This window comes from Amblyraja radiata, chromosome 28, assembly GCF_010909765.2.
Source record: "Amblyraja radiata isolate CabotCenter1 chromosome 28, sAmbRad1.1.pri, whole genome shotgun sequence".
In the NCBI taxonomy this organism is placed as follows: domain Eukaryota; kingdom Metazoa; phylum Chordata; class Chondrichthyes; order Rajiformes; family Rajidae; genus Amblyraja; species Amblyraja radiata.
The window spans coordinates 561,463-631,326 of NC_045983.1; the positions used below are offsets into that span (position 1 = coordinate 561,463).

General features: G+C 42.9%; 2 long non-coding RNA genes across 3 annotated transcripts; both read left to right on the forward strand.

The window, feature by feature from the left end:
- Positions 1 to 42,865: 42,865 nt before the first annotated feature.
- Positions 42,866 to 48,595, forward strand: LOC116988704. The gene is made up of 3 exons (XR_004416041.1): positions 42,866 to 42,923; positions 46,044 to 46,109; positions 48,249 to 48,595. It is a non-coding gene; the product is annotated as an uncharacterized LOC116988704 (long non-coding RNA).
- A 1,500-nt stretch (positions 48,596 to 50,095) lies between these two features.
- LOC116988705 lies at positions 50,096 to 54,937 on the forward strand. Of its 2 annotated transcripts, XR_004416043.1 has the most exons (4): positions 50,096 to 50,450; positions 51,297 to 51,435; positions 54,200 to 54,315; positions 54,904 to 54,937. It is a non-coding gene; the product is annotated as an uncharacterized LOC116988705 (long non-coding RNA). The 2 variants fall into 2 exon arrangements; XR_004416042.1 differs by lacking the exon at positions 54,904 to 54,937 and having other exon boundaries at positions 54,200 to 54,385.
- The last annotated feature ends 14,927 nt before the right edge of the window (positions 54,938 to 69,864 follow it).

Genomic DNA, 69,864 nt, shown 5'->3' on the forward strand with positions numbered 1-69,864 from the left:
CTCGAAATAAATGTTAGCATTGAGTTTGCTTTCTCTACTACCGATTCAACTTGCAGGTTAACCTTTTGGGAAACCTGCACCAGCACTCCCAAGTCCCTTTGCACCTCCAATTTCTGGATTCTCTTCCCATTTAGAAAATAATCTACTCCTTTATTCCAACGACCAAAATGCATAACTCCACACTTTGCTACACTGTATTCCATCTGCCATTTCTCTGCCCACTCTCCCAACCTGTACAAGTCCTTCTGCAGAGTCCCTGCTTTCTTTACACTACCTGCCCCTCCACCTATTTTCGTATCATCCACAAACGTTGCCACAAAGCCTTTAATCCCCTCATCCAAATCATGAATATACAGCGCGAAGAGTAGCGGCCCCAGCACCGAGCCCTGCGGGACTCCGCTCGTAACAACCAGAAAAAGCCCCCTTTATTTAGTTACAAAATTTTGAGATTTGAAAAATCAAGTCTGTAATTTGTCCCATCAGATAAAGCATAAAAAGAACTTTAATTTGACACCTAATTCACTTTCATATCTTCCGTATTAAAAAAGTTATGGCCATTTTCATACTCAGAAATTAGCATCTTGTTCCCTATTGCTTTTCCATTGACAACACAAAAGCTGTGATCGAGGACAGTCAAAACCCCATAACTTTCTTAAAACTTAAGATAACTGAATGACATTTTCAGTTATTATAGATTGAAGCATTCTGAAACAAATGTGAAACATCTTACTTGGATGACCTGAAATTAAAGCATATAATTAGTTAATTACCTAATTGTAGCTAATTACAAAATTGACCGTTGTGACGGAAATAGTAATAAACACCCAGACTGCCTTGAAAATTCACAAATGTGATATTCTCAATATCAGAACTTTAATATTATTGTATTATATGCTATGTGTCTGTAACAGATAGGTAAATAAATTACAATTTCTAGCAATAACTGCATTTCGTTGTCTGTACTGTACACTGACAATGACAATTAAAGTTGAATCTGAATAGACACAGTCTTTATGGAGAAGATCAGTTGCTAGCTGGTACATTGGCATATCGTAATCAGTAACATCATTATACTCCTCAGATTGTAACCAATATGCAACTCTGTACATCTTGTTTTACCTAAACTTTTCAATTTTGGCATTGTAAACTACAAGTTTTGCTCTTCAAACCACGCATGACATGCCTTTCTGCCCACTACTTTCCCATTAAGAATGTCCTGCAGATCATCACATTTGGAGCAGTCCAAATTTGGATAATCTCTGCGAATGCTGTGTAAATCAGTCTCTTTTGCTGGGCATTTGGATTGACAATTTTGCATTTCTTCTTCGGAGGCATCTGTTTAAAATGTTAAAAAAAAACACATTGGACAGCAATAACAGCAACAAGTTATCATTTGCAGTTTTAGAAAAAAGGTAGAAATGATATAGTTAAACGCTAAAACAAATAGTAAATACCCAACAATAAATTCATATTCATAAGTTTCATCAAATCAATTAAATTTATCTAATCAATTAAATTCATCTAAATTCAATTACTGGATCTATCCATTTCTATCTATCCATTTCTTAAGAAAAGGCTATTTTTTTTAAATAGTATCCAAGTATCCAAATAACAAACTAATCCCATTCACACAAGAATTCACAATATAACATGATTTTTAAATCTCACTGTCATTAATTTATATGCCAAATGGAAGGAATTTAATGTTTAATTCCCATGAATTAATCTAGAAACCCACTCTCAATATAATCAAAATTGTTATTTTTTGCACAATGCATGTGACTAAAACTGTTGTGGATATTTAGTATAAAAATATTGATTATGGATAAATTACACAAAATATAGACGATTTAGATGCTCTTATGACATGACTGTTTTAAAAAAAAAGAGAATTTTTAGCATCTTGCGAGTGGGTGTCTCTGGAATGCGATCGATTGGAATGTTGCCGTTGCCATGAATTTTAACCCCATACATGGTTAGATATGGTTATATCGGCAGGAAAGACTTGGCCGAATCGTTTGGGGACTAAATAACATTTTCGCATCATAAAATTAGACTAAAGCCACCCCAAGAAGCAAGATTATATGTGAAATATAGACTTACCTTTTGTTTTGTCCCAATATTACGATCTGTCACGTTGAGGGCGTGCAAGTCGCATTTTACTTTAATCCAATTATTAAATTGTTCAGAGATTTTTAAAAAAACGGGAACGGAAGTCCGATCGATTTTTCTTCATCGACTTGCAGCCCGAGGAAATTCCTCTCCGACAAGCGATACAAACCTGCATTTTAATCCCGTCCCTCCCCCACCCCCTCCCCTCAAAGGCGCCAGAGTTGCACACACAGCCAGTGGCAGATCTGCAGCACCGCTGAAGGTAGGGTTTGTAACCGCTACTTTATTGCCACTGTCTTCTGCCATCCAGCCAACCTGCTATCCATGCTAGTATCTGCCCTTTGATACCGTGGGCTGTCATCTTCCTAAGCAACCTAACTTCTCAAAGGCTTTCTGAAAATCTAAGTAAACAACATCTACTGACTCTCCTTTGTTTATTTCTTCAAAGAATTCCAGCAAATTTGTCAAGCAAGACCTCCCCTTCACAAAGCCATGCTGACTTTGGCCAATTTTACTGTGAACTTTTAAGTGCTCCGTAACCTTATCCTTCATAATGGACTCGCACCCACCACCAAAGTCAGACTAAACATCATATAGTTCCCACTATTCTGCCTTGCTCCCTTTGTGCAGCGGGTAATATTGGACATTTTCCAATCGTAGTGTACACGTCACACACAAGATGCTGTATTTCATGGGGCGGGATAGTACATTTGAGGTCCTCTAAACTATGCCCATTTACCAGTGTAGGGATCATTTCCCTCTAAACCTTTCCCTTGCATGTATCTGTCTGGATATCTATGTGTTGTTATTTTTTACCCATGCCAGCATGATCCCATGCACCTCTATAAGTTCACCCCTCTGCCTCATGCACTCCAAGGAATAAAGTTATGACGTGCCCAACCTCTCCCTGTAGCTCCAAACCTTGTTTCCGGGCAACATGAGTTGGTGAATAAAGCACAACAAAATTAGGACATGGATAAGAAAGCCTGTTTCTCAGTGGAAAGTTACTAAATGCTGGATCACAATAGTCAATAGTTAGACTCGGCTTGTACTCGCTAGAATTTAGGAGATTGAGGGGAAATCCTTTAGGACCGAGATGTGAAAAACATTTTTCACAGAGAGTGGTGAATCTCTGGAACCCTCTGCCACAGAAGGTAGTTGAGGCCAGTTCATTGGCTATATTTAAGAGGGTGTTAGATGTGGCCCTTATGGCTAAAGGGATCAGGGGGTATGGAGAGAAGGCAGGGATGGGATACTGAGTTGGATGATCAGCCATGATCATATCGAATGGCGGTGCAGGCTCGATGGGCCGAATGGCCTACTCCTGCACCTAATTTTTATGTTTCTATGAATAAGATTGTCATAAATAAAATGTTTGTTATGACTAATGAAATAATTGGTATCCATGTAGTAGATATTTACTACAACAGGATAATTGCATCGAGTTTAATGCACTGTATCACTATCGGCTAATTCTGCTGTGTCAGAGAACGGGTGAGCAGTTTAACTGCCGCCATCTCTCCATCATCTCATGCAATAAAGTCTCTTGAAGCAAACCTCGAAATCTCAATTGTTTTCCTTTGATGTCCCTCTGTCAATTTCCTTGACAGAACACATCACTCAAACTCGCCAATGTCTTGAACAACTGAGCATAACGTTCCAACTTCTATATGCTATTCCCTCACTGATGAAGACCAACCCTCTGCCACAGACCGAAAGAAGCTTTTACTATCCTGCTTTATATTCTTGGCTAGCTTACCTTCGTACCTCATCTTTTCTCCCCGTATTGTCTTTTTGGTTATCTTCTGTTGTTCTTAAAACATTACCCAATCCTCTTGCTTCCCGCTCATCTTTGCTACGTTGTACTTCTTCGCTTTAATTTTTATACTGTCCCTGACGTCCCTTGTCAACCATGGTCACCCCTTTCTCCCCTTGGAATATTTCTTCCTCCTCGGAATGAACTGATCCTGTAGCTTCTGCATTATTCCTAGAAACACCTGCCATTTTTGTTCCACTGTCATCCCTGCTAGTGTATCTTTCCAGTCAACGTTGGCCAGCTCCTCCCTCATGGCCCAATAGTCCCCTTTATTCAGGACTGTCTTATGAAGAAAGACTGGATAGACTTGGTTTATACTCTCTAGAATTTAGGAGATTGAGAGGGGATCTTATAGAAACTTACAAAATTCTTAAGGGGTTGGACAGGCTAGATGCAGGAAGATTGCTCCCGATGTTGGGGAAGTTCAGGACAAGGGGTCACAGCTTAAGGATAAGGGGGAAATCCTTTAAAACCGAGATGAGAAGAACTTTTTTCACACAGAGAGTGGTGAATCTCTGGAACTCCCTGCCACAGAGGGTAGTCGAGGCCAGTTCATTGGCTATATTTAAGAGGGAGTTAGATGTGGCCTTTGTGGCTAAGGGGATCAGAGGGTATGGAGAGAAGGCAGGTACGGGATACTGAGTTGGATGATCAGCCATGATCATATTGAGTGGCGGTGCAGGCTCGAAGGGCCGAATGGCCTACTCCTGCACCTAATTTCTATGTTTCTAACACCATATAAACCTTCTTCACTATCCTATCTACCTGTGGTGACACTTTCAGGGAATTATGTACTATTGATCTACAAGTGGAACACCACACGTGGAACAGCTTAGGGCCTCTCTTCATTTAAATCCGGCCCTATTCGCTCTCTACCTCATCAACTCCCTCTCCTCTCTCATCTCTCTCTCCCTCCCCTCTCTATGCCTATCGATCTCCCTCTCCCTATCCCCATCTCTCTCCCCATCTCTCTCTCGCTCTCTCACTCCCTTTCCAGCTCCCTTTCTCTCCCCCTGTCTCTCTGTCTGTCTCTCTCCCCCTCCCTCTCCTCTCTTTCCCTCTAACGCCCTCTCTCCCCCTCTCCCTCTCTCCTCCCCCCCCCTCCCTCCTCTCTGTCTCTCTTTCTTCTTCTTGCCCCCCTCTCCCGCACACTCTCTCCCTCCCGCTCTCCATCACTCATTCTCTCTGACCCCCTCTCCCCCCTCACCCTCTCCATATCTATCTCTTCCTCACCTCCCTCTCTCCCCACTCTCTCTCTCCCCCTCTCCCTCTCTCCCTCTCTCTTTCTATTTTTCTAACTTTCTCTCTTTCTGTCTTCTCCCCACCCCCTCTCTCTCTCTCTCTGGCATGGATACTTTCCCAGAATGCGAGTAGTGAGAAAGGTCTCTCTCTGTCTCCCCCTGTCCTCTCCCACTGCCCATCTCTAAATATATATATATATCTCCCTCTCCTCCCTCTCTCGCTCCTTCCCCCTCTCCCTCCTTCTCCCTATCCCCCTCACTCTCTCTCCCTCTCGCTCTCCATCACACTCTCTCTCTCTCTCTCTAAGTCCTCCCCCTCTTTCTTCCTCTCCCTCTCGCTCTTCATCTCCCTCTCTCTCCCTCTCTCTCTCTCTCTCCCTCACCCTCTCCGCCTCTCTCTCCACCTCCATCTCTCTCCCTCTCTCTCCTTCCCTCCCTCTCCCACTGGCTCATCCCCTCTCTTTCTCTCTTTCTTTCTTTCTTTCTCTCTTTCCCTCTCGCCCTCTCTCCCTCCTGCTGTCTCCCTCACAGAGCCAGATTTACCTCTAGGCTCCGTAGGCTGAAGCCCAGGGCCACTAAATCTAGGGGGCCTCTGGCCAAGGCAGGACTCGAAATTAACGGTTGCCCGGGTGCCAATGGCCACCTAACATCCCGCCGGGCAACCTAACAGTTGTCATTTTGCCCGGCTTTGCAAGCACCCGGGCCACCTGCCGTTCAACTCTGGGCGGGCCCCCCTCTCTGTCACTCTCCGTCTCCGCTTGCCATCCGTGTCTGGGCAGCCGAGTGTCCGCTCTCCGCTCGCTCCTCATCCGCTGGCACGGTCGGCCACCTTGCACATGCGCACTGCTCCCCCTGCATATGTGCACAACCATGGCCAGCACATCATCAGCGTCCCTGCGCATGTGCACTACCACGGCAACTGGTCGGCACTGGGCACTTTCTCCCTCGCTTTGAATTGTCGGAGATCTGGCCGCCATTGCTGTCCAGTCGCCGCCTTGCCACGACCGCTGAAAACCAACGCAGAATCACTCCCTGGAGCTGGAGTAACTCCCTGGAGTAACTCTTGCTTCTGGTTTCCTGGTCCTCCAAAAATATTCTAAATGGAATTTAAACTGGCGGTGGTGGGAGTTCCATCACCAAACTTCAACTCTGAACAATAACAGCCTATTGCATTTTATCTGTTTTTATTGTATATATATATGGTGTATGGTATATACACTGAACCTTTATCTCCTGTTCTGTATTATGTTTACATATTCTGTTGTGCTGCAGCAAGCAAGAATTTCATTGTCCTATCTGGGACACATGACAATAAAACTCTCTTGACTCTTGACTTGGACTTAAGCAACAAAGGGTTCTTGGGGAAAAAAGAGGTACCTTAAATTTAGTTGCGTCTGGTTGGGTAACTATGGTAGTGTGAAGACTATTCCATGCTTTAATTGTGCGGGGGAACTCCATGGAGCAGCCAGCAACTCAGGATAGAAGAAATCGGGTGGAGACCCTTCTTTAGACTCCCTCTGGTTTTAGTGTTTTTAGTTTAATTTAAAGATACAGCGTGGAAACAGGCCCTTCGGCCCACCGAGTCCACGCCGACCACCGATCACCCGTACACTAGTTCTATCCCACAAATTAGCGACGTAAGTCAAGAGTGTTATATTCTCTCGTAAATATATATATATATATGTGTGTGTGTGTGTGTTTATATATAATATATTTACCCACACACGCAATTTCCCTCCTGGGATTAATACAGTTCTATCGTATAGTATCGAACGTGTAGGAAGGAACTACAGATGCTGGTTTAAACTGAAGATAGACACAAAAAGCTGGAGTAACTGAACAGGTCAGATACAATTTTGGGACAAAAGGAAAATATTACGTTTTGGGTTGGGTCTGAAAAAGGTTCCTGCACACCTTTGGAATGTGGAAGGAAAAGAGGTCCCGGAAAAAAAAACCATGCGATCAAAGGGAAAAGGAGCAAACTCCATACAGACAGCACCCATATTCAGGATCAATTCCAGGTCTCTGGCACTTTTAGGCAGCAACTTTATGGCCAATGTACTGCCCCATAGTCTTGAACTGAATTAAACATACAGTAGCTATAAAGGGGGACATATCGTCACTTGGAGATTTAAGACTGAAAATGAATATTTTCATTCTTTTAGTAACAAAAGTTATAAACGTATATTTGTGTGTTGCGAAACAAAATATAGTGGCACAGCTGGTAGACTTGCTGTGTCACACGCCAGGGATCTGTGTTTGATCCTGTCCTCGGGCACTGTCTGTGTTGAATTTGCACATTCTCCCTGCAAGCGTGTGGGTTTCCTCCCACATCCCAAAGATGCATTGGCTCTGTAGGTTAACTTGTCTCTGTAATGTTGCCCCTAATGTTCAAGGAGTGTGTGAAGAAAGTGGGATAACAGAAATTGTGTGAATGGGTAGACAAAAATGTTGGAGAAACTCAGCGGGTGAGGCAGCATCTATGGAGCGAAGGAAATAGGTGAGGTTTCGGGTCCAGACCCTTCTTCAGACTGATGTGAGAATGGGGGCGGGAAGAAGAAAGGAAGAGGCGGAGACAGTGGGCTAAGGGAGAGCTGGGAAGGGGAGAAAGCAGGGAAATTGGAGAAGTCAATGGTTTCAATGACATTGGAAAAGTCAATGGTTTCAATGACATTGGAAAAGTCAATGATCTCAAGGTTTTTTAAACACTCATAACTTTTTTATTTTTATATGATGAGAGATTGGAGCAGCTGGACTTGTGCACTCTGGAGTTTAGAAGGATGAGAGGGTATCTCATTGAAACATATAAGATTGCAAAGGCTACTGGGGAGACTTTAAACTAGAATGGTTGGGACGAGGGACTCAAATAGAGAAAGCTAGTAGACAGAATGGGAGGCAGGAAGCAGAAAAGGGAAGCACTCGGACACAAGAGGAGAAAGAAGAAAAAGGAAATAAACAGAGAATAAGAGGCGGGGGGTTTCTTAAATGTGCATATTTTAATGCTAGGAGCATTGTAAGAAAGGTGGATGAGCTTAGAGTCTGGATAGATACCTAGAAGTATGATATTGTGGTGATCAGTGAAACATGGTTGCAGGAGGGGTGTGATTGGAAACTAAATATTCCAGGATTTCGTAGCTTCGGGTGTGATAGAATTGGAGGGGCAAGAGGTGGAGGTGTTGCATTGCTAGTCAGGGAAGATATTACAGCAGTGCTTTGGCAGGATATATTGGAGGGCTCATCTAGGGAGGCTATTTGGGTGGAACTGAGAAGTGGGAAAGGTGTAGCAACACTTATAGGGGTGTATTATAGACTGCCAAATGGGGATCGAGAATTGGAAGAGCAAATATGTAAGGAGATAGCAGATATTAGTAGTAAGCACAAGGTAGTGATTGTGGGAGATTTCAACTTTCCACACATAGACTGGGAAACACATTCTGTAAATGGGCTGGATGGTTTGGAGTTTGTAAAATGTGTGCAGGATAGTTTTTTGCAGCAATACATAGAGGTACCTACTAGAGGAGGGGCAGTGCTGGACCTCCTGTTAGGAAATGAGACGGTACAGGTGGCGGAGGTATGCGTTGGGGACCACTTCGGGTCCAGTGATCACAATACCATTAGTTTCAATATAATTATGGAGAGGGTCAGAACTGGACCTAGGGTTGAGATTTTTGATTGGAGAAAGGCTAACTTTGATGAGATGCGAAATGATTTAAAAGGAGTGAACTGGGACATTTTGTTTTATGGGAAGGATGTAGAAGAGAAATGGAGGACATTTAAAGGGGAAATTTTAAGCGTACAGAATCTTTATGTTCCTGTTCGGTTGAAAGGAAACAGTAACAATTGGAAAGAGCCCTGGTTTTCAAGGGAAATTGTACATCTTGTTCGGAAAAAGAGGGATATCTACAATAATTATAGGCAGCATGAAGTAAATGAGGTGCTTGAGGAGTATAAGGAATGTAAAAAGAATCTTAAGAAATAAATTAGAAAAGCTAAAAGAAGACTTGAGGTTGCTTTGGCAAGTAAGGTGAAAGTAAATCCAAAGGGTTTCTACAGCTATATTAATAGCAAAAGGATAACGAGGGATAAAATTGGTCCATTGGAGAGACAGAGTGGACAGCTATCTGCAGAGCCAAAAGAGATGGGGGAGATATTGAACAATTTTTTTTCTTCGGTATTCACCAAGGAGAAGGATATTAAATTATTGGAGGTAAGGGAAACTAGTAGAGTAGCTATGGATACTATGAGTTTCAAAGTAAAAGAAGTACTGACACTTTTGAAAAATATAAAAGTGGATAAGTCTCCAGGCCCTGACAGGATATTCCCTAGGACATTGAGGGAAGTTAGTGTAGAAATAGCCGGGGCTATGACAGAAATATTTCAAATGTCATTAGAAACGGGAATAGTCCCCGAGGATTGGCGTACTGCGCATATTGTTCCATTGTTTAAAAAGGGTTCTAAGAGTAAACCTAGCAATTATAGACCTGTTAGTTTGACTTCAGTGGTGGGCAAATTAATGGAAAAGATACTTAGAGATAATATATATAAGCATCTGGATAAACAGGGTCTGATCAGGAACAGTCAACATGGATTTGTGCCTGGAAGGTCATGTTTGACTAATCTTGAATTTTTTGAAGAGGTTACTAGGGAAATTGACGAGGGTAAAGCAGTGGATGTTGTCTATATGGACTTTAGTAAGGCCTTTGACAAGGTTCCTCATGGAAGGTTGGTTAAGAAGGTTCAACTGTTGGGTATAAATGCAGGAGTAGCAAGATGGATTCAACAGTGGCTGAATGGGAGACGCCAGAGGGTAATGGTGGATGGCTGTTTGTCGGGTTGGAGGCAGGTGACTAGTGGGGTGCCTCTGGGATCTGTGTTGGGTCCTTTGTTGTTTGTCATGTACATCAATGATCTGGATGAAGGTGTGGTAAATTGGATTAGTAAGTATGCAGATGATACCAAGATAGGGGGTGTTGTGGATAATGAAGAGGATTTCCAAAGTCTACAGAGTGATTTAGGCCATTTGGAAGAATGGGCTGAAAGATGGCAGGTGGAGTTTAATGCTGATAAACGTGAGATGCTACACCTTGGCAGGACAAATCAAAATAGGACGTACATGGTAAATGGTAGGGAATTGAAGAATACAGTTGAACAGAGGGATCTGGGAATAACCGTGCATAGTTCCTTGAAGGTGGAATCTCATATAGATAGGGTGGTAAAGAAAGCTTTTGGTATGCTAGCCTTTATAAATCAGAGCATTGAGTATAGAAGCTGGGATGTAATGTTAAAATTGTACAAGACATTGGTGAGACCAAATCTGGAGTATGGTGTACAATTTTGGTCGCCCAATTATAGGAAGGATGTCAACAAAATAGAGAGAGTACAGAGGAGATTTACTAGAATGTTGCCTGGGTTTCAACAATTAAGTTACAGAGAAAGGTTGAATAAGTTAGGTCTTTAATCTCTAGAGCGCAGAAGGTTAAGGGGGGACTTGATAGAGGTCTTTAAAATGATGAGAGGGATAGACAGAGTTGATGTGAACAAGCTTTTCCCTTTGAGAATAGGGAAGATTCAAACAAGAGGAAATGACTTCAGATAAGGGACAGAAGTTTAGGGGTAAAATGAGGGGGAACTTCTTTACTCAGAGAGTGGTAGCGGTGTGGAATGAGCTTCCAGTGGAAGTGGTGGCGGCAGGTTCGTTGGTATCATTTAAAAATAAATTGGATAGGCATATGGATGAGAAGGGAATGGAGGGTTATGGTATGAGTGCAGGCAGGTGGGACTAAGGGAAAATAATTGTTCGGCACGGACTTGTAGGGCCGAGATGGCCTGTTTCCGTGCTGTAATTGTTATATGGTTATATGGTTATTGTTAAGGGTTTGGACACAACGGGTGTAACATCATCTGTCAATTTCATTCATCATTTCCCGGGTTTTTTACTAAAATTGTTCACCAAACTGACATATATTTAAAATCTAATGAGCTGGATGACATCACAATGGGGACCGTTTCGCACAAGCTGCCTCTGCTCCCCGCAGCCAACGCAGCGCAGCGACCCGCCCCCCCTCCCCCTCCTCCTTCCTCCCCCTCCATTCCCCCCTCTTCCCCCACTCCCCTTCTCTCCCGGCTCCTCTCTCACCCCATCCCCACCCCCTCTCCACTTCCCCTCCCCCTCCACATCCACCTCCCTCCTCCCCCCTTCCCCCCTCTCCCCCTACTCTCTCCCAATTCCCCCTCTCTCCCCCTCCTCTCTCACCCCATCCACGCTCTGCCCTTCCAGCCCCCCTCCCCCACACCCCTACCCTCCACCTCCCTCCATCACTCCTTCCACCCACTCCCCCCACTCCCCACCCCCTGTCCCTTCCCCTTCCCCTCCCCATCTCCCCTCGCCCCTCCACCTCCCTCGCCTTCTCTTCCCCCTCTCCCCCTGCTCTCTCTCCCGCCCTCTTCCCCTCAACCTTACCCATCTGCCCTCTCCACACCCCTCCCTCTCCACCTCCACCCTCCATCCCCCTCTTCCCCCACTAACCACACTCTCCCCCTCCGCCCTCCTCTCTCTCCCCCTCCTCTCTCACCCTCCCCCCTGCCCCCTCCCAGTTCCGTCTCCCCCACACCTCTCCCCATCTCCCTCCACCTCCCTCGCCCTCCCCCAACCCCCTCCGTCCCTCACCCCTCCCCCCGTGTGTGTGTGCGGTAGTTAGTGTGTGTGTGAACCCGCAGCCCCCCCCCCCAAGACCCCGCAACCGCGCCTTGAGGGGACGAGGCCCAACGGGTCCCCCTTTGTCTAGTACAATATAACATTCTGATCATGTGTGTTTACTTGTTGGGATGCAGGTATATGGGACTAGGGGAGATTATGTGTTCGGCACAGACTAGAGGGGTCGAGATGGCCTGTTTCCGTGCTGTAATTGTTATATGGTTATATGGTTATGCTTGCCTGAACTTTTTCTTTGATTCACATCTCCTCTAAAACCCGACGCGGTTACAGTGATTTTTTTACATATTCCGGTAGAGATGTACCATATGAGTTCAAAATATCCTCATCTGTAAATTTGATTCATTATTTCCAGAGTTTTTTTACTAAAATTGTTCACCAATCTGACTTATTTTTAAAATCTAACGAGCTGGATGACGTCACAATGCCTTTGCTCTTCGCGGCCAGTCACAGCCCACTCAAATTTAAAAAATATATTTGTTTTCTTATTTCGGTCTGCTCTACAAGAGAGGCCCCTCCACAAGAGAGAGCCCCCCACCACCACTACGGGGACACGGGGTGGAGAGTGCCCCACACGGCAGTTGGATACCATAGACACCTGAGCCGGCTCACTGACTCGCCAGCCATCCGCCACCTCCGCGGCGAGGAAGAGACCGCGCCCCACCTCCACATGCAATGTGAGAGGCCGCAGCCCCTGTTCGACCATCCGAAGTCTCCCAGGGGAATGTCCTAGCTGACAGTACTGCCCGCACGACAGCTTTCGAATTCTTCACACTGGTCCCCACAGAAACAAAGATTCTAGTGAACAGAATCAGTATCAGTATCAGAATCAGAATCACAACATACTAGGAATTTCATTTGCCAGGTCAGTCATACAACTAAAATCAACAGATCACTCAAAAACGGTCTTGTCAGATATGATGGGAGGTTTAGGAATTACACAGGGATACCTTTGTACATGAGAAACAACTATGGAAACGAGTGGGCTGCGCCATGACCCTTGACGGGGCTCTGGCTCACTGATCTCGGACAAAATTTGTGTACTTTGAAGCTTTTCTCAAATGAGCAGTGTCTAAGGGGGGGGGGTTCAATAACGGAGAGGGAGAGAGGTTCGAGAGGAATACAAGGGATGTCTAAGTGTGTGTTTTGGATCGCGTATGTGTTGAATTTAAGAACAATGTATGAACGTATTTAGGTGTATCAACCATATAACCATATAACCATATATAACCAAATAACAATTACAGCACGGAAACAGCCCATCTCGCCCTACAAGTCCGTGCCGAACACTTATTTTCCCCTAGTCCCATCTACCTGCACTCAGACCATAACCCTCCATTCCTTCCCCATCCATATACATATCCAATTTATTTTTAAATGATAAAATCGAACCTGCTTCCACCACTTCCACTGGAAGCTCATTCCACACAGCTACCGCTCTCTGAGTAAAGAAGTTCCCCCTCATGTTACCCCTAAACTTCTGTCCCTTAATTCTGAAGTAATGTCCTCTTGTTTGAATCTTCCCTACTCTCAATGGAAAAGCTTATCCACGCCAACTCTGTCTATCCCTCTCATCATTTTAAAGACCTCTATCAAGTCCCCCCTTAACCTTCAGCGCTCCAAAGAATAAAGACCTAACTTATTCAACCTTTCTCTGTAACTTAGTTGCTGAAACCCAGCAAACATTCTAGTAAATCTCCTCTGTACTCTCTCTATTTTGTTGACATCCTTCCTATAATTGGGCGACCGAAATTGTACACCACACTCCAGAATTGGTCTCACCAATGCCTTGTACAATTTTAACATTGCATCCCAACTTCTATACTCAATGCTCTGATTTATAAAGGCTAGCACACCAAAAGCTTTCTTTACCACCCTATCTACATGAGATTCCACCTTCAAAGCATTAAGAATTGCATGATTTCTATGCGGTGAGAATCAGAAGACTGTTACTTGTTTGTGGAACCTTTTCTGGATGAATGCTGAATTAATCATATACTTCAGATGAAATAGTATATAATTGAACGAGCTTGCTCCTTTACATGATAAAAGTCTCGTGTGTTTTAAGAGTTAGTGTGTGTCTCTTTAATAAATTGCAAATTTATGAGGGTGGAGCCACACACAGTTATTTTCTTTTCCTTTGTTCTTTGCAAATGGATAACAGGTGCTATCCGTAGGCCATTCGGCCCTTCAAATTTGTCCGCAATTTATGAAAATTAACTGTTTATTCTTTGTTCTCCTGTTCCCAGTGTGTTGCTCTGTCCTAGTACCATCCTCCTAAATCTTGTCTGGATACTTGACATCCAGTCCCAGGCTATAGTGGAGAGATGCAAATATTTGTTTTATCGGTGTTTTAAGTTTGTTTTCTTCCTATTTAAACCTTTTGAATTGAGTTCAAGTAGATACCTGAATTCCACGCTGGCCACTTGGAATTCAGGTAAATGTGTTAATTCGAAATTGTGAATATTCGGGAGATGGATTGGAACAATTGAAAATAATTTAATTGCTATTTCATTGCTGGCTGGAAAACTTGACCAGATTTTCTGGCTTTCTATTGTTTGTTTTCAGACAAGTTTTCAAGTTGAAAAGTTCAATCAGATAAGAGTGGCCCGTTAGGGGAACTAACTGATAAAGGGAGAGGCAGGAGCTGGCACAGAAAAACAACATGTCAGGACTGGATTGTTGCATTTTGGGACCATAGCTAATGTCTTTGGAATGCTTGCTTTTAAGCAAAAGGAGAAAACAGCTCCATGGTAGGACTTGGCTGGTGGTTCTTCGGACATAACCTCATGCCCCTGATATTCTGTGTACGTGACTATTTTTGTATAAAATACCCCAGGATTCTTTATTAATTAGAATGGTATTTTGGGAGAACCTGAAGTATCACTGGATACTTCTGGACTGTAACAGCTTCAGCCACTCCCGTCTGATGTAAAAAGTAAAAGCTTGTATGGTTTACCTGAACCCATTGTATTTTGTCTATTTTTAAGATGTGAGATTTATCACAGGGCGAGCCAGCTGGGATTTCGCTAGGACCATCAACCACCGACTGAGTAAGTGGGCTCAGGTTTACCGGGATCAGATGGGGAGAGAAAAATGCACTAGTCAGAAACTTTGAGACTGATCACCCGAAGAAGCTGCCAGGAACACTTCCTAGTAGGTTGATCCGGATCCCTGCCGAAATTCTTAGAAATAGACAATGAAGACAATAGACCATTTGTGTATGATTTGTTACTAGAAAAATAGTTGGTGAGGTATTTTGCTACTAGGAGTGTAGCCGGTAAGGTATTGAGAAGTAGCCGGGCTGAGGAAAAACTCGCGGCTACTGGGAATAACATGGATAAAAAAGACGGGAGAGCGCTCGTCCAACATGTGTTAATTGAATCCGAAATGTAATATTGATTATAGAGAGTTGCGTTATAAAATGACCAGACGTTTGGGTGATGAGTCTTGGCGAGCCAGAGGAACATGGAATGTAGAAACTGTTAAAAAGGCCTTGTTTGTGGATGGTTCTTGTTATAGGGATCACAATGACAATCATGCAGGGTTTGCAGTGGTGCAACAGGACCAAACAGGCTTTAAGATAATCAAATTGGAACCCTGCCCGGAACCCAGTTGGCAGAAATTAAGGCTTTAACAGCAGCATGTGAAATGATGGAAGGTGAGAGAGTTGATGTTTAAACAGGTTCAGTATGAGCACACGGGTTATGTCACTTGTTTGGGGGCAGTATGGAAACAGAGAGGCTTCAATAAAGGCAACGGAGGCCCCATACAACATTACAGAAAATTTCAGACCTGATAAGGGCATTGATGAGGCCCAGGGCACCAGCTGTCGTTAAATGCCAGGCACATAAGAAGGGAAACGACATGTTTACAAAGGGAAATCACACTGTAGACGAAGAAGTAACCACCAGCAGCGCAGCTCCAATAGTCACCCCCCAACTTAGCCAACCATGTTCCCCAACCTCCTAACATATTTTCTAGCCAATCGAAGATTGATCTCCAAAACCCACATTCTGCTTAAGCTCTTTTCTCAGATTCTTCAACTTATTCATTGCTTTAGTGAAGGTCCCCTCCGGGCTGGTGTTGTCATGTATGAAGGTGCAGCAGTGTTCCCCAAACAGGACACACACACACACATTTTCTGCTAGCAACCAATCTATGGTCTGCCAGTTTTTCCACAACATCTTACTGGTGGCATCAAGCTGGTCCCCTAGGGCCGATAGTGCGTCCTCAGTGTAATTAATAAATCTCTGCTGGCTATAATAAATATCATTGATCCATCCTGTACTTTTTGTGGGCGTGACCCAAATAAATATTGACTCCAACCTTGCAGCAATCTCCTTCCTAGCTTTAAACTCCTTGGGGATTCCCTCTTGGTTGCCCTGTTCCATCCAGGTAAACTCATTCAGGAAGGGTTTCAAATGATCACTTTCCTACAGGTCTTTGTAAATATATCTTTTGGGGCTTATAACGAGGACGGGTTGTGCTAACATCACCCAAGCACACAATCCGTTCCAGTTGAGTGGGAGTGTGTTCCAGGCCCTGTCCGCACACATCCAAAATCTATCTGCTACTACTACATGTGCTGTTCGAATGGCCCTGCAATCTGGTAGTGAAATAGGGTTGTTAGGCCTGGACATACTTTGGGCTAACTGGCTCGGGTCTTTTTGATTGCATGTCCATATTGTGCTACAGCTGCCTGGAAATGTCCTACTGGATGTATGCCATATGCCATTGACCGCGAGGTAGCACTGATACTGTTTTGCAGGTGTAAATTCTATCCCTAATTGCTGGTTCGGGATAGGGTTCTCTAACCTGTGTGAAATTCCATAATGTCCATTGGTCTGCCTGAACCATCCTTTGTGTTGATCCTGCTGCGTTTGGACACTGTACCGGACTGAGAAATGATTGACCACTGTGTTATACTTTGCAAGAATTTCGCACAATACGTATAGTTATGAGATCCGGTACGGCCATTGTTTATCCTGTGGCCTTAACGCATATTATGCATTGCGGCAATTTCAAAGTCTGTGCCGTGTATCGAGCCCACTGATACCAATCATTAGTGGCAGCTCTGGACCATATGGCCGATCTATCGCCGTTCCCTGCCCCAAGGTGTCTACGGCCTCGCACCTGTCCCCTAAACCTGGTGGGGCGGAGTTACAAGGCCATATCTGCCATGTTGATGTTTTCCAGGTCTAAGTGGGGAGGGACAGTATTGACATCCCCCAGCCCGCCCCTATCCGTACTATCTGGAGAAGGACAATCATTCGCAACCTCATTTACAACAGCCTCAGAGTCATTAGTTTCTCCAAAAACCTCACTTACTACCTGGTTCAAGCTCTGCTCTTCCCTTATGTCCTCCTGTTCACCTACCTCAAGGTTATTATCGAGCCGTACCTGTGGGACAGCCCTTGTGCAATGATTGAGATGGTACCATGTGGATCGACCTTCCGCAGCGGTGGGCGAGGCCTTAGTTACTGTGAACGGTCCTTCCCTTCTTGGCTCATTACACTTCCTTCAGAAGGTTCGTCCATAAATCTTGTCTCCGAGTTTAATGGGTCCTTCCTCCTGCTCCAGCTCCGGTGTCTTTTGCTTTTCCTGTACATATATTGACTTGTGTATCAGAGTTAACGGTTGCATATACTGCTTAATTTCTACCTGTAACTGCTCCAAACTTGGTCCCTTGTAGGGGTCTCTCCATTTGGGCGCCGACATGGGTCTGCCAGTGAGCATCTCGTGTGGTGTCAAACAATTTATTCGATTAGTTTGCATGCAACAGCTCATTAGTGCCAATGGCAGGGCATCGATGCAATTAAACATTGTAGTTGCACGAATATTATTTAGCTTTGCCTTCAACGTCCCATTAATTCTTTCCACCACGCCCAAACCTCTGCTTCACTTTCAGGGCCTGCAGCACCAGCTTGACTACTTTCAGGATAAACGCCGATCCATTGTCAGAGCTAATTTGTGTAGCTATACCAAACCATGGGGTTACTTCACTCGCCAGAAACTTTACTACAGTCCCTGCACCTAAATTTTGGAAGGTATTCCCTCCACCCACCTGCTAAATCTATCGATCACTACTTGCAAGTACCGCTTCCCTCTTACCTTCGTTATCATGTCCACATAGTCGATCACCAGGTGCCGAAATGGCCCTTCGGGCACAGGTATGTGACCTATAGGCGTTGTTATTCCCTTTCTAACATTGTTTTGAGCACATATCCCACACTGTGACAAAATGTGGTCTAACAAAGCCACTCATAAAGGCATTTCACTTAATATGGCCTGGTAGACTGGGAGGACAGAGGCTTGCAGTGTGGCGAGTGTTGTCTTTAATTTGTGAAAATCTTCTGGTTGGAATGAGAGTTAAAATTAAAAAGAATTAATCTGCTAGGAATGGGCGGCCGGCATAATTCACAGTGGGATGGTCCAATTTCCTGTCAGTCAGGATCCTGGGTGCTGTAATTGGACAGTGATCCAGATTGTGTTTGGTCTGACTCCCTTCATTCCGGATCTTGCCACACCTCACACCCATCGATTCTCCACAAACAAAGCCACAAACTCTCCTCTTTGTCTCTTTTCAGCAGAGATGAGCTCGCTGCTCTGTGCCAAATGTTATGCAAAGTGTGAAGGCAAGTTTGTTTGAAAGGGCACATGCTGTTGGCTGGGATTTAAAGGTCTTGAGCAGCCTCTATTCCCATGCTTTTTTACCCACTTCAGTCTTCTTTGATTTATCTGCTGTTTCTCTCTCTCTATGGTACTCTGCGTTGTTTAACTCTCTCGCGGCTGGATTCAATACTGCTCCTTTTTCCTCTTCTGCCTCAGCCCTTTCTCATTTGCCTTTTCAGTCTCCGAGTCGCTATCAGTATCATTTTCGTCTGGCGGTGCCCTTTCCTGTAGGGGTGCTAGAGCCACCCCCCCCCAAATACGGAATCTTATATGAGGAAGTGGCCTACACTAATCCCGACTTTGTTCCTCATTCCCCACCGAATTTGTTCCTTCATCGACCCCCCCCCCCCTTCTATCAACAGGGTCGCCATGTCAGACAAGTTACGTTATGTTACGTGAATAGTCTCTATTCTCCCTGACATTACCTTTTCCGTCCGTTCAGTCCCCTACTCTTCTTAGAGCGGTATCCACAAGCACTCATTCACATCACACAGAACCTACTTTCTTAGATCAATTATTTTCTAGTTACTCTGCTGCGCAGTCTTCTTGAGTAATCCTCCGGCTCTCGTTTTAGAATAATTTTAGTGGATTATTCGGAGCGGAGAGTCCTTCTGACCAAAGATCTTATAGCAGAGCTCGGCTATAAGATCTTTGCTTCTGACCACCTAGACGCTTCTGTGTCCTCAGTGGCTTCCTGTTTTCAACATCTTATTAGTCCAAATGAAGCTGGAAACTGCCTACCATTTTGCTGGTGGTCTGGCTAGTCGTCCATTACCGAACGGGCCTCATTTCGATCCTGCCGACTGCGCCAATTTTGTCGTGGTTACCGATATTCTAGATTAAGTCAGGCAACGCGGAGAATTCTTCAAGAAGTTCAAACCTTTTTTTGCAACTCTATACTGGGACAATCTAAGAGTTAATAGCTTGACTGCCCATTTCACATAAAGAGTCGCTTCGTTTTATGGCGTGTTTAACTCTGTACTTCCCACCCCCGGTACATTTCCATACCCAATCACTTGCAGCCTCCTCTCCTCTCCTGTCACAGTTATTTCTCATCTCTTAGCGCATCCTTGTATCGAATCACATGACTTCTCCTACCTCGCCACCCTTATTTCTTGCTCATTCTCTATGGTATTTCACAGAGTTACAAAGGTCATATAACGGTCACCACCAGTCACAAATTACAAAACAGACAGCGAAAGAACACAAATGCTTACACAAGGTTTACAAAAACAAACTGCAAAGAATACGGTGCACAAAAGTTAAAATACAAGCGGCAAAAAATATAAAGTTAAAATACAAAGGATATAAAAGTTAAGTAACTGAGTAATACTAATATACGAAAGTTAAAAAGAGTGAAATGACTGATTTCTGTACTTCCATAATTGTTAAAACCACGGTTGGGTATTAAATCTATTTTATCTCTTAAATGTTAAATATCTGCGCAGGTGATTTTACTTCGGAGTCACGTGAGTGACTACGTGAAGAACCCCGCTAGGACGCATGCATGTCATATCGCTACACGCATTGCAATGAGTCACAGCAGGAGGAGGACGTTCCCCTTAAGCGGCAGAATCAAAAAGCGGACAACAGCAGGTACGGGACTCTGCGTTTTTCCAACTTACCTTGCAGGTGGAAAGATGGACAGAGCGACTAGAAGGAAGGCTGCGAAAAAGCTGGAGGGGGAGAACCGCGGAGTTGCGGGCGGCCAGCAGCAACAGCAGCAGCCGACGGCACGCCAATCTCCCGAAATGGGAACAGCTGTGCCCGACTTCGCTCCCGCACCGGCCAAATCCACTCCTCGGCCGGGCAGGAAAGCGAAGCAAAAGACGGATCGTATGCCAGACTCAGACGAGTCTGACTTTGAGCAGCCGCGAGTGGCCTATGCCCGAGAGCATAAGAGCCAGTTGGAGCGGCTGCTGGAGGAGATCCTCCTAAGTGGCAGACTCAGGGAGATGGAGGCTAGCCACAATGGGCCCCACAGCGGTACCCCTTGTGGGGCTGCAGAGTGTCTCTTCCTCATCAGAGAAGAACACGGAGGATCAGTTCTGGGCTGACCCTGAATAGGGCAGGGAACAACATACCCCCAGTAAGCCTGGGGTGAAAGAAGACATGCTGGACATGGTGACCCAGTTCTTCCAACCAGACCAAACCGGGGAAGACCTGGAGCCGAAGATAGCGGCTAGCATTGATTACATGTCGTTTAATCAATTACAGGCACTGGCTCTATCAGACACCATGGCACGGCATTTACCTTCAGGTAACTGCAAGTCATTACATGTTCCGAGTGTAAACCAGTGCATCTGGAAACATGTGGGGACAGCAATTCGAACCAGTGATTTAAAAATTCAAAAGGTCCTAAAAGCATTAACAGCAGGAATAACAGCTTTTGCTCGTATTTTAAGGAGCAAAACATGACCCAAGACCACCAGGATGCACTGGCGCTACTGTGCAACACACAGTATGAGTTGAATAACATTAGAAAAAGTGCAATCCAACCAGCATTGGACCCCAAATTTGCCGGCCTTTGTAAACCAGGAACCTCCAAACCGCCAATTCTATTGTTTGGAGGGGATTTACCCAAACAAGTTAAGGAACTTGATGAAGAGGTGAAAACACTGGGGCTCATTAAGGCAGCAACCAAATCCTACTACGGCCAAAAATATCAGCCCTACGGACCTCCCAGACAGCCAACACAAATCGCAGGGAGCGCAAAAACCAGGAGCACTCAACAGTGGTCTTTTTTAGGCCATGGCCCAGACCGACCGCCCTGGAAAATGCGCAAGCCTCCAACCCAACAACAGACCCAAACAACGGCGCCTCAACGTCCACAGAGGATGCTGAAGACATAACACACCTACCACTGGTAACCATGGAGGTAGGTGGGTCTGGTTCCTTAAAAATTAAAGGGAGCACGAAAGTTGGTGGGAGGTTACGATATTATTTGGATGCATGGAACAAGATAACTTTAGACACCTACATTCTAAGCAATATCCAGGGTTATACCATAGAATGTATACTAAAACATAACCCACCAGTACAGCATGTACCGAACCGAATGTTCGTGCTCACAGGCATAGAAAAATCTAAAGCACATGCTGAACTACAGCGGCTATATAAAAAAGGAGTAATTGAACACACCCAACACGAATCACAGGAATTCGTGTCCAATATCTTTATAAAAAACAAGAAAGATGGTGGTTGCCGCATCATCATCGATTTGACAACTTTAAATACCTTTGTGCAATATATTCATTTCAAAATGGAAACCTTTGTTACTGCTAAGCAATTAGTTTCCGAAGGCTACTATATGGCAAGCATCGATTTAAAAGATGCTTACTATACAGTACCCATAAGAGGTGACCACAGATGTTATTTGAAATTCAACTGGATGGGACAGCTCTGGCAATACAGGGCACTACCAAATGGCCTAACTTCAGCCCCCAGGTTATTCACAAAAATTTTGAAACCAGCCTTGGCGTTACTATGAAAACAAAAACATATGGTAATGGAATATCTGGATGACATATTTACTGTTGGCAAAACTTTGGAATTGGCTAAACTAGCAGTAACAGCCACGAAACAACTGTTTGAAGAACTGGGATTCATCATCCATCCAGTTAAGTCTAAATTAACACCTTCAACAAAAATGGATTACCTGGGGTTCACCATTAACTCGGTACTCATGTCAGTGACTTTGCCGATAGAAAAGGTTACAGCCTTAAAAGGAAGTTACAGCCTTGCAGCGAAATCATTGACATCACCAAACCCTCCATTAGACTGGTAGCCAGAATAATTGGGAAAATAGTGGCCGCATTTCTAGCCACACAATTCGGACCTTTACACTATCGAAATTTACAGAGAGCAAAAATAAGAGCACTCAAAATTAATGGTGGCCATTTTGACAGGCCAATGAAGCTACCTACAGAGGCCATAATGGAACTAAAATGGTGGGAACACAACATCAAGTATTGTTCCAATCCACTAATTATCAGCAACCCGTCTATGGTACTACAAACTGATGCCAGTGCACTTGGTTGGGGAGCCACCAATTCCATCTCGAGCTGTGGAGGGAGATGGAATGCACAGGAGGCATCATTATTAAAAGCACGGGGTATAAACCACCTGGAAATGTTAAGTGCATTCCATGGCCTTAAGTCATATTGTTCGGGGTTAAATCCAGCATGTTAGACTACAAATTGACAACACCACCGTGGTAGCATATATCAACCATATGGGTGGAAATAAATCGACATCATGTGACAATCTGGCCAACACAATTTGGCAATGGTGTATCCAGAGGAATATTTGGATATCAGCTACCTACTTACCAGGTAAACTAAATTTAGTGGCAGACACCAGGTCACGCAAATTCAATGAAAACACTGAATGGATGTTGGATTAAAATGTATTTGCTGAAATTACAGCACGGTATGGAACACCAGATATCGATCTTTTCGCATCCAGGCTAAATCACCAATTACCAAGTTATGTTTCATGGGAACCAGACCCTGGGGCAACAGCCACAGATGCATTTTCGCTGCATTGGGGGAAATTGTTTATTTATGCATTCCCTCCTTTCTGCCTCATCAGTCGGGTACTAAGGAAAATACAACAAGACTCTGCATCTGGGATTCTTATAGTACCTGATTGGCCTACTCAACCATGGTTCCCGGTGATACTAGACATGGCATTAGAACTGTGCATCACCATACAACATAGACCAAATTTACTGGCCCATCCAGTAACACAGGAAAGTCACCCCTGTCATAATCATACCAACTTATTAATTTGTAGAGTCTGAAAGCGCCTCTACACACATGGGACTGACGGACCGAACAATGGACATCATTGCATCGACCCACAGACAGTCCACCAAAAAACAGTACTTGGTGCACATCAAGAAATGGGGGAAGTACTATCATGACAATAACCTCAACCACAGATCCAACAACATTCCGTCTGTTCTGGAATTTCTGGCCAGCCTTCACTACGATGAGGGGCTCAGCTACAGTGCCATCAACTGTGCCAGAAGTGATCTGTCAAACTACCTGTGGCAAGGAAAAGAGCGGCATTCTGTAGGGACTCACCCCCTGGTAACCAAACTAATGATGGGCATTTTCAACACGAATCCCCCAAGAACCAGGTACACCTAAATTTGGGACGTGAGCATTGTATTGACCATGTTGAGAAACTGGTCTCCACCAACAGCTCTGTCCCTACAGAAACTAACAATGAAAATGGTCATGCTGATTACCTTGGTCACGGCACAAAGGGTCCAGTCGCTAACAAAAACTAAGGCTGGACAACTTGACTATTTCATCTGGGAATTTGACTTTTCTTATCCATGACTTAATTAAACAGAACAGACCGGGAACAGCAGGGCAAAAAATAGAATTCAGGGCCTACCCGACGGATGATCGCCTCTGTATAGTAACTCACTTACTATTATACATAGAACAGACAAGAATCATCAGAGGGAAAGAAATGGCACTGTTAATTAGCCACAGACAGCCACATAAAAAAGTGACAGCCCAGACCATCTCACGATGGCTAAAACAGGTCCTAATAAAGGCAGGAGTAGATACTAACGTTTTTAAATCTCACTCCACCAGGGCTGCAGCCACATCAGCAGCAAAAGAGTTGGATGTTCCTATGGACCAAAACCTCAAGACTGCAGGATTGTCAACGGAAAGAACGTTCCAACGATTTTTATCATAAACCAGTCATAGAACCTGGAACATTTGCAGAAACACTTTTAAGTTCTGTAATATGATTTTACCCATAAATAGGGGCTATGATTTGGATTTAATAAAAAAAATTTCGTTGCTTCAATATCGTATTGATATCTAATGATGTTAACACTATTCTCCCCACAATCAAGGCAGAAGTGAGGCATGGACTCGTTCCACGGCATGAAATCACAGAGCTTTAAAATCTTCACGTAGTCACTCATGTGACTCCGAAGTAAAATAGTAAGATTAAACGAGAACTTACCAGTTTGAAGTTTGATCTTTATTTTATGAGGAGTAACGTTGAGGGAATACGTGCCCTCCGCTCCCACCCTTGGTCATATACTCAACTGGTATCTCTTCTCTAATCTTACTGTTTAGTCATTATAGTTATCTGTGATTCCACACCGCTGCTTTGAAGAATGACACGCATGCGTCCTAGTGGGGTTCTTCACGTATTCCCTCAACGTTACTCCTCATAAAATAAAGATCAAACTTCAAACTGGTAAGTTCTCGTTTAATCTTACTATTTCACTGCCTATCCCACTGACATTTTTCTCAACATCTTTCTGTCTGTTCAGTTCGAGCTTTTGATCAACATATCCTGCTAATTTCCTCCCTCTGGCTTCACAATTCGTAACACCTCCAGCCTGCCTCACACCTTGCGCTCTAATCGCTGGCCGATATTCCGACCATTAGCGTATGAACATGCCTATGGACAACTCGCCTATGTACAACTATTTCCTGCTATCTTTTGACTTGGCTGTCCTCAGTGCAGGCTTTATTCACCCCATAAATCAGTATTTCGACCCAAAACGTCACATATACACGTTCTGCAGAGATGTTGGTTAACCAGATGTTGGCTAACTCCAGCACTTTGGGTCCTTTTTTTTTAAAATTTATTTTAATTTTTTTAATTTTATTTATTAGAAGTGAGTACAATGCATTGGTACAAAAACGATGTTAACATATTACATTCTCTGTACAACTTCCTTTTTTTTAAAGAGAGAAGTGAGAAAGTAGAGAAGAAAAAGAGGTTGTGAAAAGTGAAGAATAGATTAATGAGCGTGGGTGAAAAACCAATAAGGAAAAAGTGAAATAAAAGGAATAAGTGAAGAAGGAAAGCAGGAGGGAGATTATTCCATTGCCACAGTGAGTTGTTTTTTTTTTAATATTCTAAAACTTCTTTCACCCATACCTGAAACTGTTGGTTTTCATGATACTATGTCACCACATGAATCCAAGAAATCAATAAATGGGGACCAACTCCTTAAGAATAGGTCTTGTTTGTCTATTAGGAGGAGTCTAATTTCTTCCAAATGTGCTGTGTCCAGCATATTACTGATCCACATTTTAAATGTCGGTATATTAGCATTTTTCCAAAATTTAAGTATAAGATTTTTTCCTGTTATTAACCCATAATTGAAAAATGAGTTTTGGTGTGTATTTAATTTGTTCCCATCTCTACTTACTCCAAATATAATCATTTCAGTGTTAGGTTGCATTTTTGTCTTAAATAGCTTTGAGAACATATCAAATATATCACACCGGTGTGGCCATGTTGTGGTGAGGGCACAGCATTGAGCTCAGCTCCCCGTGAATTGCATAAAAAGTATTTTTAAAGTAGGGAACGATTTAAAAAAAATACTCACCGAAGGTTGCTTGGTGTCGTGGGAGTGACAACATCATAAATCAACAAAAAAATCGGAGTTTAACGGGACCTTTAGATGAGAAAAGGAAAACTCACATGAGGACCCAGAAAAGCCACTATCACACTTCAGGTTCAAGAAGATTTGGAAGCTCTTCAATCAACAAAGTCTGTTTCATATCAAACAACGGAAAGCTCAGAAGAAGAGTCCATTCCTCAACAAGCAGTATTTGAAATGGCTACGAGAGGAGAGGCCAAAGAAAAGGAGAATGAGCTAAAAGAGCTGGAACAAACAGTAAGAGCTAATCTTACTAAAGATCTTACCAAAGACTTCTCCGAAATGTTTGCCAGTATTAACACTACACTAGAAAACAATCTCTGTAAACTGGAAGTTAATTTATCCAAGAAAATTGATGCTGCTCGAGAAGAATCAAGGGAAATGTATACTTCTTTGAAGCAGAAATTCAATGAAAGTGATCAGAGAACAGCACTGGAATTCAAAAGACTAGAAAGCGATTATAAAAAGAAATTTGATATGTTGATTGAAGAGATGAAACAGTCTGACATCATGACAGAAGAGATTACAACTGAAATGAAGGAGATGGCTCGTGAAATATCGATTCTGAAAAAGGAACAAAGTGATAATCGGGAGCAATTGATTAAATTGACGGACAAATGTCAAGATTTGGAGGCGAGGTCAAGAAGATTGAACTTAAGGATTGTAGGAGTAAAGGAGGGACGAGAGCAAGGAATTGATATGTCGGTGCTTGTCTCCAAAATAATTAAAGAGGTCTTTAAGTTGAAGGAAAATGTGAGGATTGATGTGGCTCACAGAGTTGGTCCTCCCCGAAGAGAAACAAATGCTCCCCAAGACAAATTATTGCAAAGTTCTTAGATATTTCAACCCCGGAAAAACTCCTGAAGAAGATACCACACGGTGAGAGGCTTATATTCAAGGGAGAGTCCGTGAGATTCTATAGGGACTACCCTCGCGAAGTAATGGAGAAAAGGAATCAATTCAAAAAAGCAAGCAACACTTTGCAAGGACAATGAGGGATAAGATACGGCGTGGTCTATCCGGCCAAGATGTTTATTTCTTACAAAACAACTCAACGTTCATTCAAAGATCCGGAGAAGGCACTTAAGTACGCACAAGAGATTGTACAGAAAATTGAGAAGGATGATGATTAAAATTTTCAATAAAAGCCTGTACTACAATTAAGATGGCGGACCTGCTTCAGACACTAACCAGACAGCCTTATCTCAATGGAATGTGTTTTCAATGACAGAGTTCAGATTTCACCTTGAACGAAAAGTTAGAAGATAAACAACTGAAAGAGGCTGAAGAAAAACAGCAGAAATGATATTATGGACTGAATTTAAAGCTTTAACTATTATAATGAAGATTAAATAGTAAAGAACCAACTCATTATATGAAGCTTATTAAATTACTAACAGTTAAATAATTCCAATAGATGAAATGTAAGGAAATATGTCCTGGATGTATTATAATACTCAATAACTAATGAAAATAGGTACAAGAAGATTATAATTCTATAAACCTGTAGTAAAGGGGGGGGGGGGGTGTTAAGGATTTGGAATAGTTCCAAAGGTTCCGACAGGAAGATGGTTACTATTAAGATAAGGGAAATTAACCCTTGGAACAGGCTGGTAATTAGGTGCATCTCTGAGTATAAGGACAAGGCCTGTCCTTATGTCTTATGATTTCATGATTGTAAGTAAGGAATAAGAATTATTGAATTATAGAAGGTTTAAAGTTTGGGTATTTAAGAGATTAATGTGGAAAAGTAATGATGAGGATAATTTTTTATGATGAAATTTTGGTTGTTGTTTTTTTTTTGTTTTTTTTTTTTGGCTTGACTGGTTACAATTTTTTTTCTTTTTTCTTTCTTTCTCCATTTAGGTTAAGATTTTTGACTATATTAAGGGGAAATGGCATGGTATTGTCTAGGACAGCTTAATTTGGGGGCTGAGCTCAATGTACAATTCCAACGGCGGAAGTCAATAATATTCGGGCCACCTTAGGTGGCAACGAGAATTTAAGGTATCCCATTTTTGATACCTTAAAATCACTCTTTTTTAAAAAATTATAAGTCACGGTTATATGGTTTACTTAATAATAGTATTCTGTTTTTGCTATGTATTTTTCAATGCACTTCTTTTTTCTTCCTATGGAGGTTCAATAGACGGAGGAAATGTAAAATAACGTTAATAGGGGACGGTTACCCCACACCCAAAACCTCAAGGTATTTAACCACACCACATGAATTAAAACTAGCAAAACTAATTAAGAATGCAAGACATTACGGGAAAAAGGAATGGAGGAATCACATTTTGTAGTTGGAACATTAGGGGTGCGAATGATCCAATTAAAAGGGGTAAGATTATGGCTCAATTAAAATCTTTAAAGGTGGATATTGCGTTTCTATAAGAAACGCATGTGAAATTACAAACACAGGTGAGACTAAAAGCAAATTGGATAGGCCAAACTTATTATTCGTCATTTACTTCTAAAGCTAGAGGTACGGCTATTATTATTCGGAAAGGTATACCATTTATATCAAAGAACACTATATCTGATAAGGAAGGAAGGTACACTATAGTGGCAGGAGAAATTTATTCTACACCACTGACTCTGATAAATATTTATGAACCGAATTTTGATAACCCCCAATTTTTAAAGAAAATTACGGATATAATAGATGAGTATAATTACCAAAATGTAATATTAGGGGGGGATTTTAATTGTGTTATAGATACATATTTAGATAAATCAATAAAAGTAAGGAAGAGTAAGATTAAATCTGAAACTAGTGAATTTTTAAACATATATATAAAAAACACTAATATAACAGACGTATGGAGAATAGTCAACCCTACGGGAAGGGAATACTCATTTTACTCAGCGGTACATAAAACTTATTTGAGAATGTATTATTTTTTAGTGGACACAAAATTAATTCCTTATACGATTAACCCTAAATATCACAATAGTATTATTTCTGATCACTCACCATTGACTTTTACTTTAAAACTAGAGGGAATGCCAGGTATAAAATCGTTTTGTCGTTTTAATACACAGTTGATTAATAATCCACAAGGTTATGAGTATTTAAAACAACAAATGAAATTCTTTTTTGATACAAATGAGACACCAGGCATCTCACCATCTTTATTATGGGAAACTTTTAAGGCATTTATACACGGAGTTATAATCTCATATCAAAGTTACCAAAATAAAAAGAACTCCATAGAACAAGAGACCTTAGAAAAGGAAATTAAAATATTAAAATTAGATAACGCAAAAGACCCAACTATAGATAAACATAATAAGATCACATTATTGAAATTTAAACTAAATCGAATATTATCGGCAAGAGTAATAAGATTATTTCAGATCACAAAACAGGCACAGTTTGAATTTGGTGATAAACCACATAAACTTTTGGCTAGACAATTGAAGAAACAGGAGAAGGAAAAGACGATTACTAAAATCAAATCAGAGAATGGGGAACTACTAACGTTACCCCAGGATATTAATAAAAGGTTTGCCCAATTTTATCAAAACTTGTATACGTCTAAAACTAAAATAGAAGACAATATAATTGTAGATTTTTTAGATAATTGTAATCTGTCAAAATTGGATATTTTGGAACAAGAGGAATTAGGAGCACAGATCACAAGGGAAGAAATAAATGAAACAATAAAAGAGCTGAAAAATGGGAAAACGCCAGGACCAGATGGTTTTAATAATGAATTTTATAAAGGTTTCCAGGAGTTAATGGTACCACGGTTATTTAAGTTATACAAATATGCCTTTACCGAAAATAAATTACCAGAAACGTTAGCCGAATCCACAATTACGTTAATACCTAAAAAAGATAAGGACTTAGAAGAACCGGGCTCATATAGAGCCATATCACTCCTAAATACAGATCAGAAAATTTTAGCAAGAACTTTAGCAAGAAGATTGAGTAAATACATTAACAAATTGATAAATCCGAACCAAACGGCGTTTATACCTAAAAGACAATCATCTAATAATTTGAGACGCCTTTTTAATATAATGTATTCATACAAAACGGAAAAGGAAGACTTGTCAGTTATATCCCTGGATGCAGAGAAAGCATTTGATCAGGTAGATGGCAGTATTTATACAAAGTACTCCAAAAATTTAATATTGGAGAGAATTTTATCAGATGGGTTAAATTACTATATGATAAACCAATGGCAAGAATACTAACTAATAATATATTATCTTCAAAATTTCAATTATCGAGGGGCAATAGGCAGGGCTGTGTTTTATCTCCCCTGCTATTTGCAGTTATGATAGAGCCGCTTGCTGAAAGGATAAGAAGGCATCCAGATATTCAGGGATATAATACTAAGGATACTATTAATAAAATATCACTATATGCAGATGATATACTTTTATATATTACAAACTCCCAAACGAGCATCCCGAATTTATTAAATCTAATAGAGGAATTTGGCTCTTTCTCCGGTTATAGAATAAATTGGAATAAAAGTGAAATTATGTCATTAAAACCCCAGAAAGCGAATCACCTATTAAAATTTCCATTTAAAATCGCAACGGAAAAATTTAAGTATTTGGGTATTCAAGTTACTAGAAGATATAAATCATTATTTAATGCTAATTTTATACCATTATTAAATACATTTGATTCACTGATTAAATTTTGGAGAACGCTCCCACTGTCACTAATCGGCAGAATAAACGCTATAAAAATGATAGCGCTACCACAAATAATATATTTATTCCAATCTATACCGATATATATACCAAAACACTTTTTTTTTAAATTAGACTCGAATATTTTTAATTTTATTTGGGATTATAAAGCACATAGAATTAAAAGAAATCACTTGTGCAAACCCAAAGAGGTGGGGGGGTTTGCATTTCCTACTTTTCTATACTATTATTGGGCAGTACATATTAAAAATATAATTTATTGGTTGGACAGTTCTGCTCAACAGTTGGAATGGATAAGAATGGAGAAAGAGGATTGCGCCCCCTACGATCTAGGAGCGATCATTTTTCCCCCAATAAAGCTGAAGAATGTGTTATATAAGAAGAATCCAATTATACACAATACAATACGAATCTGGAAACAAATAAAATTAACTTTAAAATTAAGAAATTTATCAGCGTTAACACCAATAGTGAATAACCCAGTATTTAAACCATCTGGTATGGATAAAACAAATAAACAATGGGAAAAAGTGGGAATTAAAAAGGTAGGTGATTTGTATGTATTGGGAAATTTATTATCATTTCAACAACTAAAATCAAAATTTAAATTGAATAACAATCAATATTTTAAATACCTACAGGTATGTGACTTTATGAAGAAATATATACCAAGATTCCAAAGTATAATTTTAGACCCACTGGAAGAAGTAATGAATATCAATGCGGAGTCAACAAAATTAATATCATACTTGTATAACAGTACTTTAAATATAGAATTACCATCAACAGAGGCAATTAGAGAAGACTGGGAAAAAGAAATAATGATAAAAATCTCAAAAGAAACATGGGAAAAATATTTGATACATATACATAAATGTTCGATCAATGCTAGACATAACTTAATACAATTTAAAATATTACATAGATTATATTATTCCAAAACTAGGTTGAATAAATTTAATCCAAATATTTCTCCCATCTGTGATAAATGTCTTTCTCAAAATGCCAATATTACGCACTCATTTGTCTCTTGTTCAAAACTTTGGGTCCTTTTGTTTAAAAAATAAACGTTTTCGTTTACTACCAAAAATATTTTGCCATTAGCTTAGACCTTCTTTATTGCTTAGACCTCCTTTAGAATAGAATGCAATTTATTGTCATTCAAACCTAGGTTTGAACGAAATATAATTTCTACGTTTTTTTTTTAACATCACAACACAATCCAAGACTCACACTTAACACAGTTTTACATAAACATCCATCACAGTGAGTCTCCAACATCTCCTCACTGTGATGGAAGGCAAAGTCTTTATCTCTTCCCTTTGTTCCTTCTCCCGTGGTGCAGCAGTCCAACTGCAGTGTCGAGGCGAACTGGGGCTCCGATGTTAAAGCCCCCGGCGGGCGATGGTAAGTCCTGAGGCCGTTTAAGCCCCGTCGGGCGATGTTAGGCCCCGGCTCCATGTCCTTAAACCCGCGATTCCAGCGGGAGAAGTCGCCGTTGCGGAGCTCGGAAAAGCGGTCTCCCACCAGGGACCTGCGAGCTCCCGATGTTCCCGTCCACCGGGTCTGCGGCCGGTGCCTCCGAACTCCAAAAGTCGGGTCGCAGCCGCGCGCCACCACAGCTCTTCCCGCTTCGAAGTTGGCCAGCTCCGCGATGTCAGTTCCGCAGGCTCTGCAATTTAGGCCGTGGGCCGAGGAGCTTTATTCTGCAGTTTCGTGACCCAAGTCACCAAACTACATGAAATTTTCACATATTGTCTAAAAATATTTATATAAATCACTCCTGAAACTCGATATGAAGAAGTCTTGCACATTTTTATTAAATTAGAGAAAAACCGGAAAAATGTCGGGTATTTTTTAGTCCAATCAAAGCACGTTGAGTTGTCTGCCAGTTGGCCAATCACGCGCTTTGTTTCAGGCTAGCACACAAAATGGCTGAGGGGGCTTCACAGATGCCTGTTTTACTGGAGATTCCGATTTGTTGTTGTTCTGTGGAATAAATGTCGTGGAAACTTGCAGCAGGTTAATTGTATTTAGTGGGAAAAGCATAAAAAGGCTGAAGAAAGTGCTGCGAAGTGGATTAAAGTGCAAGAAAGCCTTCAAAGTCCCTGCTGATGTGCTGGAACACAAAGAAGGCCCCCATGAATCAACTAACTGAAAGGTAAGACTAAAGTCTGAATTTATGAAAAGCTATCTGTATGGACTTTAATTAATTTAATTGCACCATTTTATAATGTGAATAAATTCATTCATTCATTCATTCATTCATTCATTCATTCATTCATTCATTCATTCATTCATTCATTCATCACTCACTTACTCATTCATGAAATTGAGGGCCTAAACTATAACATAGTCAATTAAACATTGTCACTAATGCCAGCCTGTTGTAGAGTAATAAGTCTTTCACAGCTAATCTCGGAGCTGCCTGCGAAAATTTACCGGGGAAAAGTGCTCCGATCTTGGGGCCTAGGTACTCGCGGTAAATAGCGATCGATATCCCTCCGTTTTTCTCCCGTTATCGGGGTCTGTAAACGACCGCTACAGACGGCACTATGTACAGCCTTCCCCCGCCCCCCGCCCGCGGTGATAATCCGCGGCTCCGCGTTCGCGAATCGGCCGCTTATTAATTGAGACCGCGGCTTCACTTTACCGCGAGTTTATTGGTTTATCGAGCTGGAGGCAAGGGTTCAAAACCCATCGTGGATACATAGGATTTTATTTTAATTAGTCTGGAATTAAAACTGTTCAGTTTAGTTTATTGTCCCATGTACTGAGGTGGAGTGAAAAGCTTTTGTTCACTGCTAACCATTCAGCGGAAAGACAATACATGATTACAATCTCGCCATTTACAGTGTATGGATACATGATGAGGGAATAACGTTTAGTGCAAGGTAACGTCAGTAAAGTCCAATCAAAGATAGTCCGAGGGTGGTCTGTTTCAATGCTCCTGCTCTGCATCTGCTTTCCCTGGTTCAGCTCTAACTAAATTATTCTGGGCAGGTTCTGATGGAAAGATCTTTACTTGGGACAATAACACGGTTTATCTTTAGTGCATCTCCACGGTCGAAGTTGACCAACGATTCCTGGTTGTACTAATTAGTACCAGTTTGACATCATGAGCTCTTTATCTGAATTGATAACAGACATGCCTTGGAGGCAAGAGGGACAGAGACAGAGACATCTGGGACCACACAGATGGTTGGGATTAGATCTGTCCACATGAATCAACAGAGGTACTTTGTTTAAGACGCTCTGTGGATGGTGAACTCACTCTGGGATTTAACCTCCAAAAGCATTGACGGGATTATATCCTTCCAGATTGGGGACACAAGAGACTGTAGATGCTGTAATATGGAACAACAAACAAAGTGTGGGGTGAACTTGGGTGAGGGATGGATCAGATAGACGCACAGAGTCTCTTGCCCAGAGTAGGTGAATTGTGGACCAGAGGACATAGGTTTAATTCCTGGGCCCCCATCACCTCATCTTTTCCATGGATGGCAAGTACCTTTGCATCTCAATCCCTACTCCTCAAGGCCCTCTGGTTCTTCCTTGAACAGTGACCATTCAGTTCTCCTTGACCAATTCCCTCCTCCGCCTGACGGAGCTTGGCCTCGCCGTTACAACTTCTCTTTCGACTTCACTCATTTTCTCCACGTCAAAGCAGTAGTCACCAGCACGGAGCTATGCCTGTCATTTTGTTGCTTACGTTGAACAGCCCTTGTTCCAAATGTACCCCAAAACCAAAGCCCAACTCGTTCTCCACTCAGTTGATGGCTGCATCAGAGCAGTCTTCTGCACCCGTGCAGGACTTGTTGATTTCATTGACTTTACTTTTCATCGGTCTGAATAAAGGTATTCCAAAGACATACATGTATGTATGTTAATTGGCTTGGTATAATTGTTAATAGTCCCTAGTGTGTGTAGTAGAGTGTTAGTGTGCGGGGATCGCTGGTCGGCGTTCAACTTCAAGTTCAAGTTTATTGTCATGTGTCCCTGATAGGACAATGAAATTCTTGCTTTGCTTCAGCACACAGAACATAATAGGCATTTACTACAAAACACATGAATAAACAAACTGATAAAGTGCAAATAACAAATAATGGGTTATTAATGTTCAGAGTTTGGCTGAGCCAGGTTTAATAGCCTGATGGCTGTGGGGAAGTAGCTGTTCCTGAACCTGGTTGTTGCAGTCTTCAGTCTCCTGTACCTTCTACCTGAAGGTAGCAGGAAGATGAGTCTCTAATGAGGTGGATGGTAGCTCAGGACAGCTATCTAGTTGTTGATATTGTCTTTGTATTGTCTTTCTGCTGCTTGGTTCTGATGCAACAAAAAGCGTTTTACTGTACCTCGGTACACATGACAATAGACTAAATTGAACTGATAGAATGATTCAGTTGCCTGATAACTTCGGGGAAGAAACAGTCCCTGTTTGTGCGAGATATGTTTAATTCCTTTAACTTACATTGTTGAGTTGCTGTGGTAGATTTGAACTCTAATCACCAAACCTTAAGAACAGCTCTCTATTATATCATCCTGCAACAATATAGTACTCTGTGAAGAGCTTTGTGGACTTTATATGGAATTAAAGTATTTGGGACATTGGTTCCGTCAAATGTGGTGATCATCTGCCCCCTACTGGAGACTGCATCAACTTCCAACCTCTAGAATTCTATTCCTGTTTGGGAACTCCTGCAAATATTGAAGGACCTTTGAAAATTATGTGAATGTCAACATATTCCTGGGCTCAACACTGTAGATCAGTGCATGCTCCTTTAACATAGTGACCTCACCACTGCTAACCACTCCCCATTGTCTCTTGTATAATTGTAGCTTCTCCACCTCCAGCTCTCTCTCTAGCTCCAGTGATGACCACGGACAGCTAGTGCATAGTGTGTGTAGTGCTTATAATAAAGTTATCTAGTAAAATACTTTGTGTGACAAGCAAATCATTTTACATGGTGTCACAGCGGTAGACTCGCGTCTCCTGTTCATCGGCTTTATTTTTATTATTTACTTTCTCCCAGTTGTGTCCCCATCCCCCTGTTTTTATTATGTCCAACTCGTGTCGTCGTCCCGACACGCTCGTTTTTGACACGGATATCGTCCACCGCTGGACTGTCTTCCAGCGCGACTATGAACACTATATTGCCATCGCTCATCCTGATGCCACTTCTGCTGTACAGGCTCACCTGCTCCTCAACCTGGCTGGCCCGGAGGCCATGGAACACTATGCCTCGTTCGAGTTCGCCCCTGGTGAAGACCGTCACGACCCGGTATGTCTCATGGCTAAATTCACTGCCCTCTGCGATATCCCTACCAATAACATTATCGAGCGCTTTAAGTTCTTCCAAAGGCGTCAGATTCCCGGTGAGCATATTGACGCTTTCATTGCCTCTTTGCGTCATATGGCTCGGCGGTGCCGCCTTGAAACGATAACCCCGGACGAAATGATCAGGGATGTCCTGGTCAACGGTCTCCTGAACTCTAAGCTGCATGACGAGCTCCTGATGAAGCCTGATCTAACGCTAAGGGAAGCTATGCATGCCGCTCGCATGGCCTCTGCTGTTGGCTCCGTATCTCAACCGGTGTCCCAGGACATCAACTTCACCGGTGCTGCTGGCCGCCGGCTGAACAATGGCCCGCCACGCCAGGGCACCGCCGCTGCGCCCGCTAAGGTCACCCCTCGTCGCTGCCCAAATTGCAATTTCTCTTCCCACCAATTCAACGTTTCCCAGCGCAGGGTAAAACTTGTAATTCCTGCGGGAAGCTGAACCACTTTTCTGCGGCATGTCGATCCCGTGGGAAACCGATCCCTGCTCCAAGAAGGAGTCTAAACAACCTTGTGGACTCTGATAGCGCGCCTGGTTCCCAGTACCAGCCGGATGAACTCCCTGACTCTGATACGAGCTCCTCCCATGGTGATTCAACTGTGTTTTTGCTTTTGGGTGCACCTGCATTGATAACGGATCCCTCTGTACATGTTACTGTGAATGGCCACTCCTTCACTGCGAAGGTCGATACTGGTGCGTTTGCCAATGTTATGTCTGTTAGCCTCTTCAAGCAGATAAGATCTGGGGAGAGGGTTACTCCCGATGACTCCCGCCTTCATGCCTATGGGGGAGGTGTTCTGGTCCCTGTGGGGAAGGCCACGCTTATCTGTACAGTTCTTGTGACCTCTCGGCCCCTCACTTTTCTCCTGCTGGATTCTGAAAACGTCACCCTACTGGGCGCCCGTGCATGCCAGGACTTTGGCTTGGTCTCTTTCCACCGCGACATCCACCTGGTGCAGGCCCCCATGGACCCCCTGAGCGAGTACCCCGGCCGTTTTGAAGACGTTCTGGGCAAATTGCCCTGTGCTTACAAAATCGTTGTTGACCCGGGGGTCAACCTGGTGATTAGACCGGCCCACCGCGTTTCTTTTGCCATGAAGGGCCGCGTGGAGTCCACACTGCGGGACATGGTGGCCATGGGCATCCTCAAGGAGGTGAGTGCTCCCACCCGGTGGGTCTCCACCGTGGTCGTCGCTGCCAAGAAGGACAAGAGCGAGATCAGGATCTGCATCAACCCGAAAGACCTGAAACTTGCCATCAAGCGCCCGCACTACCCCATGCGGACAGTGGAAGACGTCGCTGCACAGGTCGGTCCGGCCACAGTCTTCTCGGTCCTAGATGCCAAGAGCTCCTTCTGGCAGATCCCTCTGGATGAACGTTCCTCCTTCCTGACCACCTTTATCACACCCTTCGGCAGGTTCCGTTTTCTCCGCATGCCTTTTGGGATCAACTCAGCAAGCGAGGTTTTCCAGCGCACCATGGAACAGCTGTTTGCCGGGTTGCCGTGCGCTATCATCGTGGATGACATCCTGGTGTACGGGAGGGACGTCGCTGAGCACGACCTGCACATCCGCCAAGTCCTGGACAGGGCTCGTGAGATCAATCTCAAACTCAACCCGAAGAAATGTCGGTTCCGCGTTTCGGAAGTCACTTACGTAGGCCATGTTTTCACGGCCGGGGGTCTAAAGCCAGACCCCCAGAAGACGGCAGCGGTCACCGAAATGCCCGCTCCCACCGACGTTCCCGGCCTGCAGCGCTTTCTGGGCATGGTCAACTACCTGGGGAAGTTCATACCCGACCTCAGCGAACTGAGTGCTCCCCTGAGGCAGCTGATCAAGAAGGACAATGCCTGGGTCTGGCTCCCGCATCACCAGTCGGCATTCGTGGCCCTAAAGTCCAAGCTCGCACGCACCCCGACTCTCAAGTTTTTCGATCTAAACAGGCCAATTGTCCTCACTTGCGATGCATCTCAGTTCGGCCTCGGTGCCGCTTGCCTGCAGCTCCATGACGACCAGCAGCTGCCTGTTTCCTTTGCTTCTCGCACCATGATCCCTGCTGAGCAGCGCTACACTCAGATCGAGAAGGAGCTCCTTGCCGTGGTGTTCGCCTGCTCCAAATTCAAGGACTACATTCTGGGCAACACCTTCACCATTGAAACTGACCACCACCCGCTGGTCTCTATCTTGAACAAGCCTATCCATGTTGCCTCTTCCCGTTTGCAGCGGATGATGCTGCAGCTCCAGCGTTTCACGTTCCAGATTGTGTACCGCAAGGGCAAGGATATGTTCGTGGCCGACACATTGTCCCGTGCGCCGCTCCCTTCCGTTGCCCGCCATCCATACGAATCGTCTGACCTGATGGTACTGAACGTTAACATTGTTCCTTCCCAGCAGATGCAGTCCCTGGTCAAACACACTGCCGCTGATCCTGCCCTGCAACAGCTTGCGGGCGTCATCCGCCGTGGCTGGCCTGACCGACGCTCTTCCCTGCCGGCTGGTACCGTGCCCTACTTCCTGGTTCGGGATGAATTGGTGCTGCACAACCAGGTGGTAAAGGGTCACAAGGTCGTGGTGCCGGCCGCGCTGCGGGATCATTACTTTCAAACTGCCCACAACGGCCACCCCGGGGTTGAGGCCACTTTGTCCCAGGCCCAAAGCCAGTTTTACTGGCCGGGCATGGCTCAGGACATCCGGGACAGGGTCTCCGCCTGTGCTGCCTGCACCAGTCTCCTGCCTCATCAACAGCGCCAACCTCTCAGCAGTTGCCGTGGATGGCTGTCGCCACTGACATATTCGAATGGCGTGGCAAACACTTCCTGGTCCTGGTGGACTCCTACTCCAGCTGGTTCGAGGTGGACCAGCTGCCTTCCCTCACGTCTGCTGCCGTCATCGGGAAGCTTCGCCGCCACTTTTCAACCTTTGGGTCCCCGGTGACTCTCCAATCCGACAACGGCAGCCAGTTTTCAAGCGCAGAGTTCCGTGCCTTCGCCGCCCGTTGGAACATTCGCCACATCACCAGCAGCCCCGAGTACCCGCAAAGCAATGGCCTTGCGGAGCGCGCTGTCCGCAGCGCCAAGGAGCTGCTGGAACATTGTCGCCTTTCTCATTCTGACTTCTACCTTGCCCTCCTCAACCTCCGCAACATTTCCCAGGACCCCGCACTCGGTTCGCCTGCCCAGCTCCTCATGTCCCGCACCACTCGCCCCCCTCTCCCGGTCTCTCAGCAATCCCTCAAGCCCACGGTCTGGAGCCCTGCCGCTGTCATAGAGCGCATCATCGAGAAGCAGGCCATCCAGAAGCGCTCCTTTGACGTTGTCCCGTCCCCTTCCCCGTCTGTTCCCGGGCCAGTTTGTCCGGATGCAGTCCCCCTCCGGTCACTACTGGCTGGCCGTTGTCGTTGGCAATGCTGGCTCTCCCCGGTCATACCTGGTTGACTACGAGGGCACCATGTACCGTCGGTCCCGCCAGCACCTGCTGCTTGTCAACGAGCCTGCTCCGCCTCCCGCAGACCCGTTTTCACCGCCTGTCCCTTCCCCTCTGCCCGAAACTCCTCCTGCCCCTGTCACTCCTCGCATGCCCCGGAAACTGCCCTCTCAGCTCTCTGTGCCCTGCTCATGACAGCCTCCTTCTCCTGCCTCGCCTGCGAGTGCACCTGTTTCGCCTCCCCGTTCTCTTCCTTCCCCTGGGCGCTCTTCACCCGGATCTCCGGTCTCTGTCCCTGCCCCCGTCCCTGCGGCTCCTGCGGTTGAGGGGGAAGGCGGGTTGCGCACCCGCTCTGGACGGTTGGTCAAGCCGCCTGTCCGTTACGGGGAGTTTGAGTAGCCTGTATAATGATATGTTTTAACTGTTCCCTGCGCGGTTTCTAATTCTAGCGTATGAGCCGTGGTCGCTCTGTGCAAGTGCAATGCTTTTGTTTCCAAGAGGAAGGATGTAGATCAGTGCATGCTACTTTAACATAGTGACCTCACCACTACTAACCACTCCCCATTGTCTCTTGTATAATTGTAGCTTCCCCACCTCCAGCTCTCTCTCTCTAGCTCCAGTGATGACCACGGACAGCTAGTGCATAGTGTGTGTAGTGCTTATAATAAAGTTATCTAGTAAAATACTTCGTGTGACAAGCAAATCATTTTACAAACACTAAGTGCTGGAGGAACCTGATAGGTCAGGCAGCATCTGTGGAGGGAATGCACATGGGTCATTTCGGGTCGGGACCTTCTTCAGACTGATGGAATTTAGTTTCATTTAGTCTAGACTGGTTTAGTTTAGAGATACAGCGCGGAAACAGGCCCTTCAGCCCACTGAGTCCGCACCGACCACCGATTCCCACACATTTGCACTATTCTACACAAACTGGGGACAATTATACATTTATACCAAGCCAATTAACCTACAAACCGGTACAACTTTGGAGTGCGGGAAAAAAAACGGAGATCTCGGAGAAAACCCACGCGGGTCAGAAATCCTATAGTCACGATGGAACCTGGGTCTCTGCCGCTGTAAGGCAGCAACTCTACCGCTGTGCCAGGTGCTGCTCCTGGTGGTGAGAATGGTGGAGTGAAACTGGGGAAATCGTTTTTTTCTAACTGGAGACACGAAGAACTGCAGATGCTGGAATCTTGAGCAAAACAAAAAAGTGCTGGAATGAACTGAGCAGGTCAGGCAGCTTCTGTGGAGGGAATGGGCAGGGGATGTTTCGGTTTGGGACTCTTCTTTGGACTGATGGAATAAGGGAGGCAAAAACTGGTAAAGAGAGGTTGGAATGGGGGGCAGAGCCTACACCGCCTACATCGACTCCATCAAGGAACCCCGACATCCCTTTCAGGTGAGGCAGAAGTTCACTTGCACTTCCTCCCACCTCATCTACTGTATCTGTTATTCTCGGTGTAGACTTATATATATCAGCGAGACCAAGCACAGGCTTGGCGATTGTTTTGCTGAACACCTATCCCGCTGAGACAATCCCGCTGAGACAACAGACAATAGGTGCAGGAGTAGATCCTTCGGCACTTCGAGCCAGCACTGCCATTCAATGTGATCAAGGCTGATCATCCCCAATCAGTACCCCATTCCTGCCTTCTCCCCATATCACCTGACTCTGCTATCTTTAAGAGCCATATCTAGCTCTCTCTTGAAAGTATCCAGAGAACCGTCTCCATCGTCCTATGAGGCAGAGAATTCCACAGACTCACAACTCTGTGTGTGAAGAAGTGTTTCCTCGTCCGCATTCTAAATGGCTCGCCCCTTATTCTTAAACTGTGGGCTCTGGTTCTGGACTCCCCAACATCGGGAACATGTTTCCTGCCTCTAGCGTGTCCAAACCTTTAATAATCTTATATGTTTCAATAAGTTACCCACTCATCCTTCTAAACTACAGAGTGTACAAGCCCAGCCGCTCCATTCTCTTAGCATATGACAGTCCCTCCATCCCGGGAATTAACCATGTAAATCTATGCTACACTCCCTCAATAGCAAGAATGTCCTTCCTCAAATTAGGGGACCTAAACTGTACACAGTATTCCAGGTGTGGTTACACTAGGGCTCTGTACAATTGCAGAAGGACCTCTTTCTTTTGCTTGCTTCACTGCCTGCTGTACCTGCATGCTTACTTTCATTGACGAACAAGGACCCTCAGATGTCGTTGTACTTCCCCTTTTCACAACTTGACATTATTTAGATAATAATCTGCTTTCCTGTTTTGCTACCAAAGTAGATAACCTCTCATTTAACCACATTAAAATGCATCTGCCATGCATATGCCCACTCACCCACCCTGCATTCTCATAGTATCCTTACAGTTCACACTTCCACCCAGCATTGTGTCATCTGCACATTTGCTAATGTTACTTTGAATCCCTTCACCTAAATCATTGATGTATATTGTAAATAGCTGCGGTCCCAGGCACTTGTCACTGCCTGTCATTCTGACAGGGACCTGTTAATCCCTACTCTTTGTTTCCTGTCTGCCAACCAATTTGTTGTTGTTGTTGTTTTTTTTCTCTCTCCCTCTCCCTCTCCCTCTCCCTCTCCCTCTCCCTCTCCCTCTCCCTCTCCCTCTCCCTCTCCCTCTCCCTCTCCCTCTCCCTCTCCCTCTCCCTCTCCCTCTCCCTCTCCCTCTCCCTCTCCCTCTCCCTCTCCCTCTCCCTCTCCCTCTCCCTCTCCCTCTCCCTCTCCCTCTCCCTCTCCCTCTCCCTCTCCCTCTCCCTCTCCCTCTCCCTCTCCCTCTCCCTCTCCCTCTCCCTCTCCCTCTCCCTCTCCCTCTCCCTCTCCCTCTCCCTCTCCCCCTCCCTCTCCCTCTCCCTCTCCCTCTCCCCCTCCCTCTCCCCCTCCCCCTCCCCCTCCCCCTCCCCCTCCCCTTACGATACTGGCCACTCGTCGGTACTCCGGGCTCTCGTGGACATTTTTCATCATGTTGAAAAATCTTCACGAGTCTTCCCGTGCTTTCCTGCCGTTAGCGAGTCTTCCAGAGTACCTGCCATTAGCGTTAAGACACGTCCCTGAGCTGCGACGTACCCGCTACGTTCATTCTCCGTGCTTACCATGAGTTTGATTTTTTTTTAACTCGGGAGAGCTCTTGGAATGAACTCGCACCGTGGGACAGGGCTATTAGGTTTCTATATGTGTGGAAGGTAGGAATTGAAAGAAATCGATGTTAGGATTAATGACAGTGCTTGGAGATTATGGCGATAGAAACTGGAAATCTCTGAAGTTTGGTGATCTACATCCAGTGGACTAAAGGAATTTGATGTGATAAATTATTTGGATGCAGGAACAAACTGAAACACCTCCAATAATCTATATTCTATCCTGTGGGGAGAAGGCAGGAACGGGATACTGATTGTGGATGATCAACTATGATCACAGTGAATGGTGGTGCAGGCTCAAAGGGCCAAATGACCTGCTCCTGCACCATTCAGGTAATTGTCATATGACATTGTCTATTGTCTATAAAATGGAATTCAGAAAATTAAACAATGCATTGTTGCCAAGAGATGGTCTGTAATGTTCCGTTGCTGTGTAGCATTAGGTCAGTTAAAGAACCTGAAGGGACAGTAGCTTTTTTTGAACTGGGAGTGTGGGACATTTACACTTCTGCGTCTACTGTGGTAACAGTGAGAAGAGAGCACGGCTTATCGCATTTCAGCAATCAGTTGAACAAACTTAACCTGAACAACATGGTATTCTTAATATCTTTATATTCTGAGACCTTTCCTGTAAAAGATCTTTCAGGGAAAGTGTTGCGACTATCCGCAGAAACTGCGTGCCTTTTGTAATCAATTCCCCTCGCAGTAGAAAATAGCCTTCTTTGTGTCATCAGAAGGCTAAATTCAATCTGGAAATTGTCCTCTTGGGGAAAGATCATCAAATTGTTTTAATTTATTGTGACATTTGGATTGATACAGGTATTGTAATTTTCTTTTCCACTTACCTTGTGTAGTGCTGATTTACATAAGATGTTCACTCCTGTATATCTGTATGAGTGTGGAAGCCAAATGTTTCAGGACATTTTATAGTGGAGACTTGTGTGCACAAAATTACATATGTTTTCCAAGTGATTTCCATCGCATAAGCAAAGAAATTAAGGAATTTCACAAGCTCTTGGTTTGAAACGATTTTAATATAGTTTAGAGACACAACATGAATCAGACGCTTCGGACCAGTGATTCTATGGTGACCATCGATCACCGATTTTAGTTTAGTTGTTCATTGTCATATGAAAAGCTTGAAATTGCATGCTGCAGGTAAAGGAAGGCCTATACATGATTGCAATCAAACCATCCACAGTGTACAGGTGAAGGGTAAATAAAGATTTTAGAGTGGAATGATTGTAATGGATGTCAGCAGACCTCTTACAGTCTGCACGCAGATGCAGAACAGCACGCAAAGGATCGCCTTGCTCAGGCGTCAGCTGGTCTCGACATTCTTACTGGTTCAAGAATGTTTTATTGTCAAGCATGTTTTATTGTCTTATGTCCCAAAACAGGCGAGACAGAGATGGTAAGTTGGCTTGAATTGTTTTATTTTAACGAAACAACGAGCCAACGAAAGTGGAACCAAATTTTCAATGTGGCTTGCACAAGTGTGGGCGCTAGACTGACAGTTACTGATAGTTACAGCAAAAAAACTGCCAATAGAACACCTCAGTGACTCCTCCCTCCCGTCAATCACGCGGGTTCTATTACCCAGTGTACCACCGGGTGTCGCTACACTATGTTTTTCCCCCTTTTCAAACACTCCCTACACATTAGTGGCAATTTTATGGAGGGCATTTACGGAACCTAAAAAGCTGCATGTGTTTGGGATGTGGGAGGAAACTGGAACACCCGGAGGAAACCCACACAGTCACTCAAACTCCACTGTACCCAATGTCCGTATCGAACCTAGGTCTCTGGTGCTGTGAGGTAGTAGCTCTACCGGCTGCGCCATTGTGCTGCTCATTTTATGAGTGCAAATTCCATTGTTTTCTTTGTTTTGAGTTTTAGTTACTTTGAGAATAGAGCAGGATTTGCTTTTGAGTCAGTTTATAGTCACATAACCTTGCCAATCCAGTGATAAGGAAGTGCTACACTGGTCCCATGTGCCAATTCTGGATGAACTAGAGGCCTAATCTGTCGTCTTACGTTCAGTGGCACTATTTGATAATAACGGGGATTTTTGATGTCTAATACTTAAACAGGAACCAACTTCACCAGAATATTTTATCTGGTTATTGGGGGAACTTTGCCATGTCCAAATCAGCTGGTTTGTTTTCCTGTATCCTAGCAGTGACAATAATTCAAAATTATTGGTATGCTGAAAAATGGAAAGTGCTCATGGAAAAAGCAATTTGTTTGTGTCCTTGCACATGGAAATGGAAATGGGATGAAATACAGATAAGTCCAATATCACAAAGGAAATCTATATAGAACTTTGGCCATACTTGTAGAATTAAATAACAGCTGATAGGAGGTGCTGTAAGGCACGTTTGCAATTGGATCCTAATTTGTTCATTATAGCAACTCCCCAATATTGAGCATTATTGGGGCATCTTTGAGCCCTTAATCCTGCTCTGCTTATTGGTTGTAAGGAATTTAGATGTATGATCATTTAACACATTGGAACTACCTGAATTTTAGAGCCCAGCTGCCTTCATACTTGTTGCCTTCTCCCCCATAACGTCTGACACCCGCACTAACCAAGAATCTTTCAATCTCCGCCATAAAATATCCACTGACTTGGCCTCCACATACAATACAATACAATACAATACAATACAATACAATACAATACAATACAATACAATACAATACAATACAATACAATTTATTGTCATTTGAGCCTCAGTGAGGCTCAAACGAAATTCTGTTTCCACAGCCATACAAACAAAGACAATTCCTAGACATACACACAATTTAGTTCACACAAACATCCATCACAGTGGACCCACTGTGATGGAAGGCAAATTATTTTCTCTCCCCTGTTCTCCATGTCTCTCCCGATGTCGAAGCTCCAGGCGGGCGATGATAAGTCCCACGGCCATTTTAGGCCGTGCCGGGCGATTTACGGCCCCGCTCCCCATCCTTCAGTGGCAATGAATTAGACAGATTCACCACCCTCTGATTAAAGAAATTCCTCCTCTCCACTCACTTTAATGTCTCTTTATTATCTGCCACTGATCTGCTTTGCATTGTGTGTCACTTTCTTCAATTGGACCCCTCTGCCATCTGCTAATCTCATCATTCGCATCATTAGTACTGAACTATTAACTACCTCTTTGATGACCCTTGGACTATCCTTGATCAGACTTTGCTGGGTTTACCTTGCGTTGTAAATGGGTCGATTGCAAACGTGTATTGTCCTTCAACTGACTGGTCAGCATGCAACAAAAGCTTTACACTGTACCTCGGTGCACGTGACAACAAACTAAACGTAAACTCAAGAGCATAGACCATAGAACAGTACAGCAGAGGAACAGGCCCTTTAGCCCACTATGCCCCGTTAAACTAATCTCTGCTCTGTACCAATTCTATTTAATTATTATTTTGGTTATTTTGCAGCCACATTAAAATAAGAGCATGTGGAGGTGCATTTGTGGAAATGAAAAGCCTCTTGCATCGGCGGGGGTAAGTATATTTGTAATTTCCTGTTGTTGCATTAATGGCATTTACAAAATTTGTATTTGTATTCATGGTATATTTTGGAATTTAGTTTTTCCTTGTATAAAATAATGTGTTGACTACAATCACTTGCTTATGATTTCAATTGCAAAAATATTTCATGAAAATGCTTTTCCGTTGCTTCACTTAATTTGTCTGTTATATTTTGCCTCTGATAAATGTTAGCCGTTTAAAATTGAATTTCTCATGTTTTATTATTTGTTATTGGCATGACTCATTTTTATTAGATGGGTTGTGCATATTGAGGCAGAGAAATTTTGATTTGTGTAATGTGACTGGTTCACTACTTGAAAAAATACATTCTCCTCTAAGTAAACCTGGGACGTTTATGACATTCATGATTTTCTTCCTGTCCTGTGCAGTGATGAGCAATGGTGGGGCCACTAATGTAAAAGCAACCCTGGAAAAGATGGGCATCCTGTTGTTCCAATATAAAGGGGATTGGGCTGAACAGGACCCACGCTCTTGGTACTAGGAATCAGCTGCTCATCATAACACCTTACCTTGTGGGCTGCATTGACCACCAATTCTAAACTCATCTGCTCCAACGTACCACTACTCACCCACAGTCATCAGAGAGCTATTGGCCCTCACAAGAGGCCTGATTTGATCCTTGGTTTTCACTTACGATACGATACAATAAAACTTTCTTCATCTCCGGAGGGAAATTGGTTTGCCAACAATCACAACACACAAGGTGCACGAAAACTTGAAATTAAAAGTGAAAAGAAAAAGAAAAAGAAATGCGAATGTTGGCTGGCTGCCGTGTGCACAATGCCTTAAACGGAACGAACAAACAAACAAACGCAGGCTTATCCCCTGGGTAAAGAATTATAAAAGTAGAGTATTTCCCCCACACCGGGACCCACATTGTTCTACCACCATCCCACATGGCAGTCCCCGGATCCCCATTGTTCAGACGCCTGGTCCTCATTGTCTCCGCCCCCCCCTCCCCCCCCCCCCCCCCCCCCCCCCCCCACCCCCCCCACTATCATTGAACGCTGATTGCGGGTCGATCGTGAGGCCCCACTGTCGTTGAGGATCACGTTGCCGCTGAGGCTCCCGTTGCCGCTGAGGCTCCCGCCACCGTCAAAGCTCCCGTTGTTGCTGAGGCTCCCTTAGCCCAGGCAGACCTCGCCATCCGGCTTCACCTCGATACCCTGGGAGGCCTGTGAGGCGAGTCTAGCCAACGTTCCGGTCGGCGGCGCGATTGTTCGGTGGATGGATTGGGCCCGCGCGGCTCCTAGGGTCACTCCCACCTCGCGTCTGCAGCTCTCCAGGACACTTCCCCTTTCCCCAGTATTACTAGCAAATCAGACTTGCATCCCAGATACAAAGAAATGCAGATGCTAGTTTATATCAAAAATGGTCACACTGCTAGAGTAATGGTGGTGCAACGGTAGAGTTGCTGCCTTACAGTGCCAGGGAACCGGGTTCAATCCTGACACAGGTGCTTATCTGTACAGAGTTTGTACCTTCTCCCCGTGACCTCCGTAGATTTTCTCCGGCATCTCGGGTGTCCGCCCACACTCCAAATACGCACTGGTTTGTAGGTTAATTGGTTAGGTATAATTGTAAAGTGTCCCTTGTGTGTAGGATATTGTTAATGCACAGGGATTGCTGGTTGGGCCAGAGTGGCTTGGGTGAAAAAGGATGGGTGAAGTTCCAGGTTGGGACCCTTCTTTAGACTGATTGTAGGGGGTGGATCGGGAAGCAAGAAAAGACCACGACAAATTTGAAAATGGGTCCTGACCCGAAACATCAACCAACCTTTTATTCCAGAGATACCATCTGACCTGCTGAGTTAATCCAACACATTGTGTCTGTCTATCCTATTTTTCCCCCCTCAATATGAGAATTCATTGTGGGAAAGCCTTTGAGCATGTTAAAATACACGAGGCCAATTACGTAGGGTCTCCAGAGTGACTGAATTTTGCAGCAGTGGCCTTGCAATTAAAAAAATGCATTGGCTTCCATGCATTCCTCATTAATGCACTTCTAAAGTCACTGAATATTTCACTACTGTTTTCTCTGAAGTCTGATTCACAATGATGCAGTTATTAATAGTGACCAATTATTCTGCAGGCACTGTGCTGCCAGAGTTCGACAGGTAAGTATTTGGTGGCAGATTTAACTGAGCAGCTGGCTCAGTATGAACAACTGGTAGTGCAGCTGCAAAACGACATTCAGGACAAAGAGACCCAGCTACACGTGAGAGATCAACAGCTTAAGGTAACATCAATTCCAGTTGAATATTTGTTACCCTCACTGAGTGAGCTATTACAGTGATCTGTGTACTTTGTGTTTGCATTTCTGCAGTTGGATTTCACTTTAAAGCCTGAAAATTCAGTCCAAAGTATTGCAAGTTTTCTTTTTAACAATAACAATTAACAATGCCTCTTATTTTCTAAAGCAAAGACTATTGTTAAACCGTTTCACGTCATATGTCAGATCTTTTCAAGGAAATTGAAACACTTGGTTAAGAAAGTTGTACTTCAAAATAGACTACAAAATGTTATTTAAAATTCCTGCCCACATGATTTAAGCAGAAAGTCTCGCCTGATGCTTCCAGTACAATACTGAGAGAATGCTGCACCTGAAGTGCCAACTTTCAAATAAAATGTTGAATTAAATCGTGTTTGGTGTCTCAGGTGGATGTAAACTATTTTATTTTGGCATATTTTAGAGAAAGAAATGTGTTTTCCAGGGTGACTTTTCCAGTCTTTACCCCAAAAGTAACACCCTTCAAGTAGTTAATCCACCACATTAGTACATTATCACATATTTGCTATTTTCAAATTAGTTACATGGTTTACGACATTCCAATGTTAATTGAACAATAAAGGTCCCTTATAAGCAACGTTGGCTGCAAACAAATTTTAGACACTCGGAGGAAGTCATTGTTTTCTGTTTAAATCCAGGAATGATTCTTCGGATCTTGACCATGCGAGAGTTTGTTTTGCCACTGAATAATTTTGGGGCTTGATTCCAAATACAGGCTGTGAGGTTTGCTAAATTTGCAGTGCAATTGCAGCCATGTCTGGATTACTGCATTAATTTAGTGAAGTTGGCATCTCCGAAGGTGAACAGATCTGCATGTCCGGCAGAAATGTTTCCCAGCCAGTTAAAAGAAGCAAGGGTGGGAACAGCTGAGGTTCTGACTAAATGTTTTCAGTCTTCCCCAGCCAAAGGAATGGTGCCAGAAAATTGCTCAAATTGTCGAGGAGTGCTTCCTGTTAGTATATAATAGCAAAGATGAAATTGTACAGGAGAAGATGCAGATGGGATTTAGTTTAGTTAATTGTCACATGTATCGAGTAAACTATTAAAGAATACAAGTTTCTGACACATTTTGTGAAGTTGGGTGAGGAGGCACTCTGTTGGGTGGCACGCTGGCGCAGCGGTAGAGTTGCTGCCTTGCAGACTTTCAGTGCCAGTGGAGCTGGAGGTAGCATTGTTAGGGATCAACGTCGGGAGCTCCAGCTGCAGGAGCTTTGATCGCCGACTGCGGGAGCTTCGATCGCCCCGACTGCGGGTGTTTCGATTGCCCCGACCGTTTGAGAAAAGGAGGAATATGGTAAAAGTTATTTGCCTTCCAACACAGTGGGGAATATGTGTCGCCGAAAAACACGATGGACGAGCTGCCTGCCCTGGTGGGGAGTCGGGGGGGTTGCCGTGAGTGCAGTGATCCTGGAGTCTGGTGCGAGTGTGGATGGCTTTCTGACTTTGGGCGGACAGGGTCTGCAGAGAGAGTACAGCGGTCGGTGAAGGAGCGCGTGTGTGGCACGGACATTGAACTGATGGCTGTGGGTCTCCGCTTATCCTGTGTGCCCTAGGGATTCTCACACGGCGCTGTGGTGGCTGTTTATATTTAATCTTTATGTAGTTTTGTATCTTGTTGCTTTTTTGGTATGTGTGTGGTAAATCAAATTTCACTGTACCTCAGTACACGTGACAATAAAGGACCATTAAAACCATTGAATGCAAATGAATGATTTCATCCCGTGATTTCATTAATGATAATTTTAATTTTAATGTCTTAATACCAAGGCGGAATTGAAGACCTAACTATTGGTGCACTTGAATTACAAATGTTGCGTGTGTGATTTCCATTCTATGTTGCCCAGTTTTTATCACTGTTTAGAGGTATTAATCTCTTGTTAACTTCCTTAGGTGCTGGAAGACTTGAAGAAGAAACTTCGTGAAAAGGACGAGGCACTGCTGGAAACAACACAACATGTGGAAGTACTGCAGAGAAAGCTCGATGAGAAGAATCGGGAGCTAGCGGTAAGGAAATCATTGTTTGCTGCTGTGTGAATCTCTATTACAGGGAAAGATCTCTGCAACCAGCTAAGGGATTCTGTTGTAACTGGCAGTGAAATAAAAATAGCAGGGAGCCTCTTGGAAATATATCTGTAAATATGAAAAAATTAGAAGATTTTCTTTTATATGAATCTCCCCATTATTTTCTTCTAAATCAGTTCATTAACCCTTTTATGATCTGTTATAGTGCAGAATCACAGTTTATGTGGAGCCTTGCAGCATTGTCATTCTGGTTATGACAGGTTGTTGGCATTGCTGATCTGTGCCACCAATTTTTTTCAGCCGTGACCAAGATCAGAAGAGATCTGATATTTAAGATGCCAACAACACATGAACTCTTGATTATAATGCAACAGTGTCACTATTGACTATATCGTTCTTCATTTTTCCATCCACTAGTGGGAGAGTCTAGGACTAGAGGTCATAGCCTCAGAATTAAAGGATGTTCCTTTGGGCAGGAGATGAGAGGGAGATTCTTTAGTCAGAGGATGGTGAATCTGTGCTTTAACCTTCTTAATTACAGCGCCAACCTTCCTGTTCATCGCAGTGTTTGTCTATCACCTTGGCTTTGCATCATGTGAATTTCACTCAGACAGTGCCTCCCCCGTTTGCCCTGTCTCGCACCTGCATAATGGGCTGGTGAAGGAAGCGATGTGTGTGTGTGTGTGTTCCACTCTGACAGTCGCCGTACCAGTTGCCGTTTTTTCAGGTGACTGCCGGCAACTTGACAGACGCCTGACAAATCGCCTAAGTGGAACAGGCTCCCGAAAGTATTTTTAGTTTAATTTGGCTACTTTTTAATTTTTTTAGGAGTTGGTTGAAGATTTGAGGAAGCTTGAGGACGAGAATGAAAATCTCGACAACAAGCTTCTGGCTGAAGACTACGCCACCCATATCAAGGTCCGAGATTGGAAAGAAAGTCACAAGGCTGATTTAACAAATCTCAAAGGTAAACACAGCACTCGGCTCCGTAAAATCAGGGAGAAACATGCACAAGAAACATCACAGAAAGATCAGTGCTGTTTACAACTTCACAAAGATCTCCAACTTTTAGGACCTCACGCCAAGGTCTGTGCACCCCTTGCAGAACAGGCAACTGGTTCTTTAAATAATTTCACCGAATGGAAGATTAACGAACTGGAAGGTAATTACTCAAAGTTGACCTGTTAATATTTTTGGCCATAAATGGTCCTACCGCCGATTTGTACATCTGCCGTCTCGTGGTAGGGAGTAGGTTTGCCCCAAAATATTCTAGCATTAGAGGAATGGAGTGGATTTTATAACAAAAATTCACTTCATTTTTGTTTTGCCATGTAATTATCTCGTCCCTCTAACCTCGTGAGATTTTGTGTATGTAAATTGGTTGCTGTAATTCCCATATTTTATCACTGATCACACTTAAAAATATACTTCATTGGTTGGTAAATGGGTTGGTACATTCTGTGCTCAGGAAAAGTAGCGTGTAATCTAAGTTTTTTTCATTCAGGTATTCTGGTCAGATTCCTTGATCAGAAGATAGTGTTGTTTAAAGGATTCAAGAACATAATTATTTGAGAAGCATTTGTGAGAGTCTGCCAAATGGCTGACAGGAACACACAGTAGTCATTTGGACAGATTCGTACAGATGCTTTTAAAAACATTCTCTTCTTGAATCCTTTAAACATCGCTATCACTGAATTTTAATTTTGAGAGGATGCTGATAGTTAAAACATGACATCGTGAAGGGTGGCCTGGTGGCGCAGCGGTGGAGTTGCTGCCTTTCAGCGCCAGAGACCTGGGTTTGATCCTGACTGTGGTGCTTGTCTGTATGGAGTTTGTATGTTCTCCCTGTGGGTTGTCATCCAGGTGCTCCGGTATCCTCACACTCCAAAGATGTACAGGTTTGTAGGTTAATTGACTTGGGTTAATGGTAAATTATCGCTAGTGTGTGTAGGATAGTGTTAGTGTGCAAGGATCATTGGTCGGCACAGACTAGCAATGTTACAAAATTTTGAGATTTTAAAAATCAAGTCTGTAATTTATCCCATCAGATAAAGCATAAAAAGAAGTTTAATTTGACACCTAATTCACTTTCATATCTCAAGTATTTAAAAAGTTATGGCCATTTTCATACTCGGAAATGAGCATCTTGTTCCCTATTGATTTTCTATGGACATAACAAAAAAGCTGTGATCGTGAACAGTCAAAAGCCCATAACTTTCTTAAAAATTAAGAGAACTGAATGAAATTTTCAGTTATCATAGATTGAAGCATTCTGAAACAAATATAAAATAATCTTACTTGGATGACCTGAAATTAAAGCATATAATTAGTTAGTTACCTAATTGTAGCTAATTTCAGACTTCAATTACTAGATCTAAACATCTATCCATTTCTTAATAAATGATTAACATTTTTAAATAGCCTAAATGTCCAAATAATATTCACAAATAATTCACAATAAAACATGATTTTTAAATCTCATTTACATTAATTTATAGGCCAAATGGAAGGAATTCAGTGTTCAGTTGCTGTAAATAAATGCCCATTTAAATCAGCTTTCCAGTGGGTCCCTGTTGAACGCGCTGGTTTAGAACGTTCACATTGCGGTAGATTTGTGCCCCCAAATGCCGAGAAAAATACTGCGGGATATAATGGGCCCAAAATGAGCTACTCGCAATATTAAACTTTGTATAAAGGGATCTTTAGAAGCCCTATTTAATGTAAAAATATACAGCCTACCTTCAGCTGTCTGCTTTATGAGACCCTGCGGTTGCTGGCGGTCGCGGGTTTAGAGATTGATTTTTAAACTACTATAACTATTATACGAGGCATTTAAAACTAATAATAGCTTTTGCGACGGGGTCTTCCAGCGATTTTTCGTTAATAATTAACTAGGCTGAACATCTTCGATTTGAACAGCCTAGAGAAAATCGCGTTTTAAACCCGCCCCCCTCTAAACGGCGCCAAAATCGCGCACACCCGCAGCGGCAGATTTTCAAAGACGCTTCAGATAGGCTTTGCAACATACCTACACAGACACAGTGGGTCGAAGGGCCTGTTTCCACGCTGTATCTCTAAATAAAATAATTTGAAGACATTTTACCATTCACAATGCCCTTGGTAATGGTACATCAAAGTATTTTAATTTCAAATAGCTTTTAATGAGAAGACCACAGAGCAACCATGACACTTCATTAACTCCATGAATGTCTTATCTCTGGGACACTTGAGCTGTGTTTGCATGACAGTTTATGGAAGAGAGGGTGAAACCAGGTACAAGGTAGAGAGACTATATTCAGCAGCAGAAGAGGATATTCATTTGGAGTAATTTAAAATAAATAAGGGTTTTAATGGAGCCAGTGGAGAATTATCATTTTGTTTGTTTTGGGATTAAGTAACTTTATACCTTAATTTCCAAAATGTTGAGGAGACACATTTTCTGTGGAGCTTTATTCAAGCTTCTAATCTTTTCTCACTAGTGATAGTTAAGAATTTATCATTGGATAAATATGTAAATGATTCATCATTTTGCCTGAGCAATCTTCAAGCTTAATGAATTGTAGCATTTCAAGGATATTTTATGATTTGAAATGCCGGTAGTTAGTAGAACATATGATTTTCACTGATTGCCATTAACTGCAGTGGAAAAAATTGCAAACTGTGGAGGTATTGCTTTTTTTGCAACAAATATCAGATCATTATGGGTGTTTTTTCCTTTCTCTTTCTTCAAGAACAAGTGAGGCTTCTGAACCAAGAGGCGGAAAGATCGGAGGACAGGTCCTTGTCAATTGAAGCTTCGTTCCAGTCTAAAATCGAGCAGATCCAAGAGGAGCTGGACAATGTACAGGTACCCCAAATATAAGTCCCTTGCACCTGGTGACGATTAACTGAATATTGATCTGTTTGCCATTTACCTGGAATGAAATTACTTCATCTTTTCAAAAAAGGAAAATTGATGGTATGATATACCGTGAGTTGTTGAAGCATTATAGGAAACAATTTACATTTTTTTTTACATAGTTAGTTATGTACATTGTATATTTTTAATTTGGGCTCAGCTGTATGAAGGAGTGCTTCCCTACATTTCACTGCTCACTCCATTCCGTGTAGAAACCCTTTCTGAAGAGTAAGTGACATGGGATAGATGTGAGCCTGCAGGAAAATTCAATCATAAAATAGTTGTGGTAGAATGGAGCTGTCGGCAGTGGCACATTAAAAGTATAATGCATGCTAAAATTATTTCGAGACTCATACTGCTCAGAAACAGGCCCTTCAGCCCAACTTGCCCACACTGACCAACATGCCCCATCTACACTAGTCTTACTTGCCTGCAGTCATAAAGCAAAATATTTAATCTAGAATTTGAATGGTGGCTATTTCACAGACCACTAGAAATCCCTTGGCTTTAATTGACACTAAACTTATTTCTACCCAGCTTGTTTCTGCTCAGAAGCTGCTGTTGGAGCACAAAGATGTGGAGATTGACTATGAAGAGGAGGACGATCAGTTACACCTAAATGTGAACTGGCCACAATGCGTCGAGGCACAAAATGGTGTGTGTATAATATGACTTTAATTGGGTAAGAAGGAACTGGGGATGCTGGTTTACACCGAAGAGAGATACAAAATGCTCGAGTCAGCAGGTCAGGCAGCATCTCTGAAGAAAAGAATAGGTGATGTTTTGGATCAAGACCCTTCATCAGACTTAGAGTCAGGGAGTGGGAAATTAGAGTTATGGGGAGGTACAGAACAAAGCAGAGCCTGCATCGATGACTGGGGGGGAGGGGGGGGGGGTGGGTGGGTGGTGGAGCTGACAATAGTCCATTGTTGGCTGGGGATGAGGTGATAAGGAATATAAATGGTGAAATTAGCAAGAGGACTAGGGTGGGGGAGAGACGGGGAGAGGGAGAATGGAAGGGTTATTTGGTTAGAGATCCTTCATTCTCTTGTGTAAGAAGGAACTGCAGTTGCTGGTTTAAACCGAAAATAGACACATAAACCTGGAATAAGTCAGCGGGACAGGCAGCATCTGTGTAGAGAAAGAATGGGTGATGTTTCAGGTCAGGGACTCTTCCTCGTTCTCTTTATTGAAATGGTGATACGTGTTTTCTTACAGAGAAGCCTCAAACAATAGTAGAAGCATATTAAGATCAATACCAGTACGCGCAAGTAGGTTTAGAACAAGTTACCAAGGGAGCAACTTCCCAGGTTGAGAGAATTTGTGATGCATTTAATTCCCCCACGTACAATCTTAATTCCAAGTGTGTGCATTCTGCACAGATTCAAGAGTCTCAAGTATCCTGCTAATTAATATTACATTGCATTTTACAAATAATTTTATGTTGCTTATTCAGATTTTTTTTTTAAATGGGTAATTTAAGTAAATTTTTGTTTTGCTCTTTTTCTATCATCATCCTTACTGTTTGGCTTGATGCTTGTATCTGAGGGGTGCTATTTGCTTCCACACCAGATGGTTTCTGTATGCATTACCACACACCTTGGACATGGAGAAAGTCTACTGAATTAGCTGGTGTGGTTGGGGACCCAACAGAGTATTTCCTGACTTTTTAATATGGTTGGGGAATTTTACCTATTAATATTATACGGTCATAAGGAATAGTAGAATTAGGTCATTCGGCCCATCAAGTCTGCCCCACCTTTCAATCATGGCTATTCCCTCCTAACCCCATTTTCCTACCTTCCCCTCATAATCTCAGACGCCTGTACTAATCAAGAATCTATCTATGCCTTAAAAATATCCACTAACTTGGCCTCCACCACCATCTGTGGCAAAGAATTCCACAGATTCACCACCCTCTGGGTAAAGAAATGTTCCCTCATCTCCTTCCAAAAACAACGTCCTTTAGTCTAGACCTAAAGGGCATAGCCTCAGGATAAGGATTGTCTTCAAAGCTGCAATAGACAATAGGCAATAGGTGCAGGAGTGGGCCACTCGGTAATCCCTACTCTTTGTTACCTGTCTGCCAACCAATTTTCTATCCATGTCAGCACTCTAGCCCTAATACCATGTGCCCTAATTTTGCCCACTAATCCCCCATGTGGGACCTATATGAAATGCTTTCTGAAAGTCCAGGTACACTACATCCACTGGCTCTCCCTTGTCCATTTTCCTAGTTACAGCCTCAAAAAATTACAGATTAGTCAAGCATGAAACCCTTCGTAAATCCATGCTAATTTGGGCCGATCCTGTTACTGCTATCCAAACGTGCCGCTATTTCATCTTTTATAATTGGCTCCAGCAACTTCCCCACCACCGATGTCAGGCTAACTGGTGTATAATTCCCTGTTTTGTCTCTCCCGCCTTTCTCAAAAAGAGGGATAACATTAGCTATCCTCCAATCCTGAATCTATAAAACATTGGAAAATTATCACCATGCGTCCTGATTTCTAAAGCTACTTTCTTAAGTACCCTGAGATGCAGACCATCAGGCCCTAGGGATCTACCCAACACCATTTCCTGCCTAATGTGGATTTCCTTCAGTTCCTCCGTCACCACAGATCCTCTGGCCACTAGTACATCAGGAAGATTGTTTGTATCCTCCTCAGTGAAGATGGATCCAAAGTACTTGACATTTCTCCTCTGAGGGTTGAGAATCTTTTGGGTTCTTTACCCTCCGGAGCTGTGGGTGGAAAACCATTCAGTATATTCAAGGGTTGGCCAGCTAGAATTTTACACTGCGGGAAAATTGAGGGTTATGGGGATTAGGTAAATGTTTAGAACAAAGATCAAATCAGACATGATCACGTGATAGAATGAATAAGGCTCAAGGGCTGATTTTTTAACGTGATAAAAGTTGCCAATTATCCAATTCTACAACTTGCAATTCTAATGACGTAACAATATGTCTTGAAGGTGTACATTAAAAGGAACAAGTCTGTGCTTTATTGCCCATAGGTCCATTTATCTTAAAGACAATTAAAATAATTTTACTTATATCTGAATATCACTGAAATCATCAAATCATTTCCAGCAGAGAATAAAAAATGGTAAAACTTTTTTAAACTATATTTTTCACCATGAAGTTACGTTTTTAATGCTTATCACACCTCTGGTCGTCTTGCTGAATAACTCTAAACTTCAAATCAGCTTGTTATTTTGTTAATCAAATATGTCCGGGAGGCAAACATAGAGAATCATTACTCTTGTATCATGCCGATGCACTTCTGTTTCTTATGGCATCAAGCATCTAATTGGCCAGTTAGATGAGTGGATGATCTTGCTTTGTGTGTAATGTGTCTGTAGACAAGTGAATCTTAATCTGCAGAGGAACTGATGAAGTGGCGAGAAACGGTTTCTAAGTCAACACCGAGCCATTACAACGATGAGTGGACTGTCATGGATTTAAGGATGAATCAAGTTGAGGAAAAAAAGAGAAGGTAAGTTCTCTGGTTCTCACTTGGAACGAATCATACAGTTTACTTTGTTTTAATTTAAAATATTGAAGAAGTGAATGACTTGATTTGATCTTGATGACTTGAAAGTCGAGTGCAACTCTATTTAGGGATCTGTTTGTTGTCCATATTTCAGTCGAGACAAAGGCACTTCACTAGCTAAATTGTGCTGTGACTTAATTGTTATTCACAGAACATACCCTGCTCAGAAGTGTCGATGCGCAATTACTGTGGAATATGATTTGCCATTGATCATTCCCACCTTCCTATGCAACCTTTACCATTGCACAATAGTGAATGTTTGGCCTTCTTTGCATGAGGCCATAAATTACTGTCTTTAAACGTTCTTTGGTGCTTTGTATGTTGAGTCAAATTTCATTTTGAACATCCTTTGCAAATCACAAAACTCCAAATCACAAAACAGACGGGAAAATTATTTTGCCACAATCATTTCACTTTTAATATTTGCTAATAAGTTAGTTGGCAAATGCATTAGCATATAGTTTACATCCCACCCTCCCCAGAACTGATATTCGGTTTATTTTTACGCCCAAGTATTCGTGTCCCTCTTTGAAGGAAAAAATTATCTTGCCATTGACAAGCTAATGATTGCTGTGTGTCTTGCCTGTTTGTGTCTATAAGCCAGTGACATTTCTTCCGTGTGGTTTCCCCAAGGTAGATTAATTGTAGAGACAGAATATTTATGAAGATAGTTGTGCTGATATGAATCCCTCAGATTTTGAGGTTGTTGTAATGTTTAAATGTTTTTAGTTATTATATTATGAACGTGGGAACTTTGGATTTTGGACGACTTTGGAAATCATGAAGTTGTCCCAGGGCTTTGAATACTCATACAAACTATGGTGCTTTGCAGCCTTGTCCACAACAATCCAGAGAATTCTACTTGAATGGATGAAATTTCCTGGATTTGCAAACTGGTTACATCTGCTATCCATAATCTGATGGCCCCTAAATTAAAGATTTGGATGATTTCTTGCATAAATATTTCATAATACAATCCACTTTAAAATAATTTTAATTAAAATATTTCTGTATTTCATTGGACATCCTAATTTTGATCTGATACTTATTTAGTTCTAATTAAAATATGTAGATGCTGATTAAACATATCGCACAATGCGAGGCGAATTCGACCAACGAGAGTGTTGTCCGATCGTAAGCAGCAAGGGAGTTGAATGTGTTCTTTGGTGTTTGGAGGAATTACGGGTGATATTATTCAAAATGCTAAACATCTCAATTGAGCCTGACTGTGAAGATGTTGACGTGTTCCCATTTGTGCCTGAGTCTTGAACATGTGGATAGACACAAAATACTGGAGTAACTCAGCGGGTCAGATCAGCATCTCTGGAGAAAAGGATAAGGGGATATTTTGGGTTGGGACCCTAGATACAAGATAAAGAGACACTGAAATATGTACGAATTTCCCATTGCGAAGGGTGGTGAATCTCTGGAATTATGTACCCTGAAAATTTGTTTGGGCTGAATTTTCTCCCCTTGTTCCATCCATTTGTTAGCTGCGACAAGCTTTCTTTTATTTGTGAGTCGTTTTAGTCCTTGGTTCTTTTACACCCTTAAGCCTCTCATGGCTCTTATAATTACTTACAGCAATGCTGAATTGTTTCCGTAATTAGTTTATGATGACAACAGATGGTTCAAAATATTTTGCCTAGTATGATGATGTAATTAGAATGTGAGTTGTGCAGCACAGGAATGGGCCTTTCATCTCACCAGGTCCATGCTGATTTTTGTTTCCCATCTACACTTATCTCATTTGCCTGCATTATATATGTCTCCTTCTATGCTTTTCCTATTACGTGTTTGTCTAAAATTACTTTTAAAATGTTGTAATTGCATTTGATTCTGCCTCCTTTGGCAGCAAGTTCCAGACATAAAGCCCTTTCGGGGGAGAGAAATAAACTTTCCCTCAGATCGCCTTTACAACTCCCTCTTCTTACCTTAAACTTATGTTCTCTTGTTTTGTAACTCTACCATGGAAAAAAGATTTTGGCTCTCTACCCTGCCTCACATAATCTTACATACTTCCATCAGTCACTCCTTAACTTTCTCACTCCAGGGAAAAAGAGCCCCATCCATCCAGTTTCTCCCCATAACTAAAGTTCTCCAATTCAGACAACATCCTTGTGAATTGTCTCTCCATTTTCTCCAAATCTATCGCTGATCAGACTGTAGAAGTGTGGCCTAACTCGTGTTTTGTAAAGTTGCAATAAAACATCCCAACTATTATATTCTATATCCACACCTACGACGGCAAACATGCCATATGCTTTCTTCATCAATCTGTTGCCTTGCTAAATTTTGAGAACTTTGGACTTGGACCTCTAAGTCTCTATTCATCAACATTCATCAGTGCCCTGACCTAAGTCCTACAACCATTTTTATTTCCCAAATTCTATCTGCCTGTGCTCCGGCCAATTTTCCATCTCATCTATATCCTACTGTAAACTTGGACGAATCTTCTCGCTCTCCATAAACCGCCAATTTTCATGTCATCTGCAAGCTTATATCCTACATTGTGATCCAAGCTGTTATCACCAAACAACGGAAATCTCAGCTGTGATCCCTGTGATACCACAATAATCCCATCAGATAAACATCCTTCCATCACTGCCTTCTATTTAGATCCAACTGGCTAGCCCACCTTGCATTGCATGTGCCCAAAACTTCTGCACTCGCCTACCATGTGGGACCTGATTAAATGAATGCCCTAGTAATGCACTAAAATGATTAGTACATTCCAGTTAAAGTTACTGCTCATTTTCCAAAATTGTTATAAACCCCAACTAAAATATACTTTAATTTAATTATTTAGTTAATTCAGTACTCTAATCATTTTATAACATTTAGCTCTGCATTAAACTTACAATACAATACAATACAATACAATTTATTTGTTATCATTTGAACCTCTTGAGGTTCAAACGAAATTTGGATTCTTCAGTCATACACACAAGAAAAAAGAACCAAGACACAACACAATTTACACAAACATCCATCACAGTGAATCTCCTCCTCACTGTGATGGAAGGCAAAGTCTTACCTCTCCCCTGCACTCCTCGTTCTCCTCCCGATATCAGAGTCAAAGCCCCCGGCGGGCGATGGTAAGTGTCCCGCGGCCATTAAAGCCGCGTCAGGTGATGTAAGGCCGCGCTCCGGGTCTTAAACATGCAGCTAAATTTCCAATTACATACTTTAGAGTGAGTTTTTATGAATACGCAACTTTTACTGAAAGAATAGGAGGTTTATTTAACACAGGCAAGTGGGGTTAATATAGATGGCATGATAGTCGGCACAGACACATTGGATGGAAAAGGGCATGTTTCTGTGCTGTACAACTCTTTGGACTATTTAGTAAAGAAAGGGAACACTGTTTTAACCCATAGTTTATTCCATCCATTACCTGATGTACGTAAAATGAACCAAACTTCCTTATAACTTTTCAATGCGAAAGGATTTATTTTTTCCCCTATATTTACATTGGTAATTGCAAATGTAGAACACTTACCTTTTTGTCCAAATGGCCACGACACAGGCTTCACACACAATGGATTTGCAGGTTAAATGACAAATCTGCCTCTCTTGATAAAATACTGAAATTATATCTATATGTAAACCAGTATTGGTATTAGTTGTCTCTGGGATACCAGTGATGTTAATTTAGCTTTGTTACTGCAAGCTTTTAAAATTTAAAGCCAGCTGCAAGGTGTTTTAGCCCAGTCAGAAACTAACACCTTAACTTGGGGAAGCCACAAGGTAGCGATGGTCACCAGGGTCCAATCAGTCCATATTGTGTCTGTGTTCATGCTGTCTTTCTGAGTGACGTGTCTTCCTGCGGCACAAAAGTGATTGAGGATGACTGGTTCTTTCTTGACTGCTCTGATCCAGATTTGATCTCAGAACTGCCGGAGCTGGAGGAGGAAGTTTGGGATCTTCAGAGACAAGGACAGGTTCAAGGATGGACAAAGCAGACCACAGCTGGCCAAAACCTTATGGTTTGTGCTCAGTCTGACACTTTCAGTTTAAACTTTGATTTTATATATCTGTGGAAATTTAATGCTTGAGTTCACTCGATATTTTACGCTGTTATTAATTTTAAGCTTTGCCAAGGTTGAATAAAATATGTTTCTGTTTGGGGGGGGGGCAGCACAGTGGCACAGTGGTAGAGTTGCTGCCTTACAACACCAGACACCCGGGTTCGATCCTGTCCACGGGTGCTGTCTGTACCGAGTTTGTACGTTCTCCCCATGACCACGTGGGTTTTCTCCGGGTGCTACTGATTCCTCCAACACTCCAAAGGCGTACAGGTTTGCAGGTTAATTGGCTTTGGTAAAAATTGTAAATTGTCCCTAGGGTGCAGGATAGTGTCTGGGGTGATCGCTGGTCGGCCTGGACTCATTGGGCCGAAGGGCCTGTTTCCCTGCTGCATCTCGAAAGTGTAAAGCCTTCATTAGTTTTGAGAAGGTAAATATATACTGAGGTTTGCTAAACTGAAAAAACCTTCAACTCAATTTTCAGTGCCATTATAAGTTGGTCTGAGATGGCTGGCCACATACAATGAGAAAGCATTATATCATGCACATGTTCAATTTCCAATATTAAAAGTAAAATGACAAACAATAGAGACAGATTTTGGAAATCACTGACAAATCTGGAAAGTACACCAATATTTGTAATTTTACCGAATTTACACCTTTATATATATTAACATTTGAATAGTTCACCATAAAGATCAGTTTTAGACATAATGGACAAAAGGACGGCTTCTGGCGTTGTGACAACCTGATTAATTTTAACTCCCAATTTTTATGTTTGGTGTTAATAGTCATTGGGTTCCATCCAGTGTGCACAGTATCTCCATCTCTGTTACTACCGATAATTTACGGATCAATATTTTTCAAGGGAAGTATTTAAAATACATCAAAGCAAATTGGTAGAGCGTTCGTGAATTCATTTTAGCTTGATACCAAGTAACTACATTTGGGAAATTTAAAGGGTTGTTAATACAGCAACTTTGTTGTTCCGTGGTACAGCTGTATTGTGAATTCATGTGCAAGGAAGTAATCGTTTCTATTAATATTTAGGATACTATTATTTATGAGGGAATAAAACTTTAAGTCACAAACAGAAGAACATTCTCGTGTTTTATACCTTCTGGCCAAAGTACAGCAAGTGAAGATGTAAACTGAGCAATAGTTAAGCTGTTTGACTTCTCCAATGCTTCCAATGTCAACAACTACTCTGTTGATGGTTGACCTGCTGCCAGTGCACTGATGATCACATTGGCAGCATATCTCCCAACAGCTTCAGATGGATGACCTTAATTCTGACAACGCGCTGCTAAACGCACAGTTGGTTCAGTACAGGGACCAAGCTAAACCAGATCCTGTCTTTGTAGGATAATCAGTTGAAGGAGTTGTTGCAAAAGCAACAACAGCAAATTAAGCATCTTGAGAATGAGAAATCCATCTTCAAAGAGCAATGGATAGTTGTACAAGGACCGCTTAAACAAAGTCCCTTAAAGATCCCTTAAACAAACTAATCTAAAACAAAGTAATGAAGGCCGAAAGCCCTTGAAGAAACTGAATTTGAATATCTGGCTCAAGTAAAGGCGGGAGTGCAAATGTCTGAAAGTGCTGATGGAATAGGGCAGAAGAAACCTGAAGGATATTTGGTGGGATTGTCAGTGATGAAGCAAAGACTTTTGGATGTTATTAACGTGAACAAGGAACTTGCTTCTCGGGCAGAATCTTTTGAGAAAAAGTTGCTGTCAGTACAGACGGACAGAGACAGATGTCTGGAGGATATTGGGAAACTTCATGTAAGGCAAACATGATCTCAAGGTGGAAATCAATGTTTTTTAAGCACAAATCTTAGAAGAGACTTTTTAAAAGAGCACTGTCATTTACTAATGACATGCTTGGAAACAAGCCCTTGCATCAATTAATAAATTGAGCAGGATACTAAACCTCAAGGTACTAAAGATGAAGTCATGACATTGCTCATTGATAGGACTTGTTCCTCAGGATGTATATGATAACTAAATATTTGTGTATTTATTTATTTTTTAATTTAAAAGATTCCAAGATGGACACAGCAAAGATATGTTGTAATCTTGTTTTGCATTCATGTGTGTATAAACATTGAGCACTATTTTCATTTTGCAGGAAAATGAAGAACTGGAAACCTTTCAGCAAGCAACACAGCAGGAGCACACAGAGCAAGATCCGTCCTCCTGCAAGAGGGAATTGGCTGAGCTAAGGTTTGGTTCTACTTGGACAGGGATATCAGTTGCATTTCTATTGTGCCATATGATCAAATTGGATTATCCCTTGATGCTTTGGCCAGCAAACAACGTTTGAAGTGTCGATGATGGTAGCAAACACGGCAGTCAATTTTCGTAGGGTGGTGTCATAGAGCCACAAATTATTCAACTCCTTGACGAAGGAGAATCCGTCTGGTTAAAGGAGGACATTCTGTTGCGAATGGCTGAACGGCTTTCATTTGGTTTGTTTTAGATTAGTTTAGTTTAGGGAGAATCTAAATCCAAGCTGACTATCAACACGCATTTGGGATTATTTCAGTTCAATACGCTCCCATTTGGCATATCATCAGCCCCTGGGATTTTTCAATGGTTTATGACACACATTCTAGACGGAATTGAAGGTGTGGTGCGCTACTTGGATGACATCCTCATCTCAGCCCCTGGCAGGCAGACAGATGATGAAAGGTTGGAAGTGGTACTCAAACGCTTTGAGACACACAGTGTAAGAGTGAAGGCACAAAAGTGTGAGTTCTTTCAGAACTAGGTAGAGTACTTGGGTCATAAGATAGACAAGGATAGTCTACACCCCACCAAGGGTAAAGTTGATGCGATCAGGAACGCGCGCACTCCCAGAAACATATCTGAGATACGATCCTTTTTAGGATAAGTGCATTATTGTGGGAAGTTCGTGCCATGTCTGTCCACCTGTTTACATCCCTTGAACGAACTCTTGAGAAAAGATGTACCATGGAAGTGGACACGTGAATGTGACCAAGCTTTCAAGTCATGTAAAGCTCAGTTGGTAGAGAGTCCAATACTTGTTCATTACAATGTCATTAACCCAATGAAGCTAGCATGTGATGCTTCACCATACGGTGTTGGTGCTGTCTCTCATGTGCTGTCTCTCATGTGCTAGTAAATGGAGAGGAGACGCCTATAGCATTTGCGTCTAGTACACTCAGTTACAAATAAAGCAAGAGGATGTTGCATTACATTTTGGCGTTAGGAAGGTTTCACAAATACTTGTATGGTAGAAGGTTTGTAATCGAGACAGATCACCAACCGTTGACAGTGATCCTAAATCCAAAAGCACACATACCAACTCTGGCAGCAGCCAGAATGCAAAGATGGGCATTGATATTGACTGCATACCAGTATCAGCAATGCTGACGCCATATCTAGATTACCTTTGGAATCGGAGGTTACCCCAAACAGAGAGAACGTGTTTTATTTCTCTCATGTAGATGAGTTACCTATCACTTCAGGGGACATTGGGAAGGCTACTCGCACTGACAGACTTTTGTCAAGAGTGCAGGAGTATGTTACAAATGGATGGCCAAACAAATTGCCGGATTCAGAGGCAGAACTGAAACCATTTTTTTGTACGTAGTAATGAACTCTCAGTAGACAAAGGGTGTGTCATGTGGGAAGCGAGAGTTGTAATCCCTGAAAGATACGGAGTAAAATTGCTATGAGATCCTCCTGATCAGCATTTGGGAATGTGTCTAACAAAGAGTCTAACTAGAAGCTATCTATGGTGGCCTGGTGCAGAGTTAGATGGACAACAATTGTTCATTGTGATTGATAGTCACTCCAAGTGGGTTGAGATGTTTCCAATGAACAAAATGACATCCAGCAAAACAATAGACATTTTGCGAGGACTGTTTGCGTCCGATGGATTTCCAGAGGAAATTGTGTCTGATAACGGACCTCAATTCTGTTCACAAGAGTTTGCACAATTCATGAAAGGGAATGGTGTAAAACACACTAGAGTCGCTCCATACCATTCCGCATCAAATGGAGCAGCAGAACGCACATTGCAAATTTTGAAGTGTACATTAGTCAAACAACTGCTGGATCCAAGTCCAAAGAAAAGACAGTTGTCTCTGTTTCACAGACTGGCTAACTTGAGATGATGAACTAAGGAGAGGTTCTGCAGAGGAAGCATTGCTTGTAGTTGAATTGAGTCACCGAGTTTTGAATGTAGGTGCTTGTTTGCTAACATGGTAATAAAATGGCACATCCATTTCGCCCATCACTTTTAGCAACCTTGGAAAAATAAGATGTCATTAGTCTTTGGACGCACTAATGACATCTTATTCTTCCAAGGTGGTTAAAAGAAACACGTTAGTTACTTTAGACTTTAGAGATACAGCGTGGAAACAGGCCCTTCGTCCTACTGAGTCTGCGCCTACCAGCAATCATCCCGTACACTAGCGCAATCCTACACACGAGGGACAAATTACAATTTTAACCAATCCAAATAGTCTACAAACCCTTACGTCTTTGGGATGTGGGAGGAAACCAGAATACCCGGAGGAAACCTACGCAGTAACAGGGAGAAGTTGCAAACTCCACAAAAACAGCACCTACAGTCAGGATTGAACCTGGGTCTCTGGCGCTGTAAGGCAGCAATTCTGTTCCCACTATTACTTGATAGAATCTGACGAACCATGTGGAATTACAGAATTCTGCTTGTACTAGCACTGAACGATTTATCCACTTAATGCTCCCCCCTTTCCTCTGACATGCGCCTTTGAATTGTTTAAAAATATATATATTATCATTGAGTCATTTTTACCACATTTTTCAGGGAACCTAGGCCATAATTTGCACAGTGAAAAATAATTTCTCCTCCTCTTCCCCTGGCATTTTTGCTAGTTTCTATACCCTTGCTTCCTCCAATTCAAGAAATGGCCTTTCATGTTCTGCCCCATTAAACCACTTGTAGAGGAATCCACTGACTGCAGAAAGCAGCTGCTTCAAAGTCCTTGGAGAAAATTCCGTGAAAGCCCTGTGTTATCAGCCCTCGGTATCTATAACATTTCATTGAGAAGGTGGGGTTACTGTGTTACCGTTTATACTGCTGTTTTCTTTCCAAACATCGACATCTTCCTGTCAGACCAGCGCCCAGGAAGTACACCATTAGTTTGGAATCAATCGAGGAATGTGAGGATGCTTTGGAGATAGACCCCAGTGAAGAGGTGGTGGTGGCACGGAAGGTGTGTATTGCCCATCAATTCTTCGTTTTCTAGTTGTAATCTCATTTCCTGACATTTTACACTCTATCTTGCACCCACCCCCACCCCCAACCCCACCCCCACCCCAGTGAACTGGGCAACTCTGGAAAACCTGCTTCTATGTGCTTACTAACTAATAAATAGGATACATAGTACATCGGTTTGGAGTGGGTGATTCAGGCATCAACACAGAAAACCTGGCCTGGTTTCTTTGTCCAGCCTCGATGTCTGCACGTGGTGCCCCTCCCCTCACCCAGCAACTCCTCCTCTCCTGCGAGACATGAGGTGTTTGAGTTACTCTCATGTCGTACTCACGCGAATCGGTTTTCAAATGCATATCCCCAATCTCTCTGTTTCAGTATGAAAGAGCGCATTGAATATAAGCCAAGGTGTAAGCCAAATCTCGAAATGAATGCAATAAATTTGGTTATCTCATCTTAACCAAAATAAATTCTTAAATGTAGAGACACCTTTCTAGGAATACAGAGAGCAGGAAAAAACAGCTGATGAAGGTTCATCTTTCCCCACCTTCAGCTTGCTGTATAGTGTAAGAATGGATACGTCACCCATCACCAAGGAATCCAAGACTAACCATGGAAGCACTGTCATTTTCTGATTGACTGCGACAGAGGATTGTTTAGAATCTAGACCTCCTGTCCAATAGTTCACCAAGGAATCCACATTGCTTGTTTGCTCATAGAATAGTGCATTAATTTGGACCATAGTATTGAAGCCGCTGCCACCCATTCGTACATTATAATACAGATCTTTATAACATGATAATTAAATACAAATCTTCACATCTGTACCTTGGTATTTTACTAGTTTAATTCTGAAAGAACTGATTAGTTGAGGTTCATAAGTGATAGGATAAGAATTAGGTCGTTTGGCCCATCAAGTCAACTCCTTGATTGAATCATGGCTGATCTATCTCTCCTTTGTAACCCCATTCTCCTACCTTCTCCCTATAAACTCTGACACCTGTATTAGGTTGATGTTAGTTAGCTATTGACATCTGTTTCTGTTTTGCAGGCGAAGAGGCGAGTGAATTTCTTCAAGCGCTTATTTACTGCTCGAAAATGAAGACTTCACGGACCAGGTCACGCTACTTGGTCTTGGCGTACTTTGCGACACCACATTTGCTTGTTTACGTGTGCCTGGCGAGACGTTTGTAGTTGCACTACAGATGGGAATGACACCAATGTATTCATCAAAGTTGTTAATGAGTTGAACACTGACCTCAGGTGTATAAATGAATACTGTACTGTATGTATGAAAAGTATGAACGCAGCTCCCAGCGATGCATGTTGGTGTTGAACCGGCCGACCCCTGTACGGAGCCGATTCAGGGCGACCCACTCTTTGTAGGGCATGTCCGAGCCAGGTGGGGCTGTGGTGTTCGGTGCAACAGTGAATTGAAGAGGTCGGGAAGTCTGTTCCCAGCTGGTTCTCCAAGCTCCTAGTGTGTTGAAACCAGAGCCACAGAGGGTGGCTGCGTGATGGGAGAAGTGGCGACGAGATGACAGGCGTTGAGGTCCCAGTTGCTGTGAGTCCAGGGCGAGGTGGTGCAAAGGATGTTTGGTGTCCGATGTGGCCTTGCACACCAGCCTGTGGGTGAAGTACTCTCTGCGAAGCTTGGCGGGTGTGATACCTGCGAGCACTGGCAGAAGATCCGGAGTAGGACGTAGGCAGCCGGTGATGATCCGCGTGGTGTCGTTGAGGATGGCGTCTAGCTTGCTTGTATGAGCGCTGCGGCATCATGCTGGGGCGGTGTACTCAGCGGCGCTGTACACGAGTTCAAGAGACTGGTTCAGAGAGTAGATATCCTGGCGCCCCATGACGATCCAGCCAAGCAACGTAGGAGGTTGTTCCGCACCGAGACTTTAGCACGGAGAGCTTCAAGGAGTTGCTTGTAGGTCAGCTGCCGATCTAGTTACCCAAGGTATGTAGGAAATGGGTTATAGGGTAGGGGTGACACATGAGGGTGACGGTTAGCTGGCGTTGAGCTTTCTTGTTCAGGTGAAAGGCCGTTGTGGTGGTTTTTGCCACACTCAGTTTTAGTCTCCAGGTCTTAAGGCAGCCCGCGAAAAGTACTATATCCACTGAAAGCACATCCCCCATGTTTGACCAACTCCTGTCCGAATGCAGTCGGGCCAGGTCATCTCTGTATACATACTGGCGCTAGTTCGTGCGTGGCATATCGCTGATGAAGAGATTATTATTTTTTTCACTTAAATTTTTATTGATTTTTAAGAGATATTTTCAAAACAGTGCAACACCATCACCATAAATAAATCAAAGTAAGAAAAACAGCAATCAAAATTAAAAAAATAAGTAGATGGGGGGGGACAAAAAAAAAAGAAAAAAAAAAAGTAAATAAATTTTAAAAAATTGGAATAAGACCGTGTGGTTCACTTACCAAATTAAAAAAAGAAAAACCATTACATTGATTAGTTATCTGGAGATAATTCAACATTCATACAAACATACCATCTAGTTCTATATAACGCAATCTTCCCATATCTAGCTCGGCATTTATCTAATTGGTGTCATGGCTCAAATAAACAGTCCATTTTTCCCAGATCTTCTCAAATGAATTCTCCTTGACCCTCAAGGAATATGTCAATTTCTCCATATTAAAGATGTCTCGCACAATTTCTAAC